Here is a 72,089-nt window from a genome sequence, read left to right as displayed (position 1 = left end):
GTATGCTCTCAATCACGACGACAAAAAAACTGATAATAGACGACAGCATAGCTCACACCAATGGATAAACAAGGTTAGAGATTCAGTCAGGAGACTGTAACCTCTCTCAATATCCACTCGATATTAGGAGGAATTAACATAATCACCCTATCACATACCAAACTAAAACAATAAATAATTTAAAAAAGCTTGAGACTTAAGACTTCTTTTTCAAAATCATTGAAAATCAACCTTAGAATCAATCAAACTAGAGCAATGCACAGTGAAATATATATCTACATTCATCACCCCAAAAATTCATCTTAAAACAAGAGAAATAGGGCCAGAAAGTAAGTAGTGTGCCGCGGCATGCACCACATGCACCACGGCATGTGGCATAGATCTACAGGCTTCCATGCTACGCCATGCGTCACAGCATGTGACACCATATGTCGTGGCGCACATGACAGAATTTTACTGTCATATGACAATTCACTAAAGCAAACTTCCGGCATGTGCTGTTTATTCATATGATGTCCAATTGGAGTAATTCAAGCATCCACATGCAGCTTATTTCATAAGCTAGCTAATGAGAGAAGTTTGGATGCTATCTAATGATCTAATCTAAATTTAGATACTCGATGTGCAAAAAGTCACTTTTCTTAAAAATTTCATGCATCAAGGTTTTCAAATCGCATACTTAATCTCATTAGGCTATTTTAGGCCTAAAATCAAGTCCAAAAAGACTAATCATACTTGATTGACTTGCAATCACAACATATATACACGTATATCAAAAGTTGGCCATTCCATCGCCCATTTACACAATAAAGGGTTGTTTTTCACAAACTTTCATATAACCATTCGCTTAGCCAAACATTTACACAATCACTGCAAAATCATCATATCAATCATACTCACATTTATATACATCTCCACATAACACAAACCTAACCCCAGTATGCTTTTCACTACAATTGGGTTAAGATTTACTAATTTGCCACAAATTCACTACATACATAATCACAACTAACTCTTAGTCCCTTTATCACATTTTTCACTACATTTAATGCACATTCACAACTATAAGACTAAGAATACATAACCACCACTTTTCACAACAAAATATATGCATATATATCCTACGGCAACTTAAATTATTTTATAAATGTATTAAAAAACAAATTCATTACACAAACTCTTGTTTTCCTCAGCAATAGCACTATGATGCTAGCCCAACATCTTTCATTTTTTCCAACTCACTACTTCATCATGTAAAAATATAACCAAGGGGTGAGATAATAATTTTAGTAATATAATAACTCACTACTACAAATTATCACGTATAATTGTAAATAAGTAAAGTGTAATTATAAGGAAACAGTCATATGAATATATACATATATACATATATATTTCTTTCACAAAATTGTTTTTCACATCAAATCACCACTAGCATGATTGTTTACTATCCAAACTTTCATATCATCTTGGCTAAAATCATAGGCTTTATTAGGCCAATTGTATATTGACCTGAGCACACTTTTAGTAATAGAATCGTCCGGCCAAAGGTGTTCTATCCCACCTACAGACTATGATTTTTCCCTTTCACACACAATGATCAGAACGTCATTACTCCAACATCGCATCGCATAGATGCTAAGGAGTGCAAATCTCCAATACCACACCCCATATGGGTATTAAGGAGTTAATTTCCAACACTGCACCTCACTAGGTATTAAGGAGATAAAATCCTCTAACACTGCACCCCGTCAGGTACTAAGGAGAATATCTACCGTATGGACTTTTCTCTATTTCTTTCCCTACGGGTGAACTCCCACACTCTATCATGGTCATACTCAATACAAACCACTTGTATTTATTTTTGCATATATATAAATATATGGTCATATATTTTCACAACTCATTAATCATTTTCATGTAACAACATTCATTTCACAAATGTGCACGGTTTAAAACAACTTCATGCAATATCAACAATACTCACAAACAATTATACTAGATAAGCAAATAGAATAAGTCATTTAGTTACCTCAACCCTTTTATCATAGGAAAGGGTTACGCGTGGATTTCTTATATGCTTAATGCTTCCCTACACACATCCTTTCTCAATCTAAATGCATAACACACCAATTTACACACAATTGATACTATTAGTCAATTAATCAAATTGACCAAAATTACTAATTACCACATTTAGCTATTTCCTTCCTTTCACTTGATCAATTTAGGCTCATCACCTCCCAATCACTCCTTTTTATTACTTCAACCAATCCCAATTTACTTCTTTCACAACGTCACTCTTATTTCCTCTTAGTTTAGGGCTAATATAAGCTTACAGCTTTAAGACTTTATCGTTTAACTCCAAACTAGTCACAAAACCTTAGTTTGATTCCCGAGGATCTTTACATTATAAAAGGGTAAGAAATAAACACCTTAAAATTCCTCGATTCAATTTCTTTATAACTTATTCTAAAAGAAATTAGTGTGGAATTGAAGTTAAGGGCAGTATGAAACTAATCCGGTAAGCTATCTGTTGGAAATGTCTCATAAAGCCTCAAATCTTCTTACCCTAGCAGAGCTTGCTCCTTCTCCCTTTGTATTCATGTTTCTCTTCCTTTTCTCTCTATTTTTCATGAGCTTACAACATCTTTATCAACTAATTTTTGTGCCATGCACTAAGGTGCAGGCAGCATTAGCCGCGGCGTGCAACATAGTGAGGAAAATCCTTGCCATAAATGCTACATTTTTTACTTTATTTACATGTTTGCCACTAAATCTTATATTACCATAGTTTTTGGACAAATTGTAGTGAAAAATGTGTAGTTAAAATTATATTTTGTACTATTGTGGATATATCGACATTTCATTAACACATGAATTTGAAGACACAGTAGAATGGCCAAAATGTATGACTATGGAGTGTACGTACATTATCTTATATGTCCCACTCAACTACCTTTATTTACTTCTCTGAGAAAAATGCCGATTGCATCAATAAAGAGCCATGGCCTTTGAATAAAGAAGACATTATTGGGATAACACTCTGGAGTAGCCAAATGATGAAGGTACTCTCAACAATCTTCCTGATGTGGTTCCTAGTTGTCCTCACAGATCTGAGCAAAGCAACTTTAGGGAAAGCCAACAACAGCTTCATCACTGCGTGCAGCAGCACAGCCAACTGCCTCATCGGCGAAGAGTTCGATGACCATGTCACCGAGTTGCCAATGAATCCCCATGTAGGCAGAATGCTTTACGATCTGAACAATTTTAAGATTAGAAATACAGCGAACTGTGGTCAGCCTGGTGTGAGTTGTCCTAAAAGTAAAAATGGCAAATATACAGACTACCTTCCCCTACCAAGTGGAGATTTTAGGAAGCAAAGATGCGGTGTTTAAACCCGACCAGGATTAGGTTGCTGATGAAGTACTTAGCTTTTAATTATGGTTTATTATTGATTTCAAGTTGTGTTTGTTTGTATGTTTTATTTCTTATATACATGGTTTCCTTGGATCTTCTTCATATTTATGTTGGTCTGTATCACTTAATTTGTTGATAATTGTAAGAGTAATTACGAATTCCAAGTGGAATAGAATGTAATAAGTTTCAGTCTCCCTAGATTTTCTTAGTTTGATTGTTCAGTTTCATCGTCACTTCTAACTTTTTGGGGATCTCTTTTCGTCTCACAAAATTTCTGTAATCCATGATCTCCTCTCTTTCCCCCTCCCTCTTGTTCATTTTTTATTCTTTTACCTAGAACCTGTGATTTGGTTGATGGTAGCTATTGATCTGAATATATTCATCTGGTTTTTAGTTTTCATGAATTCTCTCAATCTCTCTTCTATGAGTGCATTAATTAGTGTGGGTTTGCAATTTTTATTGATTGTATGATAAATTATGATCAAACTAAATTTGCTTTGACAGGTTAATTTCGTAACCAATATTATCATTCTCTCATTTCTGATTTTTTCTTTAATTTGTATAAAAAATTAATTAAGACAATTCATCTACATAGTACTACTTTTGTCTCAAATTATAGGACACTTTTAAAAGAGTTTCTCCATTCCAAAATATAAAATACTTTGGATAGATTAAGATTTTATTAAATGTATCAATTCTAATATTACTCTTTCTCTCTCTATAATTAATTTTTGCCATTTCTCTTTTCAATATATTAAATAATAGGTGTTGTTGAAAGTTTGTGTTTATGTTTTGAAAATATAAAGTTGTTAAGTTTATTTAATTATGTTTATTAAAATGTGAAATTTTATTTAAAAGTGTCTTATAATTTGAGATGAAGAAAGGAGTAGTAAATTTATGCAATTATGAGTGCTGGACAACAAATACCATCATGAAATTCTGCACATTGCGTCGTGGTACTTGATGCCTTGGCAACGGCGTATGGTATAATAGAAATAAGAAAAGTCCCTCCATGTTGCTTTGCCTATAATCCGCTGTGACGGATGTGCTAGTGAGGGTCATACTCTTTAACTCTCTGAATTTTTAATCATGCTTTCCGATCCCAAATGATTTCTCATATTCGGGATGCGCTTTTGCTATGATTTAAAGTTTGTTTAGTTTTTCTGGCCAAAGAAGGTTTGTTTAGTTTAAATTGAACTAGATTTGATTTATGTTTTGGGGATCCCAATCTTTATGACATTTTATTTCTATAATAAATTGTATACTTTAAATCTTTTTTACTATAGTTGTGTATTAAATTAATAGTTCAATCTTTTATATTATAGTGGGCTTTTATTAGCTAGTTCAATTTTTTCTACCACAATTAGGGCCTTTTATTGTATAGCAAAAATATATATACGTCAAATTTGTTTTGGATTTTAGTTAATTCTTTTTCTTTTATTGTAGTTGGCTTATTTTAAACTGGGGTTGACTCTTTTTTAATATGCTAACCTTCAATTGTGATTGCTTTTGGAGATATTTGAGGACAATCTTTATACTTTGTATGACCATGGTATTTTCTAATTAAAATTAAAGAACATTTTTGCCCCTCAATTATTTGTTTAAGAAAGTCTGGTATCTTAAACTTATATGTGATGCAATTTTTTCTTTTATTATTTATAAATGGTATACTATTAAAAAAGTTAACTTTAATCATTAATTGACCTAAAAAAATTTAAAAAAGATTTCAAAAATTATAAAAAATAGAATGATCCAGTTCCACTATACCAATCTACAATCAAGGAATTGGCTTATTCGAAAGCTTTTTAATTTTAACAGCAACTTACACTATTAAGTAGTTAATAATGTCTGGAACTCTGGATTACTATAGTGGTGTGTAAAGTTTAAACCGGAGAACAACACGCCAAGCAGCTTAAGGAACAGCTCCTGTGTTTTTGTTTTTTGTTTGTCTTTGATAAGTAGCGCCTGAGTTTTCTCCAAATAAAATATATTGTTATTTTATTGAAATATTGTACTCATTGGTTAGTAAAATTATTTATTAATTAAAAAAGAATGATAATATATTTTTATACGATATATATACACATCTTAATTGGTTTTTTATTAATTTAATTGTTCCGACTTAATTATTATGTAAAAATTCTTATATATTCTATATATTTTTTATATGTTAGATATATTGTGTCACTCTGTTTTTTCTTTTTAAATATTTACTGTATATAATTATGCATAATTATCATTCAATGATATTTTTACGTTGTAATTATTTTTAAAAATTAATTAAAATAAATATTTAAAAATGATTCTTTATACGCACGCATTAATTTAAAAAACAGAAAACAAATTCCCCATCCCCATCTAATCTAAAGGTTGTTTTGTTTTTGCATCTAATGTAAAGGATCATGCATTATAATGTCCCAATTTATAAGATACTTTTCAACAAAATAGGATATATCAATAAAGTTTATTAAATATACTTTACAACTTTATTTTTTCAAACAAAAATATAAACTTTCAAAAAATATCCTTCATTTTTTATACTCCATTAATTTGTAAAAGAACATTAAAGAGATTTGTTATCTAAAATATTCTCCAAATATTTTATCATTATTGTATATATCTCAGTCATTATTAGGAGATATTATTTGATATTATTATGTAATTATTAATCATTATTAGGTTGTCTTTTTCTTGATGTATATATTGTATCCTTCAACTCAATGATAGACAAGATATTTTCTCCATATTTCTCTTGCTCCTTTCATGGTATCAGAGCCATTTTTTTTTCCGCTCCTTCTTCCAGTACTGCATCTCCATCATCTGCTTGTTTCATCCTTGACACTGTCCTTGGCTATTTTTTTTTTATCTGCTCGTTTCATCTTTTTTGTCTTCTTCCTCACTGAATTTTTGGAACTTCTCTCTCTGATTAAGCCAATTTGTGTGGACTTTTTTATTTTGAGATTCTTACTTCACCGTGAAATTCTCGTTTAATCACCGTCTCCTCTTGGTCTTTCTTATTTATTTATTTTTTTTTTTACCCCTTATTCTTTAATGGAAAATTCTGAGATTGCTCAACCTATTTCTGTTTTATTGACTGGTCCTAACTATCGCTTATGGATGGAAAGTATGCATGGTTTTTTGAAAGGCAGGAAACTTTGGTGATATATTACTGGAGATGTCTCATTTCCTGTTCAATCCTCTTTTGAAGATGACCAAAAATTTACTCATCAGTTGGATGATTGGGATAGTAAAAATAATCAAATCATAACATGGTTTCGGAATACTTCTACCGCTAGTATTCATCAACAGTTCGGGCGCTTCGAAACTGCTAAGGAGGTATGGGATCATCTTGCTAGCCGGTATACCTCTTCTGATTTGTCCAATCAATACCAACTCAGAAGGACTTGGCTATTCTCAAAATGGAGAAAGGTCAACCGTTGCTTGAGTTTCTTTCTAAAATGGAGGCTATTTGGGACCAACTAGCCTATTTTGAGCCTACTTTTAAAAATGATGAGGATGCTAAAGTTTTCTTCAAGTGGCGAGATCAACTTCGTCTTATACAATTCTTGATGGCTCTTACTGATGATTTTGAGCCTGTTCGTGCCTCTCTGCTCCACCAAAGCCCACTACCGACTCTTGAGGATGCTCTTCCTCGTCTCCGTTCTGAGGAAACTCGTTTGGGTCTTCTCCAACGATCCCCTGACATGGCTTTTGCTGCTCCTGGAAGGAATTCTAAGCTTTGTCGTCGCTGCCCTCAATTTACTCACACTTTTGATCAGTGTCCATATATTGAATGCAGAACTTGCCAAAAGAAGGGACATATTGCTGCGAATTGTCCTTCTTTGACTTGTCGTTATTGTAAGAAGCCTGGGCATCTCATTGATCAATGCCCCACTCGACCTCCCAAACCTGATCAAGGGAGATCATTCAAGTCTGGTTTCTCATCATCCAAGCCTGCTCTATTAGTTACTGATGAGCCACCTATTTCTGCTGCTTCCACTTTGGGATCCTCTACTGTTGAACTTGAGTCTTTACTTTGCAAGCTTATCTCCAGCTCTTCTAGTCCACCTGCTGCCTTAGCCACACCTTCAGGTACACCTTCTTGGTATTTTGATTCTGCCTGTTGTAACCATATGACCAGTCAAAAACATTTTTTCTCCTCTATGTCACCTAATACTACTGCTCACCCTATATATACTGCTGATAACTCCTAAATGCCTGTTAGTCACATTGGTACTGTTTCCTTGCCCTCTCTGTCCATTCATGATACTTATTTGGTCCCTAACATTAGTTTTAATCTCCTATCTATCAGACAATTAGTTGATATGGGCTATGATGTTTTATTTAACAAACGTGGTTGTATTGTTTCTAATTCTCAGACAGGACAGGTTATCGGGACTGGGCATAAGGTTGGTCGAATGTTTGAGCTCAATTCTTTGCATCTTCCTGAAGTTACTCCTTCTAGATTATGTGCTCCCTCCACTTCTACTTCCTTTGAATTATGGCATCGTCGTCTGGCTCATCCGTCTTTAACTGCTTTGCGTCCTTTACTTTCTACTGGTCTTTTAGGACATGTTGATGTTGAGACTTTACATTGTATCTCTTGTCAAACTGCTAAACAGCCTGCTTTATCATTTAATAAAAATGACTCTATTGCTAATGAGTCTTTTGATTTAGTTCATTCTGATGTTTGGGGCCCAGCACCCACTCCCTCTATGGGAGGCTCACGATATTTTGTAATTTTTGTTGATGATTTCTCCCGTTATACTTGGATTTACATGATGAAAAGTTGATCTGAGTTGCCTGATATCTATATTAAATTTGCCACTATGGTTCGCACTCAATTCTCTAAAGTTATAAAAATTCTTCGCCGTGATAATGCCTTGGAATACCGTGATTCTAAATTGCTTAAATTTCTTGATGCTTAGGGTACAATCTCCCAATACTCATGTCCTTACACCTCTCAGTAAAATGGCCGAGCTGAACGAAAACACCGTCATATTCTTGACTCAGTTCGAGCCCTCCTCATTTCTTCTTCTTGCCCTGAACGCTACTGGGGGGAAGCCACTTTAACCGCTGTCTATTGCATAAATAGAGTTCCTACCCCAGTTCTTGGTAATATTTCTCCTTTCGAACGCCTTCATGGTATTCCTCTTGATTATAGTCTTTTGAAAGTGTTTGCTTGTGTCTGTTTTGTTCTCCTCCCTCCACATGAAACTACCAAATTGCAAGCCCGTGCCCGTGTTTGTTGTTTTCTTGGTTATGACCCTGAGCATAAGGGTTATCATTGCTAGGATCCTATATCTCTTTGCATTCGAATCTCTCGTCATGTTGTTTTTTGGGAACATATGATGTTTTCATCCTTAACTGATTTCTCCTCCGTTTCTCCTCCATCACCTTCTATTTTCACAGATCCTTCACTTGATCTTTTTCCAAGTGACTTTGATGCAGATTCCCCTGTAGAGCTCACTACCAATGCTACGCCTGCTCGTGATATGCCTACTGTCACACCTCAAGATGTTTCTACACAAGCCACGTCTCATGAGCCTGTATTGTCCGATAATACTCGGCCCCACCGTATAAGAAACCCGCCCTCTTACCTTAGTGATTACCATTGTTTTTCCACTGTTCTCCAGTTACAGGAACCCAAATCCTTTAAGGAAGCCTCTTGTGATCCCTTATGGTAGCAAGCTATGAATGAAGAATTGCAGGCTTTGGAGAAAATGCACACTTGGGATCTTGTTGATCTCCCTTCTGGTAAAACTCTTGTTGGTTGTCGATGGGTGTACAAAAACAAGACTCATTCTGATGGCTCTTTAAAGCAACGTAAGGCCTGCTTGGTGGCCCAAGGGTTTACACAGGAATATGGTGTTGATTATGAGGAGACTTTTGCACCTGTTGCACGCATGACTTCTGTTCGTAGTCTTCTCGCCATTGCTGCTGTTAAGCACTGGTCCCTTCATCAGATGGATGTTAAAAATGCTTTTTTAAATGGAGATCTAGAGGAAGAAGTGTATATGAAGCCTCCACTCGGGTATCAGCATCCGAAAGATAAGGTTTGTCGTCTTCGTCGAGCTTTATATGGGCTTAAGCAGGCTCCTCGTGCATGATTTGCTAAGTTTAGTAATACTATGAGTCAGCCAGGCTTCACTTGTAGTCCTCACGACTCAGCTCTTTTTGTTCGATCTACTGCTTGTGGTATTGTTTTGTTGTTGTTGTATGTTGATGACATGATTATCACAGGCAGTGATGATACAGGAGCCCACGAGCTCAAGATATACTTGGGGCAGCAATTTGAAATGAAGGATCTTGGTAACTTGAACTATTTTCTTGGACTTGAGGTCCATCATAGGAGAGATGGTATCTCTCTCTCTCAGGTCAAGTATGCTATTGATTTGATATCTCGAGCTCATCTTTCTGATGAGGAGGTTGAAAATACTCCTATTGAGCCAAACGTTCACTATACTTCCACTGATGGCACCTTGTTAGATAATCCCACCCGTTATCGCCAGTTAGTTGGGGGCCTCATCTATCTTACTGTGACCCGCCTGACATTGCTTATGCAGTCCATATTGTTAGCCAATTTATGTCAGAGCCTCAAACTACTCATTATGCAGTAGTTCTTCGGATCCTTCGGTACATCAGAGGCACCCTATATCATGGGCTTCACTTTTCTGCTAGCTCCTCTCTTACACTGCGAGCTTACTCGGACGCCGATTGGGGTGGTGATCGTGATGATCGACGATCTACGACTGGTTTCTGTATCTTCCTCGGCCATTCCCTCATCTCTTGGAGAAGTAAGAAGCAGACGTTAGCCTCCCGCTCTAGTGCTGAATCAGAATACCGTGCACTAGCAGACACAACCGCTGAAGTACTTTGGCTTCGTTGGTTACTTGACGAGCTAGGAGCATCTCAAAGCTCTTCCACAAACATCTATTGTGACAGTCAAGCTGCAATCAAGATTGCTCACAATGATGTCTTTCATGAACGAACCAAACATATTGAAATTGACTGCCACTTCACTCGGCAGCATGTTGTTAAGGGCACCATCCAACTTGTTCCAATTCAAACCAAGCATCAACCGGCAGACTTGTTTACAAAGTCTTTTAATCCAGGCCGCTTTCATTTTTTGGTAGACAAACTCAAGTTGCTCTCGGTCAAACCATCTTGAGTTTGAGGGGGGATGTTATCTAGAATATTCTCCAAATATTTTATCATTATTGTATATATCTCAGTCATTATTAGGAGATATTATTTGATATTATTATGTAATTATTAATCATTATTAGGTTGTCTTTTTCTTGATGTATATATTGTATCCTTCAACTCAATGATAGACAAGATATTTTCTCCATATTTCTCTTGCTCCTTTCAAGATTGAATATAATAAGAAAGATAATATTGAAAAAATATCATTAATAAAACTGTATTTTTATCAAAATATTTTATATTTTGAGATATTAAATTTTTTCAAAAGATATCATATAAATTGGGATGGATGTAGTTGGACAAAAATTTTCTTAAAGAAAAACTCTAATAGGCAAGCCCATTTACACATTCACTACTACAGAATATATCTTTAGAAGTGGGTATTTAGGAGCGCTTTTTTAAAAAGCGCTCTAAAATGTGAATGCAGAATTTACCGGAGCGCTTTTCTAAATAAGCGCTCCTGTATGTCAGGGCTTCTCAATAAGATAATGCTCCTAATTAATATAAATAAAATATTGTAAAAAATTTAAAAAGACCTTCGAGAGCGCTCGTAGCTTCTTCTGGAGCGCTCTTTGATGAGTGCTCCAGAAGAGCAGCTCTTCCGAAGTGCTCTTGGCCCAACGAGTTCTAGATCTGTCGCTGTATCAGTCTATCGTTTGTCGCTGTTTGCTGTTCTAGATTGTCGTCCGCCACTGTTCGTCGTTTGTTTCTGCATCTCGCCTTCTCTATTTCTGTGACGCGCCATCTATTTTTGTGCTGTGCCTTCTCTGTTTCTGCATCGCCGTCACTGCCATCTCCTGTGTCGCTGTTCTAGATCTACATCTCTGTTCCAGATCTGCGCCGTCGCTGTACACCGGAGGAAGCGACGCCATGAACTGTTGCTGCAGTGCATCGCTGCTCTATAGCGGAGGAAGCGACGTCGCAAAGACCTCCGCTGCTGCCGTGAAGACCATCGTTTTTCGCCGTGAAGACTACACTGTGAAGGTATTTTTTTAATAATTAATTTATAATGTAATATATTGATATATTTATATATATTTGAGAATAAATTTCATGTATATTTTTCTAATAACCAATATTATAGATAATATATGAATTGAAGTTATTTATATTAGAATTATGGAGTATTTGTAGTTGATAATTTAGATTAAAGTTGAGGAAACTACTTGAATATTTTTATTTTATTTATGAAATATTCTTTTAAGGGAGATTATTGTTATTAATTAAATTATAATTGATTGATAAAATTTAGATGCATTATGCTACTAAATTTTTATTTGGATGAATTGATTTTTTTAGTTTAAATGTATTGTGTTGTGAAATTTGATTGTTTGATCATTTGGGAAGTTCTTCTTTTAAGGAAGATGCTGTTGAATTTTTTTTTATAGCAATCTAAGTCTTTTGTTTGTTGAATTTTGATAATTATATTAGTGACATGGATCGTAAGTGGATGTTGGCTAATCGACTATCTAAAGAATATTGGGATGGTGTGGATGAATTCATTGAATTTGCATTTTGTCATGATCAAGACCCCCGTGGAGTCATATGTCCTTGTTTAAAATGTTGCTATGGAAAAAGAGTAAAGCCAATAGAATTGAAAGATCATTTAATATGTAATGGGATTGATCTAACTTATATTTATTGGACCATGCATTGGGAGACAAGGAATAATGCAAAATGATTGGAGGGATAGTGCGAGCTACTCAACATTTAATCATGATAGTGGGACATATGATATTGACCGTCTTGATGAAATGATTGATATGATTGAAGAGGATCTTAGGGACTGTCCTGAGATGTTTGAGAGGTTGAAGAGTGATGCTGATAAACCATTATACCCCGGTTGTAAAAAATTCACAAAACTATCAGTTATTTTGAAATTATACAACCTAAAAGCAGCGAATGGATGGAGGTGATAAGAGTTTCATGGATTTGCTTGAACTCTTATATAAGATGTTACCTAAGTACAACGAGTTTTTACCTAATACTTACGATGCTAAAAAAGTGCTCTGTTCTATTGGGATGAGCTATAAGAAGATACATGCATGTCCAAATGATTATGTGCTCTTTCAGAAAGAGTATTCAACCTTAGATAAGTGTCCAAAATATGATGCATCACGGTACAAGAGAAATGGATGCAGCCCAATGAAGGCATTGTGGTATTTTCCAATCATACCAAGATTTAGATGCCTATACAGCATTGCAGAAGATGCTAAACACTTAACATGGCATGCTGACGAGAGAATTAAGGATGGAAAGCTACGGCACCCTGCAGATTCTCCTCAATAGAAAAAGTTTGATCTTATGTACCCTAAGTTTGGGGTTGAAGATAGAAACTTACGCCTTGCACTAGCCACTGACAAAATGAACCCACATGGCATGCAAAGTAGTACTCATAGTACATGGCCGGTTATTTTGATGATCTACAACCTTGCTCCAGCATTGTGCATGAAGCGCAAATTTATGATGCTGTCATTATTAATTTCTGGGCCTCGACAACCAAGAAATGATATAGATGTGTATTTAGCTCCTTTAATTAAAGATCTGAAGATTTTATGGGAGACAGGTGTGGAAGTTTATGATGGGTATAGAGAAGAACATTTCATCCTGCGAGCAATGTTGTTTGGCACCATAAATGACTTTCCTACCTATAGCAATTTATTAGGATACAGTATCAAAGGACGAGATGCATGTCCAGTTTGTGAGGAGCACACTTATTCAGTGTAATTGGAACATTATAGGAAGAATGTCTTCATTAGTTATTGACGATTTTTGCCACAAACACATCATTACCGACGACTGAAGAAGGCCTTCAATGGCCACCCGGAGAAGAGTAGAGTTCCCATGCCATTAACTAGTGAGCAGCTCTTTCAAAAGGTCAAAGATTTAAATATTGAATTTGAAAAATCATTTGCAAGTAAGATTGTTAAGAATGGTTGGAAAAAGAAGTCTATATTCTTTGAGCTACCATACTGGAAGACCCTAGATGTTAGGCATTTCCTGGATGCAATGCACATCGAAAAGAACGTCTGCGACAGTCTTGTTGGCACGTTACTCCACATTTTAGGAAAGAGTAAAGACGATATTAATGCAAGGATGGAGTTAATTAGTATGGGGTTAAGAGAAGAGTTGGCACTAGAGAGGAAGGGAAAATGCACTTTTTTACCTTTAGCAACTCACACCTTGTCTAAAAAGGAAAAATTAGCTTTCTGTGAATTCTTGCATGAAGTTAAAGTGCCAGAAGGATATTCTTCAAATGTAAGTAGCCTTATATCCATAAAAGACCTCAAACTAGTAGGTCTCAAGACTCATGATTGTCATATCACTATGGAAAATTTGTTGCCAGTAGGTATATGATCCATTTTGCTAAAGAAGGTGTGAGCCATGATTACTAGATTTTGTTTCTTCTTTAAGGCAATTTGTAGCAAGGTGATTGACCCGAAAAAGTTGCCAAAGCTAGAACATGAAATAGCTAAGATTTTAAGCGAGCTTGAAATGTATTTTCTGCCTTCGTTCTTCGACATCATAGTTCATTTATCATTTCACTTAGTTAGAGAGATAAAGTTATGTGGCCCCTCTTATTTGAGATGGATGTACCCAGTAGAGCGTTACTTGAAAGTATTAAAAGGATATGTGAAAAATCGAAGACGGCCTGAGGGGTGTATTATTGAGAGGTACATCATGGAAGAAGCAGTTGAATTATGCACTGGATATCTCTTTAATGTGGATGTCATTAGGTTGCCAAAGTACACAAAGGACACCACAGGTGAACAGGGTAGAATCATTAGGAAGAAACTCATTAGCATAGACAAGACATAATGGAAGCAAGTTCACTTATATGTTTTACATAACACTGAGGAAGTTCAACCATATATCAACAAACACAAGGCAATAGTTAAGAGTCAGAATAAAGGTAAAAATGCAACTTGGCTAGCAACATATCACAACCGACATTTTATATATTGGTTTAGAGCTCGCATCTTTGAGGAGTCTAACCCATCAGAAAGGATGAGTTTTTTGGTTAGGGGTCCCAGATTTAAAGTATTTTCTTATACAGGTTATGTAATTAATGACTTTACATTTTATACGAAAAGTCAAGATGCTCGGAGCACTATGCAAAACAGTGGTGTAACGCTTATAACTCAATCAATGCATGTCTCTAATTTTAAAGACAAGAACCCAATCTATGCGATGATGTCATATTTTGGGATTATAGAGCACATTTGGGAATTGGATTATATCAAGTTTTGCGAACCTGTCTTTTGTTGCATGTGGGTTGACAATAAAAATGGCTTTCGAATTAATGAGTTAGGTTTTATTCAAGTAGATCTTAATAAGGTGGCTCATAAGGATAAACCATTCATTTTAGCATCACAAGCTCGACAAGTGTTTTATGTGTCAGATCCAGCGCATAAAAATTGGTCGATTTTTCTTTTAACAAATAAAATAGTAGGTAATGAAGAGGATGAAGATTTCAATGTTGAGGATGACCCTTTCATAGGAACATCACGAACATTTGATGTTTCAACTGGGGATAATGCCTTCTATATTAGAGAAGATCATGTGGAAGGGATTTGGATTGATAAAGGATATGTAGAACACACAAAAGAAAAAACAAAAAAAAAATTTAACACTTGTAAGTTCTTTATTTAAATTTCCTTTTAGTTGTTAAAAAGTTACTTTTAGTTATTAAAAATTTTCTTTTTGTTGCTAAAAATTTGCTTTCTTTTCTTTCAGGTATATGGCTACCCCACCTGAGAAGAGTGGTGATGCTCCACCCAAGAAGAAGCATTCAAGGAGATTAAACGGGGTAAAACTGTTATGAAAGTAGTGATACGGGCTCGAGTAGCCGGTCGTAAATTATCAATAAATTAGAATAATAGGGGCCAATTAGTTAAGTCTCCTCAGTTAGTCAGTTACATAGGGGTCTTAGCTCGTCATTATGTTCCCTGTTGCATTACAGACTGGAGAAAGAAAAATGACCCACAGCTTCAAGAAGCAAAAAATAATATATGGGAAGATCTGTGTATATCTTTTGACCTAGATGAGAGTCATAGGCATTACATCATGAGAAAAGCAGCATATGCTCATAGAAAGTTTTAAACTACTCTCACAACATATCATCTAAAAGATGCAAATGAAGAATTCAATCCTCATCCTCCTAAAATGTATACAGAGATCTAGCAAGAGCATTAGGATGAATTTATTAAAATGCGCCAGTAGCCTGAATTTCAACAGATCAACCAGGTCAATCACTCTAGAGCCGCAAGTACTCCTTTTCAATATAGAGCAGGAAGAAAGAGCTATCTAGATATTGAGCATGGTTTGGTAAGTTTCAATTAATATCGTCTGTTGATATTACTTATGTATATAAGGAAATGTTTTTTAATCATTCTAATATCTTCTTTAAATAAAGGGAAGAAGTTGAACCTAATGCTCCAATTTCTCAAGCTCTTGTTTGGAAGACTGCTTGAGAAGATAAAGAAGGCAAATTACCTGATGAACGCACTTGGAAAGTCTGGGAGGATTGCGTGAGTATTAATATTTTAATGTATTACCTTATTTACATTATTTACTTAATAATCAGTTTACAATTTGTTCAACAAGAAGCATTATCACAATCAATATCACAAGATGATGTGGGTGAACATGTGGATGTCCTTGGTAGAGCATTAGGAGCTCTAGAGGTCTCTGGTCGTATTAGAGGAGTTGGATTTCGCATTTCTCAAGGCACCTACTTTGGACGTCGGTCCAAAATTTTTACTGAAGATGATTTTAATGCAAGGATGGCAAAAATGAAGGCGAGAATGGAAAAAAATTTCAAGCTCAAATGGAAAAGAGATTTGAGCAAATGATTGGAGTTGTAAATGTGCCACAAGGTAGCCCCAGTGATAAAGATAGTTGCTCATTCCATACTAAAGAAGACTTTCCTAAGTTTATAATTTTTCTTTATATTATTTTCTCTTTATTCACAAATTATGTTTCACATTTTTTTAAAATATTAATTTTTAATTTTTAGGGCGAGTCTCAATATCAATTATGGTTAGAATCACCACATTGTCATGTTGTGGCACTCAGATCTGTGTATAATGACAATAGTGTTACTATACACTCCAGACCGTTGCCTGCTGATTACTTAAAGGTGACTATAACTATTCCAATAGAAAATGATGCTGAGTTGCCAGTGCAAATAGAAATGAGGATATATTCACGATTTTTGATACCGTTGGAACTTATATGGCTTGGCCTACAAAGCTCATTAAGTTACAGGTATAATAATTGATGGTTTTTTAAAATCATTCATGTTTTCTTACGACCTTATCAATTCATTTTACATCTTGTAGTCCTCAAAATCTAAAGAAGTTGTAAAAAAGCCAATCAAAGTGAAAGAAAAGCCGTCGAAAGGATCTACCCTTGTGACTAAGGCAGGGAAGACCAGCACAGAATCTACTAAGTTGAAATATCCTCATCAAAGTTGACTTGAAGTGATTATGCGAACAACATTTAAAAGTAAGATCCGTGAAGTAGAATTTGAAAAAGAGATTTATGGTGAAATGATTAGCGAAAAATTAGCAGCTAAAAATATTAACGAGATTCTAACTAAGGATTGGCTGCAAACCACACAAATTAGTTTATACATCAGTTACTTTCTCAATTTTATTGTTTATTGTGGTATTTATTTAATTTTAATTGTGAATGATTCTATTTGTTTTCATTTTAGGTACTTATATCATACTTTTGTGGTGCCGGGCTCATTGATAACAAAATTTTCATTTATTAGCCCTCACAACACTAGTACCTACAGTGTTGAGTATCATTCTCAAAAGATTACTGATGTATTCAAAGACAAAGGCAAAAGAAACATGTTATTTTTAGCTCCTAACAATCCAGGGTAAATTGTTATTATTGTTTATTTTTAACTTTAGTTGATATTTTAGTTAATGAAATATTTTCTTTTTTCAGGCAACATTGGGTGCTTGTTTGTATCAATCCATTCGTCCCTATGATTTATTATCTTGATTCATTAAGAGATAGTGACTTTAAGAATTACAAATCTATGAGGATATCATTTAATCAGTAAGTTTTTAGTTCTATATTCTTTATATATATTTATTATAACAATTATTTTTTACTTGGTATGCTTAATCATTATATAATAGGGCTGTAGCACGTTATCGAGGTAGTGAAGGTCTCCCTCCAAACACCAAAAAACCTGATCCTGTTGAGTTTTATTCATGGAAAAAAATAAAGGTTTGTATTATTTTCTTAATAAAACAAGTTGGTACGTATCTAAATGATTATTTGATTGATATTTTATGTTTGTTATTCTGAATATGTTGTTCTAGATTGATGTAGAATTTTTTGAAAAATTCTAGAACTTTCAAGTTATAGGGGAGACTCTGCCGAATTTTTAACAGTAAATACTTGTATCATATATATAACATCATTGCTGAAGTATTTTAAATTATGTTAGAATTTTTTTCTACCATATTTTGATAATGACATCTTTTATTGTTTTATAGGTACCTACACAATTACAAGGTTGGGAGTGTGGATACTATGTTATAAAGTTTATGAGAGAAGTAATCACACAACAAGAGTTGATCATTCCTGAAAATGTAAGTTAAAAGCTTGAAATTAAGTTAATATAATGTTAATTACTTATATATTGCTTTCATATCTTGTGTAGTATTTTATTGGAGCAAGATATTCACATTTTACTATGGAGCAAATAGAAGATTTAGTTGAAGAGTAGTCAAAATATATTATTGACTGTTTGTGATAGAAAGTTAGATTTCAATGTTAGAAAAATAACAATAGTTTCATTTGTTAGGTTTGTTAGAAATTAAACTGGGTTAGTTAGGAAATTGAAATTGTTGTATTAGTTTCAAATTCTTTTCTTGTATATAAATGTTTATGTTGATATTATTTTTAAATTAGTTTTTGATATTATAATTTGTCATTGTTAAAGAGACGTAAAAGGAGAAATTTCAAAAAATCTAATTTTAAAAAAATAAAAGTAATATACATAAAGTAACACACGGGAGCGCTCTAATTAAGAGTGCTATGATATGGTGGCATATAGGAGCACTCTGTAGAAGTCATATACAGGAGCGCTTCTTCTAGAGAGGGCTTCGATATGGTGTATACAAGAGTGCTCTTATAAAGAACGCTCCGATATGGTGTCATACGGGAGCGCTCTTGTAGAGAGCAGTCCCATGTGTGATGTGTGCCCTTATATATGGGAGCTCCCTCACAGGAGCGCTTTTCTAAAAGCGCTCCTGTATAGCATACATACAGGAGCGTTTTTTTTAAATGCTTTTGTACATTTCGGAGCTCTCGATACGGGATCGCTTTTGAAGCGCTCCTTAAGATAAAAAAAACGTTCCTATACATTTATTTTGTAGCAGTAATTGCTTTCACTATTGACTATATGTATGACAGTCCTTATTAAGGTGCTTCTTCGATTGCTTGTATATGCCATTACGTTCTTGTCATTCTCATTAATTACATTCATAATTACTTTTACAAGCATAGATATAGCTGTCTGTATGTCCTTATCAGACCATAACAAGATGATACTATGTTTGACTCTTAGTTAATGCATTCCATCGTGACTGGCAGGGCCAAAAGATACCAATGCCACGGCTATATTTCCTCCTATTCAAAATACAAGTAATTTTTAAAAAAAATTTGCACATCAATAAAGTTTTCATTCTCATAAAAATATGTTCTATTTTTCTTTTTTACATTCCTAGTTTAATTTATCAAAACATTTCATGATGAGTGAGAGATATATTTATATAAATATTTAAATAAAATGATGAAAAGTTTTTTTACATATATTATATTGTTTATATTTTAAATGAAAATTAATTAAAAAATATTTATATTTTAAATCAGAGAGAGTACCTATCTCGCAACATACACTTTTGGAAATACAGCTGCGTCTTCACACCGAGCAGTCAAATGCTGAAGTGATCAAAATCCTCTTCTCTAGTTATAAATGTTTCTGGTGGTATTAATTGTGGCTCCTCCGGCAATGAATGCTGACATCTACCCAAAACTATTATTATTATTTTCTTTTGGTAGGATCTACCTGAAATAATTATTAATTAGCACTGTTGTCAAACTTTTATTTTGTCTGAGTTTATTATTTTTATATTTTAAATTTAAAAAATTGAGTCAATTTGTTTGTAAACACAAGTTGGATGTAAATTCAGTTAAACTCACAAGTTAATAAATTTAGAATAGATGCAAACTTAATTAAAATTACTAAACTTGTCAATTTTTTATTGAGTCGAGTGAGTCAAGATATACTATATAGAGCTCTGTTCATAAAAATGGTAAGACCTAGTTTAAAAGAAAATAAAACTCAAAAAGCAAAAATAAAAAATTACTATTAATAAAAAAGAAAACAAGAAATATAAAAAATTAGTTGTCCTATTTTAAAATTCCTATGTTAAGTGTTATAACCTATCAATGTAAATGGATTCAAGTTTAATAATTTATATTTGAAATATATGTTAATCAAATTATGATCATATTTTATATTTTAATTATTTAATTATATATTTTTAATGGTTATTTATTAATAGAGGTAAATTCTTATAAGATTATGATTCAAATTTACATTCCCATCAATTTGACAACAGTGTAACTAATTTTAGCTATATCATGAAAGGTATTATAGAAAGGCATATTAAAACCCCTAGCTGAAAATTTTACTATCCATGCTATATTATCCCATTGCGTTTCTGGTTGGGAAAGTTGCTTCAGAGTTCCTTTGTTCGGTGCCCGTGAGCTTCAAGAAATTCTTCATTTGACAAAGTGCATTTTTAATTAATGGAACAGTTCTCCGTATACAAGGATTTCGTGTTGATCATCATTCAAGTAAAATTTTCTTTTAGAGCGTGCAGGAAAATGAAGAAAAAGGCAAAAATGTTGGTAAACAAAATTATAAGAAACCAAAAACACAATATTTTCAGAAATTTATTAACTAAAATAATAAAAAGATAATTTTAACATAAAAGACGTTTTTTTCATCAGATTTTTTTTTCAGGTAAAAACAAAAATAGGTGCATTAATCATAACTAAGTTCACAAACTGTGGACGTTTAAAAATATAACCGACTGATTAATAATTGACCAAAGAAAAAAGAGAAAAATATTAATGTTCCATATATAGAACTGATAATAGTGGGGGTTGAAGCTAGTTACTCACATGATGAACCAAAATTTAAATTTTCATTAAAAGAGATATTCACATTTTGCATTTTGTTTGGTCTTGGTGCTCATTAAATGACAAGCATTTCGACCATCCAAAGTTTAAAATATTTTTATATTTATATTTTGTATTTATTATAAAAAATTATAAAATTTTAATAAATCTATTTTGTTATCAATTTAGGTAATATAGATTTAATTTAAATTTTATAAAAAAATTCAAATTGTATTCTGGACAATATGTATTTAATAATAATTTTCTTAAAATTTTTATAAATTTTTATTATAGTAAATATAATATTAAAAAATAAAAATGAAGATAATATTCAAACTGGCACTTTAAAAAAAATAAGAAAAAGTTACAATTTAAGAATTTTAAATTTAGACTATTTAGAATATATTTGAATAGTCAATTTACGAAAAAATAAAAATATTAAATATTAAATTTGATCATTCATATTAAATCTATATGGTCTAGATTAATGGTAGAAATATATTTAAAATCTGTAAACCTGGATTGTTCAAATTGATCATTATGTGATTAGTACCAATGCAATGACTTAAAAAAATTTAAATTAAACAATTATTATTATAATATATATATATATATATAACGTATATGTAAGGTAATTGGATCTTTTATTATACTAAATATAAAATATAAATTTTTATACTAATGGTGCAACGAAGGGCATTTGATAGCAAGTGGAATGTATTTAGGCTATTATTTTAATGTTTGGATCAAGATAAAGGAAAACGGAATTTTTAATATTCTGTAATAATTATTAATTTACCAAAACACCACTCTTCCGTATCTTTGAGCATGGTTTTTGGTCATTTAAATTCTCATTGGATATTTTCATCATGACCGAGGAAGGAAAGGAGGAAATGCTCTGTAATATTCTGCAATTCTTTGTGCCAGAAAGTGTGTGAGCATTGGAATTTTTTAGCCGTCACTCTCCCTTCTCATTATCAGTTTGGGTGCTTGCTGGTTTGCCTTGGCTCATCTTCAAGTGTTTGCTGTTCTAAATCATCAAATCATCCATCATCTTCCTCCTCTGTTCAGCGCTGCTGTGGGTTCTCTTCTTCATCATCCTCTGCTCCACATCGCTGAAGTTTATTCTTCATTATCCGTTCATGTAGCTGTGCGTGCATCGCGATTTTTTTCCCTCTTCCCTTGTTTTTCACCGTGAACTTCTTCTCTCCTCCTCTGTTCGAGCTACTGTGGCTTAGAGTATTAGGTTTTTCCTCTTCTCCTTTCGGTTCTGATGTGTCATATCTCTTCTCTGTTTGCATTCTAGCATGTAATTCTGACATTCCTCTACTTTTGCTTCTCTGTCGCGTTGTTTCTGTTGAGATGAGGAACCATGATTTCTTCCTTTCCTTGAAAAATGTGTGTGTGTGACTGTAAGATGTGATACGGTTGAAGTTGCAATTCTTCTCTTGAACTTCCGCTGTTGTTCGGGACTTTTGAGGGAGGAAAACCAAAAAAAAAATGAAAAAAAAGGAAGAATTTAAGTTGAAATTTTATGTTCTGAAAGCATAATTATGATAAGTATGGGTTAGAATTTTTGTTTGAATTGGTTGATATTGAAGAATTGATTAGGATGAGATTTGGATAGAAGAAATTGGATATGAAACTTGTAGATTGGTGCCTATAAAATGTTTAATAAAATGCTTGTTAGGGGGAGTTGCTTGATTGTGAATCTCCTAAAAATTTCATTAAATTTCTTGTAAGACATAAATGGGTTGGATGCTATTATCTTGTAAATTGAGTTTGATATTATCTAGAAATTTAATTATAAATATAATATAGTTAGTTAAATTCTTTGAAGTTATGCCATTGTTAAGAAATTGTTAGACAAGATATTTGAATGCTAAAAAGCTTTATGGAGGGATTTGGAATCACTGTACATTTGGTGTTTCAATAAAAAGTTTGTGTTAGGTAATTTATGGACATGGAAGACACTTATTTTTTACAACGAAAGAGTTGGAATTAGAGATTTTTTTTAGAAAGGTATTTTGTTGGTGAATCAAAGGCCAAATTATTGTTTATATATATATATATATATATATATATGTATTCATCTTTGGAATATTTGTGGAGTGTTTGAGAAAGTTTGAAGTTAAGATTTTTATCTTTTATTTAAATTTTTTTTACTAAAGATTTTGAATGATAAAGCATATGAGAGAAAATGACAATGATATTAATTGAATATTAAGAACTCAAAGATCAAGCATTCACACAAGAATGCCAATTAGGAGTAAATTTTATGTTTAAGAATATGTCGAGTAAGTAGATAACGTCCCAATCAATTTACATATTTGTCAAATTTTCTTTTATCAAATATTATTTTCAACAATTTACAATTATTAATTTATGTTTCTCTAGTACTGATTATTGTTGTTGATAAAATTTCTTTGCTCTTGAAGTTGTCATAATATGTACTTATAAGATTGATGAAACTACTTTTATAAATCCTAGTACTCTTTTATTCAATAAAGACAATCATGTAAATTGGTGAAGAAGTTTGTAAAACATCAGTTGTGAATTTTCATGTTTAAAAAAATTGATGTTTTAAACAGTTTATGTGAGTTTGATATTCAGAAGAAAAAATTTATTTCTTTAGTGATGATTTTCTTGCATATTTGGAAATAAATTTAAACGAGACTTTATACAGAATAATGGTTGCTAACGGAAGTTCCATTAACCCTTGGCGTGTCATAGTCAATGACTAGCTAGTTTGATGTTCGTAAGCTTTGTTCTAACGTTTATTATTTGTGGGTCTCGTACTCGCGTTTCTTTTCGTGGCTTCAAAACGTGTTTGGTTAGCATTACCCTTGTGGACTGTGTATCCATGTTTGTTTCGTAGCTTTGGCTGTGTTTGATTACTTACCCTCGTGGACTGTGTCTATGATTGTCTTCATGGCATAAGTCGCGTTTGGTTATTTACCCTCATAGATTGTGTGTCCACGTTTGTTAATTGTTCTGATAAGTTCCTATAATGATAAATTAGATTATTGGGTGATTTTACATCTCATCGTTTTTTATTTAGTAATTTATTTATAAATATTTATTTTGTTTATTTTCTTTCTTGAAATCATGTGACAATAATATTTGATCTAATAATTTAATGGTTCAAATTTTTATTTAAAGTTATATCACTACTACAAAAAAGGGAATAAATGATGGTTATTTTAGTCCATAAATGACGGTTAATACATGTCATTTATTCGGCTGACATTTAAAGTCTACCAATAAATGACGGTTATAAAACTGTCATTTAAAATAAAATTTTTACAAAAGGGCAAGCGAAATGATAATATAAATAATGGGTAAATAAGTTACCCGTCATTTAAAGTAAGTATAAATGACGGGTAAAATACTTACCTGTCATTTAAATTGAACTTTAAATGATGTGTAAGTAATTTACCCGTCATTTATACTGACTTTAAATGACGAGTATCTTATTTACCCATCATTTAAAGTATGGTAACAATTCGCATCATACTTTAAATGACAGGTAAATAAGATACCTGTCATTTAAAGTTAGTATAAATGACGGTTATTTATATAATCGTCATTTATTATATGATTTTTTTTATATGTGAGCTGTTTTTATACTAGCCTCCCTGCAAAAAGAAATCAAAATAGCAGCAGCCAATCATTCTAGATTTAAATATCAACGAAATTTATTGTATTCAATTTCAAAATTAATCAATAAACAAATGTAATTACATTAAGTGAACTATTTTCAAAAATAAACTACCTATTAAAAAAAACTTCCTAGCTACTTTTTTAAGGTAGTTCTATTGATCTTCTTTGTATGATGTCCACATTTGAAAAATATATTGACACCATTCTTCAATTACCTCATTTATTTCTAAATCCCCAAATTCTTCAACATAAGAATCATCATAGTACTGCAATATATAAATGATCCACCATATATTAATATAATTTTAATACATTAAATATTTTTGTAATTTAAAAGTCAATATTATTGACATACCACTCGGGAATTATGCTCTCGTTATGGATAATGATATCTTTCATGAACCTCATGATGCAATAGCTACAATTCAAGCTATTTTTTTTTGTCTTAGACACTAAAAATTAAAGAATCGATGAATATGTATTAATGCATTAAATTTCAATTTAATAAATAATTCCAATTACCTTAATTATATTTCAAGTGTAGGCTGCATCAAAATTTATAAAGGGCCTTGGAATTGATTGTTTTGTGTTAGTGCGGTATAACATAATCGCCCTAATGAAACAGTAAAAAATATGTGAGTATGAAATTTAAATAATTAAATAAATATGTGAAATATGTTATGCACTTACGTATTAATCAACTTTAATAAAATTTGTCTCCTCCCTGGTTCCCCTATAAGAGAATTGAGATCATATATCTTTGGAGTGTTGCCGAATGGTTCGGCGGCGATCAACATCCAATTGTCCCTAATAGTATTAACAAGTGTTGCAAAATTATAATTAATCCATTAAATTAAAAATAAAAAAATTATTAACATAAGTGAGAATTTTATTACCTTTGACAGTATAGTATTATGAATAATGTTCCCTTTCGAGCCATTGCTTTGAAATTTTTGCTTAATGCCTTTGCTTGTTCTAAAATTTTGTTGCTTTTAATTAAGGCATGTGCACCCACTTCATGAGAACTAATGAAGATGAACTTCGTTTGTAGATCGAAAGGGACAACAAATTTATCATACAAGCACCTATTATAAATACAAGAAATGAATTAGTTTATATTTAAAATATTAACTATTCATATATGCAAAAAAAAAACTACCGTATGTAGAAGCTGAGAACAGTGAGATTGGTCATATCATGTTGAAGCACTTCATCAACAACATCAAGCAAAAGCATATCATATCGGTCTTCACCATATATACCAGCCTCGAATGGGATTTGCAGGACCGGAGGATTAGACCTATGAACTGTTGCATATGCCTGGAGAAAATTTCTGTATTGGCTTGACAATTGAGGCTCTTGTTCAGGCATAGCTTTATGAGAGACTTTCTTTTTAGAAGAGAGCCTAGATTGGGGTATCATCTTTTTTTTTTACCGTGCATCGTTGCTAGTTTTTTTTGGACTTGGCATCCTGACTTGACTAGCTTGCCATCCAACAAAACTACCCATCGCCTCTCCAACAATCCCTGCGTCCTTGGTGGGAATAGGTAGCGGATAGTTCAAATCCTTCGGCACATCAATAGCAACACGTATATAGGACGCAGGGAGTGGCATATTATGTAATATGTCTCCCGGCAAATTAAACACCCGACCGATAGCAACAACATAACGATTCGGGCTATTTGCCAATAACTCACATAGGTCCTCACTCTATATTAATAAGTAATATACTATATTAAAGTTATGGGAAATAGAAATAGTGAAACATAAGTGAAATAAATTAATAATGTTTTACCTCAGGGAGATTTTTAAAAGGCTGCATGATACTGTAACTACCTTTCCCGCTAGGACTAATATGAAACTCTGCCTCTCGCCTCTCCTTATCCTTTAGCAAAGCTTCAATTATGTCCCGTTGCCTAGATATCTCCTCTTTCAGGGTGGCAATCTCAGCCCTTACACCCACATCCTCTGTTGACCTTGCTTTCTTCTATGACTTGAATATTTGTTTTTTCAAAACTCCAAAGCCATATCCCCTAACTTGACCAGGGTATTCAGGATTACCTAATGCCTTGCCACTTTTCTCAATCTTGACCTGTGCAATATATAGTAAGAAAGTTAAATTAGTTGATTGAGTATAAAAAAAGTATTAAATTAAGTTAATGTACTTACACACTTGTCAGCAAGCTCCTGAACACGTTCATCAATAATGTTTCCTTCTTTATTGGTTCGACCTTCTATGAAGAGTCTGTGACGTGAAACTGAGCTTGCCCCTGAACCCTCTTGCTTGATCTATGAATTTAAGTAAATTTGAATGTGAGTATAGTACATATATCCATAAAATAAGCTAAAATTATATAGTATAAATATTAACTTACCATTTGTTGCTCAATTCCTGCATATCCTATGCGCCCCTTCTTGTAAGGGTATAGATCTTTCTCATGCAACTCTTTCTTTTTGTGGCTCAACTCCTGTGCAAAACACATAGAATCATATCAATAAAATTAAATATATCAATAATAATAAAAAATTAATTCATCTCATTATTCTTACTTGAAATTGTCCCTCGAGACGTTGAGCAACAAATTTATCCCACTGTTCTTGTGAAACTAATGGCCTTATTAAGTTAGGGACCTCAGCACTAATGTTTCCTCCTGATTTTTTAATGTATTTCACTCCCACGAAATATCAAAATGTCTGCATTGCCTTTCCATCTTGTTGGATGATAAATTTCATCCAACTAGCATCAATTACAAACGCTGACTATAAACAAAGACAATTAATTAGATTTTCGGTCAAGTAATTTCAATTAACTACAACGATGTGAGTAAAGTATTTTACCTTTACTTGCTCCCAAATATAATTTTTCATAGCTGGACTAACATCGTTCCAGTACTTAATTGTAATTGGCACATTTGCTTTTGCCACAACCCTTATTTAGCTGATGAATTTATTTCTGTTGGTCTTGATAGGTTGACATTTGAAATTCCATTTAACTTCATATTTCTGTCCAGCAGCTCTTCTTCTATTCACCTCAGTCATCAATGTCAATCCTCTTATTATTTGATTTGCTTCTTGCTGAATTTGTTGGTCATTCATCTCAACGCTAGGATCAGCACTACTAGGTTCACTAAGACTAGCATTCCTTTGAGAAGCCATTTACTTACAAAAGTAGAAAAATAAAATAAATAATAAATAACAATATAAAAAAATAAAGCAGATAATAAGTAATTTACAGGTTTAATGTAAATCTCAAATTACAAAACAAATATAGCACATAATAAATAACAATAAATTTTTAAATCACACAAAACAAGTAACCTACAGGTTTAAATTGTTCCTTTTCTTTTTCTTGTACATTCCTTATCTTTGCTCTCCTTCTTTGCTCAAATGCTTCTATCTCTTTTCTTTGTAATCCAAATACCTTCATTATGATCATTTCTCATATAAAAGGCTTCATCTTCAACGAAGTAATTTTCAAATGATATCCCCATAAAGGGATCATCTTCAACTGTAGAATCATTTATATCTTTGTTTATTTTACTGCTCAATAAAACGATAGACCAATTTACTTTAGCCGGATCAGGAACAAAGAACACTTGGTGAGCTTATAAAGCTAAAATAAAAGGCTCATCTTTATAACCTTCTCTATTAAGATCCACTATTAAGAACCCTAAGTTATCAACTTTAAGATCATTTTTTCAATCAACCCACTTACAACTAAAAATTGAAACTTGAAATTTGATGTAATCTAACTCCTAAATGTGCTCAATTACCCCAAAGTATGACATTTTTGCGTACAAGGGATTTTTATCTTTAGTACTAGATATATACATTGCTTGGGCTATAAGAGTTGCACCACCATTTTACATTGTGCTCTGATCATCTTGCTCTTTGGTATCAAATGTGTACCCATTAATGAGATAGCCAGTGAAGAAAAGAACTTATTTATCTGGACCTCTTGCCAACTGTGAACACCGTATTTTATCCGGGCATTTTTTTTAATAATAAATAATCAAAAAATATAAAAAATACAAAAATAAAATTTAATCCTTTTTTAAGATTATATTTTCAAAAAAATATATTGCTTAAATTTTTTAAAAAAATCTCTCTCAAATTATCCCAACCATTCAAAGATATTGGGAATCAATTTTTTGAGACTCAACTATTTTTAAATTTCTCTCCTTAAATCTTTTGTTTTTCATTTAAAAATATGTGCTTTAAAATTAAACTTTTCTTTCTCTCCCTCAATCTAATTAATAAAAAAGACATTAAAGAATGACCAAAAAAAGAAGCAAAGCCTAGATGCAGACCAGAAAGAAAACAAAAACAGAAGAAGCAGAGGCGTGCGCTGAAAAAAACTGAAACACGAACACGAAAACACTTTGAGCCAGACGCATGCATGCACAGCAAAAAAGAGCAGAAGGAGTAGCAAGCAACCAACATACGTACACACTTTCGGCTAGCAGAAAAAAGGAAACAGAACCAGAAATGCAGCATGCAGAGTAGACGAAATAGCAGAGAAAGAAGATGGAACAGCACAGAAAAATAAGAAGAAATAGAGACAGAAATGTAGAAAAATAGAGATGGAACAGCATAGAAAAATAGAGCAAAGAGATTTCGACGCACACAGAAAATGCAGCAGAAAAGAAGAAGCGGAGCAAGAGAGCAATGATTTACCTCTTCCATCCCCTATATAAGACCAAACGTGAAACAGAGAGGGAGGACGGCTTTTTTCTAAAAAAAGAGTGAAAATAGAGAGGAGCTACTAGGAGAGAAACCGAGAGGACAAGGGAAAGAGTTGTTCTGCTAGGGGGATCCGAAAGACTGAGAAAAAAACAAAATAAAGAGAGACAGAGGCACGAGAGTTTTCTGAAAAAAAGACTGAGAAACACAAAAAAAACAGATGTCGAGAAAAGAGAAACCGAGAAGGAGAAAAAGGAATGCGAAAACGGAGCAGAAAACTAGAGCAAGAGACCGAGGAGAAGAGCACGAGGAACAGTGACTGAGAAAGAGAAACAAACAGAGCAAAAGAGATCTGGAAAGGGAGAAGCAAAAACTGAGAGCGTGACAATTTAGGAGACAATGGTGTGGATATGATGAGCATAGTCAACCCTCAGACTCATAGCAAAGAACGTTGATTCTTACCCGGATCTTCGAAGGTTATGGTCTGAATTAACGGTAAGATTTCTATCTTAGATCTTTAGTTATAAAACTTGTTAGTTGTTAATTTACTCCGCAAACTTTTGAGTATATGTTGCTTCAAATATCAGCAATCAGTATGAGTTAGTTCTTCTAAATGCCAAAGCTACTTGTTATTTTTATCTTCTTATTTATTTGCATGCTCATTATGTCACTTTTGGAAAGCAGTTCCAATTTTTTTTGGATGAATTTTGCATTTTGTAATTGAGATCCAATAAAAATAAGAGAGTATATACTTGTTTGTTACTTATTTGTCGTGTGAAATTTTAAGAATTTCCGCAGACATTTAAAATGATCTCATACTGTGTAAATCAATAAGATTTCACAGGTATGAAGATCCGACTTGTATACTAAAGATGGGTTATAATGGCTCACCATTAAAATTAAGTCTCTTTATACTAAATATTTAAGTCTCATGTGAGATTTCAAGAATCTTCGTAGAGACTTAAATTAATCACATTATCATGTAGGATAATAAATCCTCGCAGATATCGTGGTTCACAATTTATATGGTAAATAAATAAATGAATTTTGTAAATAAAATAAATTTTTTTATAATTTAAATTAATTAAATTAATGAATTTAAATTATAATTATATTTACCCATTATATCTTTTAGTCATGTGAGATTTTTGAAACTCCGTAGACCTTTAAGATAATCATACTACCACGTGAGTCAATAAGGCTTCGCAGGTATAACAATTAAGATTTCTATATTAAAAAATATGTGTTATATAATTACACATTAAAATATATTCAAAGTGAATATTATTTAACTCTTTTATCCTGTGAGACTTTGAATCTCTGCAGATATTCAGGATAATCTCGTGTTGTGTAAATCAATAAGATTTCGCAGATATGAGAGCAAAACTTATATATTAAAATTAACTCTCCTTTTATAATCTAAATTAATAATTTATTTAAGTTTCATGTGAGATTTCAAGAATCTTTATAGAAACTTAAATTAATCACATTATCGTGGGAATAATAAGTCCTCACAGATGTAGTGATTCTCAATCTCTATAGTAAATAAATAATTTTTTGCAAATAATCATATAACACAATTTAGAAAATTAATTAATTAAATTAATGTATTTATATTGTAATCATATTCACCGATTATATCTTTTAGTCATGTGAGATTTTTGAATCTCCGTAGACTTCTAAGATAATCGTATTATCGTATGAGTCAATAAGACTCTGCAGATATAACGATTAAGTTTTTAAAATATATATAAATTATATATTAACTTAATTAAACTAAAAGATGTATTTAAATAAATTTAATTCCTTTATCGTGTGAGATTTTGGAATCTCCGCAGATATTTAGGATAATCATATTACTGTATCAGCTAATAAGGCTTTGCAGGTATGATGATTAAGAACCTTTAAAACATGTATATACATACTTAAAATATATTTTTAACACTTAAAATATACATAAATAAATAAATAAATTAAATTGTCAAATTCTTTTATCGTGTGAGATTTCAGAATCTCCGCAGATATTTAGAACAACTACATTACCGTATGAACCAATAAGGCTCTGCAGGTACTGCAATTAAATTCTCAATCACAAAATATAAAAAAATAATTTTAAACCATTTTCTTTTCTTTAACTCAAAATTCAAAAATTGAGAAAATAATTAAAATTAAATTACTTTTTGCAATTTAAAACACACATCAAAATTTCAGAAGTTGTTTTATTTGCAAAATGATGAATTATTTCTAATTAATTTCTCTTCAAAAAATATTTTCACTAACAACTTTCAAGCCCGAACTACATGGACTTTGATCCCCATCACAGGGTACGTAGGCCTCAGGGTCGGATTCTGAGTCAAGTTTGTCCTCCCTCGTAAATAAATAAACATTTCTCACTTAATTCTTATCATTTTTTTAAACGCATGAATATAAAAGGGATAATTAAAATAATTATAAAACCATATTAATAGAGCACAACAAACTTCAGGTAACCGTTCTCACAAACGGGTGTTGTGGGGTGCCTAACACCTTCCCCATACTCAACCGGCTCCCGAACCTATTGTCTGATTTCACAGACCACCCTTATCCTCCATTAATCAGTTTCCCGAGATTTCCCTCAAAATCTTGGTGGTGACTCCTTGTTCGATTCGGTTCCCACCGCGAAGACTGGGACCTCCGCTCGCGCGCCGTCCGTGTTGCATTTTTCCAAGTGCGACACCAACCATTTTAATTTTTCAAAAACTGAATCAGGATCGGCAGTCAACTTCCCAAGAATGTGCTGTTTCAACCAAACTGTAAAACTCTTAATATGCTTGTTTGCATACCAAATATCCAATCTATTAGGGTTATCCTGCTTAAGCTCGGCCATGTGTATCTCTACATACTCCTCAACCTCTACAAAGTTGTGTAGTACTTATAAATGTGCTTGTTCCCATTGTAAGTTGGAGATTGTAACTACTTTATTGCCCATAATTCCTTCTCCATCAGTTCTACTATCATGCCGAGAAGTCGGAAGACTAATATGGTTGACATTTGATAAGTACTCAGTACAAAATTCAACTGTCTCCTCACAAATGTATCGTTCAACTATACTATTAGTTATGTCTTGACCCTCTGCTGGAGTATTTACCTCAATTTGATTCCTTTATTTTATAAGAAATTTTTAGGGGAAACCAATTGATCTCTCATACTTCAAGATAGATTCATTTTCATTTATTCTAATTGGATAACTTTTAGTTGGAGCATGGAATTTTGTAATTTTCATTTAAGTCAGTGATTGTATCTGGCATATTCTTTTTGAAATATTTTATGAATGCTATATTTGATGAACATTTGATTCATATTACTATATTCAAGGATCTAAATAATATAGCTATAATCACTACAAAAAAATTGACTTTTAATGACAAAAGTTGCAGCTGAAAATTTTCAGTGGCATCAAAAAGTTGTCACAATGTCGCCGCAAGAGCTCTTGTTGTTGATTCTATTTGCGGGAACAATAAAAGTCGCCATTAAAAGCTGAGATTAAGTGGCGACAATTGTTGCTGCAAAAAAGAAAATTTGTCGCCGTAGAAAGGTAGTTGCCGTTGAAAGATGAAAATTGATGGTGACAAATGTTGCCACAAAAACTACACATCAGTGGCGACTATTTGGTTGTCACTGTGTCACTGCAGAAACTACCAATCAATGGCAACTTTTTTGTTGCCATTGAAAAGTAATGTTGGTTTTACCTACCCACGTGGTGCCACATCACCTCATGCCATGTGGCGCCATATCACCCTCCACGTGTTGCCCTCACTTCATGCCACATGTCACCATATCACCAATTTATATTTTTACTTTACAAGTCGCCTTCTCTAATGTTTGAACCCATGACCTCCTTCTTTTGTGTCCTAACATTTTGCCACTGAGTTGGAATAAACCAGCGGTCTATTATTGCATAATTATATATATATATATATATTATTAAACTATACAAACACACATATATCTTAAAACATTAAATATTATAAAATATCATTACTATCATTAAATACTTCAATTTAATTCTTTTAATTTATTAAAATTGTAAATTATATTATTTATTTTGTCTAAAGTAAACTACAAATATAGTTGATACAATATCATTTGTATTATTTATTTTAATTTTTTAAACTTCTTGAGGTTATTATATTATTTATTTTAATATTCATATTTATAATTATAATATAAAAAATATCTAAGAATAAATAGTAAAAATATAGATGATTATACATTAGTTCATAATTATTTATTTTTCTAGCTATTTTTATTTAAAATTTTATTTTTACTTTTAATTAACAATAACTCTTATAAGTAATGTAATTGGCTCATTTTTACATTACATTTTACTTTTTTAATTAGTTTCCATTTTAAAATTATAATTTTCATAAGAAAATTATATACTATATTATCTAATTTTTTTATATTTATGTCGCAAGATAGTATCAAACAAAAAAGATCATATAGCATCACATACATAGATATATTTCATATATTGTAAAAGTTAAAAGTATAATTTTAGAATATTTTATTTTTCTTCTTTTCATCTTTCTTTTTCATATCATTGGCCATCAAATTGGGAATATTTAAAACGACATCAAGCTTTAAAGTTGCTAGTATTAAATATAGAATTTGAATTGAAAAATTAAATATAGATGAAATATCATTCTATGAATGAATAAATTTAACTATTACATGTCTAATTATTATAAACTAGTAGTGTTATTGTTTAAAATATCAATTTAATCATAAAACATTTAAACATAGAGACTCATTACCACACTATATGGATTCCAAATTAAAATATCAAACACTAGATTTTTAAATGAATTTATCACTTCACATAGGGTATGCATTAGTCAATTCAATTAGATTTAATGTTAATTGACCAAAACCAATTAATTAAACTGGCCTAAATAGTTGGACTGAATCAAACCAAACATTACTTGATAACAAAAATTGATATAAAATAATATGGTTTGGCTTAATTTTTTACTTTGGCTCATTAGCATTAAATAATACCTTAACCTTATTTTAAAATAATGAAATTATTTTAAAGTTACAATTTAACCATAAAATATATTAAATGAAAACTCATTATGTTATTTTATATATTCATTATAAAATTACAATAATACAAAAAAATTAATGTCTTAAAAATTTAAATATTAGATTAAACAAAAAAATAAAAAATTATAATGATAATATAAAATCAAACTTTCAACGGCGACTCTAAAAAGTCGCTGAATCACCGCTAATTGTCAACTTTCAGTGGCCACATATATGACGTCACTCAAACTTATAACATATTTATTATAACATAAGTTTTTAAGAAATTATAACATATTTTAAAATATGTTCACAATCAGCGACGACTTTCCTCTAAAGAGTTGCCGCTAATTGTTAACTTTCAGCGGTGACTTATATATCGCCACTGAAACTTAGACTTTCGGCAATGACATGCACTTGTTACTACTAAAAGTCTGACAATCAACGGTGACTATATACTGTCGCCGCAAAAAAATAAACTTTTAGTGGCGACTTTTATTGTCATTGCAGATTGTTCATTTTCAGCAGCAACTTTTTATAGTAGCCGCTAAAAGTCCTTTTTTTTGTAGTGAATGCTTAATATGTATTTTTTTTTAGATACTCATTTTCTCCACTTATGTTGGAAAAACTTTATTATAATGATAATTGACTAATCATGTATAAGTCTTTTAAATCCATTTTCCCCTTTCTTTGTTGTCCGAAACGTCACATGTATTTTCATTGTGTGACTTTACATGTGAGATCACTCTCTGAGATCCCCTCCCCATCCCTAGTCCCTTTCTCACAGGCTTGAATTTCTTGCCCACAAGGACTCCTTATCATACTAGGATTTCTACTTCATTTAACTTAAGTCCGTTATTAAAGTTAAATAACAATTAAATTTGAAAATTGTTTTATTAATATAAAATATCTCAAGTAAAATTATATACAGACTCTTGACACACATTAATTTCATCCACTAAATGCGGAAGAGGAGCCTAGAGATTTGACATCCTCTTTTGTTTTGATTGGCATGTGACTCTGATCAAATTGAGGTTCAATTAATTTTTCGGACTGTTTGGAATTATTGAAGATATTTTCCTAATAACTACGTACTTTTTTATTTTTTTCTTTTTTTGCTAGAAGCTTCTATAAGTATACTAAATTGAATATGTATTGCGCCGAATGGGAAGTAATGCGTAACAACTACCAAAATAAATAAATAACATTAAAAGATAATACTTGGGGAATGTCAGGGAAATACCAAGATTATTAAACAAAATAAAAAGTGGACAAATGCATTTATGCAATCAGCAATATGGATTAGTTGTAAATTTCAGAAGCTTAATTGTAAATCTCATTATAAGATTAGTGCACTACTCTGATCCTATTTATAAGTCACTTTCAACATGTTTCACCAACATTAAGTAAAACCTTAAAACTCATTAACTCTGTCTTAAAATTGAATAAGTTTTCAACTTTGCCCCTATTAAATATACACACTTCAATAACATATTTTATCTCTCCAACAATTCAATGGAGTGTACAAAAGAAAATTTATGATAAAAATTTAATGACGTAACTTATAAATATGACTAAAAAATTCTTTTCTGTCTATCCTATAAATAGGACTAGAAGGAGTATGTTATGATACGTTTGTAAGTTTTGTATGCGATAACAAGTTCTGTTGCAAATTTTAGAAGTTTAGATAGCTTGGTAGTTTAAATGCAAATCCTAAAAGCTAATTAGTTGTAAAACCTTCATATTCATTTTACAACTTTTACTCCCTCCAGTCCCTATTACAAGATGCCTTCTAGCTAGAAATATTATTTGATTCTTAATATAAAACACTAAATGTGATATTAATTGCTTTTTTCTAATATTATCTTTTTTTAAAATTCATTAATCATGAAAGAGGATGTGATATAAAATTGAATTTTTTTTATTTAGAGAGGGATAAAATTAAAAGTTTATTATATTTTCATATAATGTTAATGAATTAACCACCTTTCCTTAATTCCAGTGAGATAGTTTGAAGTGCTTTAATTTATTATAAGAAATATATAACTAATCGTTTAACTTTATAAAATTGAATTTGTGTAATTCATAAAGCTTCTGCAATTTGCAACCTATTCCTATATAATCTTTTGATATTTATTACTATTGATCAATTTTAGGAGAAATACTTAGATAGATCAGGTGTACCATGTTAGTTGTGATCTGTCCAATTAAAATGCTTCAAGTAATCTAAATAAAATATTGTATGATATTTTTCAAATTGATTTTTTTAATAACAGAATACATATTCGATTTCTTGAATTTTTTCTCTCTACTATCATTAATATCAGAATTAATTTATATTTAATGTCACTTTTTTTTTTGAAATAGATTACAAATGACTTGGTGCACCGGTCTATCTAAATATTTCTCTCAATTTGAGTGATTGGTAACTTAACTTTTTAGATATGTAATTATAGCTGTGTTGCCAACTACATAAGAGTATTGTTTTTCTATTTACTTTTATTATCGAACCTTCGTCCTTCTCTAATATTTCAAAAAGTTATGGTCTTCCAATATCATATTTATTTATTTTATCGGTCCTTCTTTGTCATTCTCCCCATGTCGAGGTACTTTTGGTACAGTGTGAAAAAAATAATTTTATAAACAAAAATGCATTATATTTTATTTGAAAATAATAAAATTTTCATACTTTAGGCCATGCATAAAAAATAGTATAACTTGTTAAAAAAATATTTCTCCAACTTTTGTCAATCTTTTCCTCCATATATCAATGTATAATATATTATTACAACTTATGTTGATGTATAAATCTTCTCTTGCACTTAACTACTCATGGCCAACATCATATTACATATTTACATTGTTCTATTGTGATAATTTCACCATTATAATGAACAATACTTATTGTAATACATAAACAAAACCTCAACCGGACTATTTATATATATATATAAAAAAAAAAATCTAACCCCTTCTCCTCATTAACTCTTAATCAATATGCAGGACAAGAAAAATATTATTTGACTAAATGTAAGACTAGAAGAATACGCATGTTGCAGCACCGTCATAAATAATCATCAGTTCATCACAACGAGCTAGATAACTATTCAACATATACATGTACGAATTAACATATTGCACATGAAATTGAAATCAAATTTGCATATAGCTGCGCTTGACATCAAATTATTCTTAGAAGATGAAGAGGGAGGAAATATAAAGCATTTTTGATTCTTGAACAAAAACGGAATTAAAAGAAGCAGTTTCTAACAACGAAACGAAAAACCTTAGACATGATCAAACGGTGGTTACGGGGCATTCTCTGTTTGTTGGGCCAGGCACACTAGTACAAAATAGGAATTTTAAACCTCATATCTACACCGATTATGGCGCCAATGGTGTAGAAATTAAAAGCGGTGGCATTTTCATAAATAAATTTTTTTTTAGACAATATCTACACTGGTTGTAGTCCTAACCATTTGCTGGCAAGGCAAGAAGTGCAAGGTGAACCTGGACAGTTCGGGACGAGCGGTCTGTACTGATAGGCGTACTTTGCATTGACAGTCTTCAGAAAGCATTCGGGCAAAGCGAGGATCCATGAACTCAGCCATATCATGATCATAGTGGTGAGCCCATAATCCACTACTGATCTTGAGATTGATGTTGCTCTCAGCTGTTGTGTTGTTCACCCATGAATCTGCAAATAGGATCACCGTCGTAATTGTGAGGATCACAATAATGCTTTTCTTCATTATCCTCCTGATCAGCTCCTTCACACGTATGAGTATCTCTATCCTTTGATTTCTCTTCTCTCTACTCACCTGCTCATAAGGTAACAAGGCGTGCACTGGCTCTCTTTATAAAACGTTGGCCACTTGCACCACTCTCTCTCTCTCCCAATAATGGGGCACCGTCTTATGTTGAAAGGGAGGGGAGGGGTGAATTTAAATTTTTAATGAGTTCAATTTAAAAAAAATTGGAGAAGGGGGGTTAAGAGGATTTTAATTAATTTTCCTTACTCTTCGCTAAAATTTTAGGGTTAAAAGCTATTGTTTTCTGTAAACTTTTTTTTAGAAGCACTAAACATCTTTCATTGAAGAGTGAGGTAGTATACTCCTTGAACAATTTTTTCAAGAACAAAATCATCCTTTCATTAGAGGCCCGCTATCTTCTCCTTTATTTGCTGAAGTGGAATAATTGTGAAGCCCACACATGGTAATAACAAGGCATTCTGATGACACATTTTGATCATCAAACATGGGCCAAAGGAACTAAAAGTGGCAATAAAAATGGTAAGAATAGGGCCTAATTTTAGTCATGAAACAACAGCAAAATGTATCTAAATGCCTTGTTAATATGCATGAGTCCCATAACTATTTAATATCAGTAGATAACAAAAAAGATGACAGGTTTCTGATAAAAAGGTAATTTTGTTGTTGAAAAAATTGTTTAAAGGGGATATTACCCCATCTTGCAGCACCAAATGTTCAGCACTCCTAAAAAAGTTTAGAGGGAAAAATTGGCTTTAACCCAAAATTTTATAACCCCAGTTATCTATTTATTAAAATAATGGAAGCATATATTTTCAATCTTTTAATTTTATATTCTAATTTTCAATTTGGACATCTCATTTTATTAAATTTAATTTCTTTCCTATGAGTTCAACTTTAAAATATTGTAATTTTTTAACACCATTAATTTACTGAAGTATTATTATCTAAAATTAAACTTATTTATTTATGATAGGTTTAATAACTTTTGCGTGCCTACAAAATAAAACAACAACAACAACAACAACAACAACATTTTTTCTTTCTTTCTTCTAACTCTCGAATATTTCAGTTGAAACGTGTTCCCAGCTCATCATGGCGATGAGTACAGTAGCGCGAGGTCTAGACCATCCATGATGGTCCAGATTTTAATTTTTTTCTCATTTTTATTTATATTTTTATATCATATTTATTAAAATAAAAATTTATAAATCTATATCTATATATAGCAAAACTATTTTTGTTCCCATGTGGTGTTTTTAGGATGCTATGTTCATGGTGATAAATTATATTGTACATATAAAATTAGTTAGATTCAGTGATTTGGTTATATTTATATATAAGTATTTTACATGTTATGTTCTTTCATACTATATTAATTGTGCAGTATCAATGTAAAAAATGAGATATATCAATTTATTTCACACAGAACTAATGTTTTTTATCTTACTAATTAAGCTAACTTCAAATTTGTTTTTTCTGATGATTTAATATTGGTAACTCATTCCAATTTTATTTTGCCAAAGGCATTCCAAATTTGTTGCACATAAAACTCTCTTGCTTTTGTTACCTACTCCCTTTGTTATTTCTCTTCTTTTCTTAGACGATTGTGTTTATTTTTTTGGTCCCTTGGTTCTGTATTCACACACACATTTGCACTTTATGGTTATGATGAAGTTCAAGTTTATATATTATAAATTTTAAATTATTTTTGTCAAGTTCACTATGCTAGATTGGATTTTCTAATTCATGGAGCTAAATTTTCTTATGTTTTGGATTAGATAGAATGAAGAATTATGCAAAATGATATTACCAAGGATTTGAAGCATTTCATGTTATATATAGCATCATTCTAAAAGATAATGAAGGAAACTGTTTATAGATTAATATAGATCAGATGAAAAACGCCTCATGTTAGGTTTATTAATTTAATTAATTTTATATATAAGTAGTTTGCATGTACCTAAATAATATGTTAATTGTGTGGTATTAATGTCAAATATGAGTTATATCATTTTGTTGCACATAGAACTAGTGTTTCTTTTTTTTTTTTTTAAGCTCACATCAAATTTTTTTCTTGACTGTTTAAATATTTTTTATTTAAATGATGATTTAAATATCTATTATTTAAAGTAATTTCTGGGTAACTCATTTCAAATTTTAAATTTGTAGAGTTGAATTTTTATAATATGTGAAAATTAAATTTATAATTTTATTATAAATTCTTTAATTATATTTTTATTACATGTTTGACATTTATAATGAAAAAGTAGATAAATTAAAACATAATTTTAAAACTACGATTGACTATTGCTATTTGCCGCATTCAATGCTAGCAACTTCAATATTTTAAAATATAATTTTATTTTTTTAAAAAAAAATAGTTGGATCACCGCAGAACAATTGTGATTTATTTCAAATTTTAAATTGTTAGATGACCTAAATCTACTCACTCAATGAGTATATCTATAGAACCAATATTTCTTTTTTTAATAAAAAAAACACACATCAAATGTTTTTCTTAACGGTTTAAATATTTTTATATTTAAATGGTAATTTAAATCTCTATTATTTAAAGTAATTGTTGGGTAACTCATTTCAAATTTCAAATTTGTAGATTTGAATTTTCATAATTTGTGAAAATTAATTTTATAATTTTATTATAAATTCTCTGTTTATATTTTTATTACAGTTTGACATTTATAATAAAAAAGTAGATAGATTAAAACATAATTTTAAAAATATGATTAATTATAGTTGTTTGCAGCATTTAATACTAGAAATTTCAATCTTTTAAAATAAAATTTTAATTTTTTTTAAAAATAGTTGGATCATCATAGAACTATTGTGATTTATCTCAAATTTAAATTTGCTAAATGACTTAAATCTACTCATTCAATGAATATATCTATAGAAACAGTATTTCTTTCTCTAAGCTCACATCAAATATTTTTCTTAATAGTTTAAATATTTTTTATTTAAATGGTGATTTATATATATATTATTTAAAGTAATTGTGGGATAACCCATTTCAAATTTCAAATTTATAGAGTTGAATTTTTATAATTTGTAAAAATTAATTTTATAATTTTATTATAAATTTTCCATTTATATTTTTATTGCACATCTGACATTTATAATAAAAAAAATAGATAGATTAAACCATAATTTTAAAACTATGATTGATTATAGTTGTTTGCAACAGTCAATACTAACAACTTCATTATTTTAAAATAAAATTTTAATTTTTTTTAAAAAAATAGTTAGATCATTATAGAACTATTGTAATTTATCTCGAATTTGAATTCACTAAATGATTTAAATCTACTTATTCAATAAGTATATCAATTATATGATTGAATAATATTAATATTTGAAAATTATCAAGATGTATTTCCTTATAAAATTTTAAAATAACTCTCATGATGGAAAAACTCCTTATATTCATTGTCCCCTTTAAAAATTTAAGATTTGGTAGTTTTCTTAATACTTTATGACAAAATATCTTATAACAATCCAATTAAATAGAATAATTGTTATTATGTCATGTGTGGCACACATTAAGTGATAATATTTGTTCTAGTCATTAAATCCAATCTGATGTATCTCATAAAATTACTATAGTTTTATCATAATCTATTGACAAATTTTACTATAGAGATCCTCCATTTTTTAATATAAGCAAGCAAGCAAGCAAAACAATGATTTTCAAAAAGTATTTATAACATCTTTTCTTAATTACTCTTCATTAAATTATAGTATTGTTAAATTAGAGAAAAATAAAATGTTAATCACAAGTATATCTTAATTCAAAATTTTCGATTTCAAACATAATTATTAGGATAAACTAATTTTTTAAAACTATATGCATTGATTAAAATTTTCTCATATATTATATTTATTAAAATAAAAGTTTATAAATATATATCTATATATAGCAAAACTATATCACAGAATCAGTACCATGATTTTTTAATTTTTTTGGTAAATCTTTTTTTATTTAATCTTTATATATTAAGAGTTCATATGGGACCCATAACAAAAATTAAAAAATAGGTGTGGGATCCATAATAAGAAAATACTTGTAGATATGAAACTCATAATAAAATTGAAATATATGAGATTTAATTTCTTTCCATAAATATAAGAAATTTATTATTTGTTGCTTGTATTTTGTATATGTTCATCTACAGTTGGATGAACAATACCATAATTTTTTTCTTTGGGTTAAAGGTCAAATTTGTCTCTCAACTATATGCAAAAGATTACCAGAAACTCTAAACTTAATTATGAGTTAATTTTATCCCTAAACCTTTAAAATCCAAAGCTTCATTACCCTGACATTAACTTGTCATCTATCACCGTTAGTGGGTGCCGCATTTTGCTAAGGTGCATCACTCACTCTCTCTCCAGAGGCTTCACATTTGAATTTTAGTTGGATATAATTGATTATGAAAATAATTGATTAATATGATTGATTTTAATTATAATTGATTATGTTACTTCATTAACATCATCCTCGTAAATATTTTTAGATAATAACTTTTTTAATCTCTTCTTTTCAAGCTAAAACTAAGAACAAACGCAAAAAGATTGGAGAGATTGACATATTGTGGGTTTCATAAGTCTTCTCCCTCCATCCCAAATTATAATACACTTTTAGACAAGATCACATATAACAATAAAGTCCATTAAATACATTTTTTAAGGAAAAAATATAAACTTTTGAAAATGCTCATCATTTAACACTCCATTGATGAAAAAATATTGAAAAGAGAATATATAGGAAGGGTAACCTTATTTTTATCAAAGTGTCTTATATTTTGGGTATCGAATTTTATTTAAAAGTGTCTTATAATATGGGACGAAGAAAATATCAACTTTTTCCTTAATTACCTTTATGTAGTAGAGTTTTTAACTTGAAAATAAATATAAAGTGATTTATTTGTTAATGATGTTGAAAAAAACATATTAATTAGGAAAAATGACAATAAAATTCCTTTAGATTATGTAGATAACATTTTGATCCATTGAAATGCTATATCTGTTGAAGTCCCTAAGGGCTTTTTTGTCATTAGAAAATTAGTATAAACGACTAAATTTCCCTTACTTCAAATATTAATTGCCATTCATAAATTTTGTTTTAAGATTTATAACTTTTCTTTTTAAAATCGCAAAAATTCAAAATAGCAATTCACAAGTTCGCATTTGAAATCCTGATATTTCTCAAGTGTTGCAAATATCAATAACCATTCACAACTTTTTTTTCTAATATTTACAACTTTTCTATTTAAAATCGCAAGAATGCAATAGCAATTCACAAGTTTGCATTTGAAATCTTAAACTAAGAGAAATTTAATAATTTATATTAATTCTTTAATAACAAAAAAGTCCATAAAGACTTTAGAAAAATTTTAGTATTTTGAAGGATTAAAATGTCATTTATATAATTTAAAGAGATTTTATTATCATTTTTCCTATTAATTATACCTTAAAATATTATAAATTAATGCTTTATATTTTTGAACATTCACCCATCAAAACATATGTCTTGCATTTTTTTTTAAACAAAGGAAATACCATGTTAAATATACGTATTTTTCCTGCTTTGTGCATAGTGTATGTGTGTGTATTCCTTGACGATGCATGTGCATACGGATATTGCTACTCCGACTTAAAAAAATACGAATATTGCTCAATTAATTGTCGAAGTTAATATGTGGCAGTGAGAAAAACAATACTCCCTCCATTTTAAATTATAAGATACTTTTAAAAGAGTTTTTCTATCCCAAAATATAAAGACATTTTAAGTAGATTAATGTTTCATTAAATACAGCAATTTCAATATTACCCTTTCTTTCTCTATAGTTAATTTTCGTCCCTTTTTTTCAATATATTAAATTATAAATATTTTTAAAAATTTATATTTTTATTTTAAAAAGATAAAGTTATTAAATGTATTTAATTAAATTTTTTAATATATAAAATTTTATTTAAAAATATTTTATAATTTAAAACGTAGAGAGTACTCTGAATTCTATGGAAGCACAAGGCTCATTGCTTCAGCGGAGTAGTAAAGAGCAACAGTAAAGTGAGCTGGACAAGTGAATGAAGAGAAAAGTTTTTCCCAAAACAAAAGAATAAAGAAAAAAGTTGTTTTTATATTACTTGTATCTTTTTTTAAAAAATCACTCCAAATTTTTTTGTAAAGATTTTAATTATTAAAATTTTTTATAAAATGTATAAAATATTTTCAAATCTTTAGATACTGTATAATTACAACTTGATAAAAAATGATAACTTGAATATGAATTTAATATCAAGTTATCATTTTATTTTGTCAAATTATTATTATTTTTAGTAAGTTATAATTACACGTAATTTAAAACTTGACAGTAATTTAGGGGCTTTAGCAAATTTATCCAACATTATATAGTTAAATAAAACTAATAACCCACCTTTTCTTAAATTAAGATAATGGCCGTTTTTTAATTTACCTTTGATACAAAAGACAAAACTATACTTTAACACCACAATGTCCTGATTAACCATTTTTACATTGGTTTCACTTTCATCCACCCAAAGATGTGAAGACGACACTACACTCTCAATCACAACGATGAAGAAATTGACATTAGACAACAAAATAGCTCACACTGATGGATAAACGAAGTTCGAGATTCAGCAAGGAGACTATAAGAACGCAAGGCAAGGAAGACTGAAAGCTACAATTCAGGTTGAAAAATCATGAATGCAAGGTGAGGAAGTCTGAAACTGCAGCTTTTACACAAAAGCCACACTAAAGCTGTAGATCCAGGGTGAGAAAGTTCGGTTAAACTCTGTTACAAAAGTTAGAGTTCAAGTGAGGGTTTCCTGAGATTTTGTTTGATCTATTTTGAGAAAATGATTATGTGTTTTTCATGTTACTGATCTGCGATACTACATCATTAATATACGACTGCATATCAATTATAAATAAGTTTATGTCTGATTGTCTGATTATGTTGATCTACGATAGTATATCAGTGATATAAAATTATATATCACTAATATATAAGCCATATCAGTGATTTTAACTCACCAATTTGTTTATCATTGATATACAACAGTATATCAATAATATAGTATCACAGATCAGTAATGAAGTTTCCTTTTTAATGTCTAATATCCTCTTTGTAATATCTGGGAAAAATAAAGAGAGAAAAAGAGAAAAAGCTCTGTGATAAAGATGGTGATCCAGAAAAATTAAATAAAAAAATTTGATGAAAAAAAGCACTGTATAAGAGATGAATATGATGATCAAGAAAAATCAGATCCAAAAATATGATGAAGAAAATATTCAGAGATGATAAATCAGAGAGGGAGCACGCATAATATGATTTTTGATGATAAAAATGACAAATCCAATCAGCTAAAAATTAATTAAATCAAATATATTTTGTTTTAATAATAAATTTATTCTGAGGATAAAAACAGAAAACACATCTAATTAATTTTATGAATGGGCCATATTCTAAAATATTTAAAAATTTTATCTATAATTTATGGAAGTTGTATTTTTTAAAGCTATTGAGCTAATTTTCTCAAGTAATTTATACATATCATGAAATTGTTGGGGGGGAAAAAATGATCCTTGCTTGACTTCTCAATAATTTTCCTTATCGTTTTTGGCCAGTTCTCTGACATTGTTTGGTGGAACGAAGTGACGAGGCAAGTGAGTATGGTGGAGAGAGAGTGACGTAAGATGGTTGGAAAAGTCAAGGTGGTGTAAATTGTCACTTGAGCTTGTGTAATGAAGCTCTCTTTCCTGGAAACCTCATCTATTTCATCAAGTTTGTTCAAAGCGTTTCTTTGTACAAAAAGAAACGGAAATCAGATCTGTTTCTTCGAGCTTTATTTAACTTCTTAAATATATCCCGTCAGGACGAAAAGAAGAGAGACAGAGTGGAGGGGAGGTCACAATTATGAGGGAGACACAGACCTTCCTCTTATTCTTCTTCTTCCAACTCCTTTTCACCGTCCCGGTCACTTCATACAATCCTGTTGAGCATTTCTCAGTCAACTGTGGTAGTTCCGTCGACGTTCTTGATAAAGATAAGCGGAATTGGACCGCAGATATTGTCTCCACTCAATTCTCTCTCATAGATCCCAACAAAGCCACCCAGCCCGTCAAAGCCGCCGAGGCACAAGTCATCCCAACAATCCCCTACGGCACTGCACGCCTCTCTCGCTCCGAATTCTCCTACTCGTTTACGGTGACAGACGGCCAAAAGTATATTCGCCTCTACTTTTACCCATCTTCCTACGACCCCCACTTCCTTCGCTTCGATGCAATCTTCTCCGTCAAAGCAGGACCCCATACCCTTCTTAAGGACTTCAATGCTTCAGCCAACGCCGATGCTAGAGCTTCACTTCACGTTGCTGCTCCAGAAGGAGCCATCGTACGAGAATACGGCGTCAACGTTGACCCAGGTCAGATGCTCATTATAACCTTCACACCAAGCCAATCTAACCCAAACGCCTATGCTTTTGTCAATGGGATCGAGGTCGTCTCTATGCCCACCTTCCTTTATTACACCAAACCTGACGACCTAGAGGCTATGAGGCTAGATGGAAGAAACACCCAGTTTCCGGTCTTAAACAGCAGTGCTTTTGAGACTGTGTATAGAATCAACGTCGGCGGGAGTCAGATCGCTTCCATCGATGACACTGGCATGTTTAGATATTGGGACATGGATAACAACTATGTGGAGAAGGAGCGCCCACATAGTGTATCAGCAGATTTTGGTTTAAAGCCAGACTATAAAGGTTATCCAAATTATACCGCACCAGATGCAGTATACATGACTGCTCGAAACTATGGGATGAACCAGACGTCCAAATTTAACGTGACTTGGGAGTATGAAGTGGATTACAATTTTACTTATATGGTGAGATTGCATTTTTGTGAGTTTGACTAACATATTCAAAATGTTGCAGAGAGAGTTTTTCAGATCTTCATAGCTGATATTTTGGTGGAACCTGCCGCCGATGTGATGATATGGAGTAACAGGCAGCTTCGGGTTCCTGTCCATAGGGATTACGCCATATCGATGAGCGGGCAAGGAAGCTTGAAGAAGCAGAACCTTTCAATCAAGTTGCAACCAAACCCGACTGCAAGCAGTGCTTACAGAGATGTCTTATTGAACGGTATTGAAATTCTGAAAATAAGTGACCCGGCCAGTGGCAATCTTGGAGGTCCCAATCCGGATCTGCGTCCTTCTCCCTTAATACCAAACTTGCCGTCACCCAAGTCCTCCAATAAAACAAGGGTAATTTCCATTTTTGTTGGGGTAGCCTTGGGCTTAGTCGTGCTATCCGTTGTTGTTATGTTTATCATTCGGCAACGAACAACATCTTCAGCCAACGAAAGAAGTTCTTGGTGGGGAAAGAAATCAGTAGACTCATCAAAAAAGAACAAATCTCATGGTTCATCATTGCCGTCCGTTTTGTGTCGTCGCTTTTCAATAGATAAGATAAAAGCAGCCACAAGTAATTTTGATGATATTTTCATTGTAGGCGTTGGAGGGTTTGGTAATGTCTATAAAGGCTACATTGATGACGGTACGGTCCCTGTTGCAATCAAACGGCTCAAGAAAGGTTCCCAACAAGGGCTCCATGAGTTTCAAACGGAGATTGAAATGCTCTCTCAACTACGTCACAATCATTTAGTGTCTCTCATCGGTTACTGCAATGACGGTAACGAGATGATCCTAGTCTACGAGTTCATGGCTCATGGGACCCTCCGCGATCATCTTTACGGTTCTGACAACCCTCCACTTTCCTGGAAGCAAAGGTTGGGGATGTGCCTTAATGCCGCGCATGGCCTCCATTATCTTCATACTGGTGCAAACCGCAATATCATCCACCGAGATGTGAAATCCACGAATATCTTAATAGATGAGAAATGGGTGGCTAAGGTTTCAGATTTTGGATTATCCAAGATAGGACCCACGGGGATGTCCAAGTCTCACATAAGCACAGTGGTCAAAGGAAGTGTTGGTTACTTGGATCCAGAATACTATAAGCGTCAAAGGTTGACTGAGAAGTCTGACGTTTACTCTTTTGGAGTTGTATTGCTGGAAGTATTATGTGGGAGGCCTCCTTTGGTACGTAACGTGGAGAAGCAAAAATCAAGTTTAGTGGAGTGGGTCCGAAAATGCCATCGCGAGGGTGTGATTCATCAAACTGTTGACCCTTTCCTGATAGAAAGTATCACACCAGAGTGCTTAAAAGCATTCAGCGACATGGCACTCCAATGTTTAGTGGAAGATGGGAACGAACAGCCTTCGATGAACGACGTTGTGTGGGGCCTAGAGTTTGCGCTGCAGCTTCAAGAAGGGACAGAGGAATTTGTGGGGCTTGATGTGGCCGTGATTGAAGGAAAGAGCGAGGAAAGAGCTCTGCTGAGAAAAGCGACAAATGTGGAAGAAAGTAAAGTAGGGTTCACGAGCAGTGATGAATCAAAAAGCAGCAAGTTGACTACTTCAAGCAGTGAAGGTCGGTCTTTAGTTTCTGGGTCGATCCGAACTGGGTCATCCACAGTTCGATGAAGTCTACTGATATAGGTCATTGCTATGTGATGAATTTTATTTTCGTTCTTTTCCTTGTCATAACGGCGTCGTCCGTTCTATGCTTGCATTGTTGTTTGACCCTCGAACTTTTCTTTTCTATCCATATGAGCGGATATATCCTAGAGAAAAAAACAAACTATACAAGATTTGCGATTTATTTTTTAGGAACGAACAATTTGAGATTATGCGTCAATGCTAAATACTCTATGCAAATTGGAAATTAAAATAATTAATTAATTTTTTGTAATAAATGGAATATAATTTACGAATAATAACACATGTCTTGAAAGTATAAATTTATAGCTCCAATTCAATAATTTAATTATGACTGGAAATGAAGCGTTCAATTATGAAATCTTTCTAGAGCACTCCCTCCCGTTTAAAATATAGGGACTTTTCAAATATAGTTAATTTAATAGAATCAAATAAAAATAATAGCCTAGCATTTTAAATATTTTGCAATATGGCTGAATTAATATTTAAGTTAAATTGAAATGAGAAAAATCTCCTACTCCTCAAATCTAAAATCTTATTCTCATTCTCAAATTTAAAATATATTATGCCCACTAAGTTGGTAGTGAAGTATTTAAAAATGTTTAAATATTGAAAGATATATGGTTGTAAATGGGACATAATTATAATCATTTAATTACAAAAATTTTATTACTATGTTACACAAGTTTTTTTATTTGTTTTCGGGATGAAAAGGGAAAATCACACTTTAATTGATTATAAATGGGCCACATTCCAGAATTTTTAAAATTTTCTTTCATAATTTTTTATTAATATATTTTTTACAACCGTTGGACCAATTTACTCTAAAATATAAGTAGCTTTGGAAAAAAATACATATCAATAAAACCCTCATTTCCTTAAAAATATGTTTTTTTTAACTCCTAATTTCAATTACTAATGTATTATATGATGAATGAAAGATATATTTATACAAATATCTAGGTTAATAAATATAAAGGATAAAATGGAGAATTTTTTTACATGTATTAAATTACTTATATTTTAAACAAGGATTAATTTGAGGGAAATGCTTAGTTTTTAAACCTAAAGGAGTATTTACAACCCCAGTTTTGAACTCCAATTGGGGAAATAAAATCGCAAACTTGGTATAAATTCTTAGACACATAGCGGCATCTCGTCTTGTGCATTGCTCCACCAGAGCATGACATCTCAAAACATTTTACCCGGTGTTGACATTTACTTGACATCTATATTTCTCTTATTTAAATTATTTTAATCATTTTTCATCATCTCTTTTTCATACTCTTCCTGATTTATAGCCTCGATAGCCTCCATCGATCAGCATTCCTTCTTCATTCCCAATCATCTTCGTCAGTTTCTGCAATTTTTGCCAATTTCACACACAATAATGCAACTTCGTGGTCTTTCAAGGATCTACTTGGAATCAATCATGCAAAAATAAATCCAATCAGAGATTCCCATGAATCACAACGGCAATGATGATGTACAGCATGGGAATCAATCATACAATACTCCCTCCACCTCAAATTATAAGATAATTTGGGATAAAATTTCGTTTATCAATAAAACTCAATAATGATATTTTATAAATTTATTTTTAATTTTTAAAACAAAACTATAAACTTTTAAAAATAAAATACCATATTTTAATTCTCTTTCCACTTAAAAGATAATATTAAAAAAGTGTAATTAATGAAATCTTAATTTTCTGAAATTATCTTATATTATGGAACAACAAAATATTTTTAAAGTTATCTTTTAATTTGGGATGGAAGAAATAAAATTGAAGCAGACCCAATACCTTCCCCTCCAAGGATGTCCTGCGACACCACCATGGGAATCACGTTGCTCCTAATGGTTATGTGCTTCGTTTTTACTCGGTTGACCCTCGCCTTCTTCATCTTCTGGCTCTCCACGATCAACCTCATGGAGTTCAGAGGAGATGATTTGTAAGAAAGAGGATGAAAAGAGGAATAAAATAATTTAAACAGTATAAATTAAATAAGAGAAATATAAATATCAAGTAACTGTCAGCTCATATTATATTAAAATATTCCGAAATATCATGTTCCAGTTGGTCAGTGGGTATACGAGGTGGCATTGAGTTTAACTAATATACTTATTTATAATCAGTGCTGACAATGAAGACAGCTTCGATGGATCATCAATTCTCACATGTCTAAGATAATAGGATCCCACCATGACCAAGAAAAAGAATAAAAAGAAAAAAGAAAAGTATAATTATTAGTTCATATAATTTTTATTGTATTATGTTTTTTATCCTTATATTTTTTTTTCCATGTTTCAAATTTCTCTAATTTTTCCTTATACAACGTTTTACATTTAACTATTCTTAGAAAGATGATGATGTGACACTTACTGTATTAAATTATTTAATGTGTAACTAATAGGGTCAATAGAGATGATGTCATGTTTAAATTAGAATGAGTCGATGATTACTTTATGATAAAGACTATTCTTACAATGGTGCTAGTATGACTACAAAATACATGTTTCATAACACGTCTTTGAGAGCGTTTAATCAAAAAAGCACTCTCAAAAGGTGAGGCGGAATATATTAAAATACTTTCTTAAAAAAACGTTCCTGTATGTCAAGCCTTTCGGAGTGCTCATTATAAGAGTGCTCTGAAATAGTAAAATAAAAAAATAAAAAAAATATTTAATTCTTTAAGAGCACTATTCCAAAGAGCACTTCTAAAGAGCTAGCTCTTTTGGAGCGCTCTTTTAAAAAGCACTCCGAAAGAATAAAATAAAAAATTTTAAAAAAATATTTAAATATTTTAGGAGCGCGGCTAACCCTTCCAAAGCACTCTTTTAAAGAGTGCTTCGAAAGAGTAAAATAAAAAATAAAAAAATATTTAAATTTTTTAGGAGCGCTCGACTAACCCTTCTGGAGCACTCTTTTAAAGAGTGTTTTGAAAGAGTAAAATAAAAAAATAAAAAAATATTTAAATTCTTAAAAGGCTAATCCTTCTATAGTGCTCTTTTAAAGAGTGCTCTGAAAGCGTAAAATAAAAAAATAAATAAATAATGTTTAAATCTTTTAGGAGCACTTTTTCAAAGAGTGCTCCTGAAGGGCTAACCCTTCCAAAGCGCTTTTAAAGAGCGCTCCTAAAGAGTAAAATAAAAAATTTTTAAAATAATATTTAAATTTTTTAGGAGCACTCTTCTCCTTCTGAAGTGCACCGATAGGCCAGTTATTATTTTTATAAATTTCAAGAGTCCCCCTAAATCCACGTATCAAATTTTAGTTCTCTATTAATAATCTCTCTTCCTCTCTTTGTAATTCTCCCCTATATCCTCATAATATAGGAGAAGACTACTAAATCACCACATTACAAATACCATACAATAATCAAATATTTTATTTGAAAAGCTTGGGTCTAAGACTTATTTTGCAAAATCATCAAACTCATATTACAGCAGAATAATGCACGATGGGAATAACCCATATGTATCCACATCAAACATTGCATGCATCTTAAACAAAGAAAAGATGTTAGATTAAGGGCCATGTGCAGTAACAGACAACATATGTGCTACGGCATGTGGCACAAAACCACATGTCCTGATCTCCTCTGTGTCATGCACCGCAGTGCACATGTTCGATTTTGCTACTGTTAATAAATGACGAACTTTCGACGTACGCCATTTTCACATACGACGTTCGATTGGAGTGATTCAAGTGCCCACATGTAGCTTATCTCATAAGCTACCTAATGAGATAGATTTGAATATGATATAATGGTCCGATCAAAATTTAAATATCTAGGTGTAAAAAGTCACTTTTTATAAAAATTTCACGCACCCAAGCATTCAAATCGATCCATTTGTCTTATTAGACAATTTCAAGTATTGAACCAAGTCTAAAAAGACTTATTACACCTTATTAACCACAATATCTCTCATATATACGCACATATCAAAATTTGGCCATTCAATGGCCCATTTTTACTTTTCACAACATTACACCAAATACACCAATTTGGTCATTTTCACCACATTTTCACTACCAATCTCCACTTTACACACATAACATATTCACAACTCAATCGTAGCCCCAATTACTCATTTCACTACATATTCACACATATGGTCTAGGATTTACACAAAATTCACAATATTCAAGACTTTAAGCATTCAAAACATGTATGAAACCTTATGACAACTTATTTACACAATATTCACAAGATTTAGGTTCATTACACAAACGCTATAATCACATAGCTTTAACAACTCTAAGCTGATCTTGACTCTTTTCCCTTTCCTGATCACTGCTCTATCCTATAAAAATGTAACCACGGGGTAAGATAAAAATATCAGTAACAGAATAACTCACTTCTAACAACTATCACATGCAACTATATGAAAGTATAGCATATTATACTAGTAAACATAGTATGTATCACATGTTTCACATCAAAACACATAAACATAACATTTTTCCACTTTTAAACTGTATTCACCATTTTTCACTACTTTAATCACCACTTTTCCACATATAGCATGATCGCTATTGACTAAACCTCCAAATTACCCCGATTCAAAACCATAGGCTCACCTTAGACCAATATATACTCTCATTGGTCTTGAGCTCACCTTTAGTAATAGAATCACCCAGCTAAAGGTGTTTTATCTCGCTTTCGGACTATGGTTTCCCCCAATACATATAATGGGGTGTCGTTGACTCCAACACTGTATCACATCAATACTAAGGAGTCCAAATCTCCAATACCACACCTCGATAGGTACTAAGAAGATAATCTCCAATACTGCACCTCAAAAGGCACTAAGGAGATACAATTTTCCAACATCGCACCTCATCGAACACTAAGGAAAATATGTCATATGATCTTATCACCACACTCCACACGGGTGAACTCCCACCCCTATGATCATGCTTTCTAAACCAATCATAGGTTCTCAATCACCACTTTTCTCACATATACCCATATAAACATTTCTGTATCAAATTACACAATTTCATTTCTTATTTAACCAAAATCCCTTGTCATGCAATAAACACACCATGCTACAAAACATGCTTGATTTGAAACGATTTCATGCATTGCATGACATACTCATACACAATTACAATAAATAGTTAAACAAAGGAAGTTATTCGGTTACCTCAACCCTTTTGTCACTAGAAAGATTACCTGTGGATTTCAATTACCACTACAACTCTTCACAAGCTTCCTTTCTCAACTCACACACGTGATATGCCAATTTACACACAATTTACACAATTTAGTCAATTGGTCTATTTTGACCAAAAGCATATAATTACTAACTATGGCTATAACTAACCATTCATTCGTTTCCACTTATCCATTTATATTCTCTATCACTCAATTACCACTTAACATCACCTCATATAATCCCACTTTAGCTAAACAAGATTTCTACCCTAATTTTCATTGAAATTAGGGCCAAATTGAGCCTACGAGTTTAACACTCTATCGTTCAACTTTAAACCAGTCACAAAACTCTAATTTAACTCTCAAGAACTTTTTTATTACCATTGGGTAAGAATCAAACCCCTTAAATTTTTTTGATTCAATTTTTCTATAACTCACATTTAAAGAAATTTGGGTAGAATGGAAGATAAAGATTATACGTAGCTTTTTTGATAAGTTACTGATCAAAAGTGCCTTCCAATGCTTTGAAGCTTCTTGCCTTATCACACCTCATCTCTTTCTCTTCTCCCTTTCATGTGTTTCTCATTTCTCTCTCTAAAATTCACCTCAATTTCACGACTTAAGGGGTCATTTTCTAGTCCATGTGTCATAGCTCATGTAGCATGTGCCGCGGCTCATGGCACAGTGAGGAGAATCCTCACCACACACACTTGCTTTAACCCAAAACGTGATCCTTTCACCCCTATATATTTGTTCAACATCCAAAGGATACAAATCAACAACTAATCATCCAAATCTCTAATCTTTTACTAATTACCAACTTACCCTTAATTAACAATTAATCACAAGATTAGAAATGTCACACCCCAAAAATAGAGGGTGACCGGCATAGGTATGAACCGTATCACACATCCCTTGAACCTCAAATTGAGAATTTTTTTTGTAAAAATTTCGACAAAACCTCCCCTATAGGTATGATCTCTCAAAATCTCTACAACAGAAAATATTATCATATGCATTCAACAGTCTAGAACTATTTTCCCCAGCAGTAGACAGTTAACAAAAAAAATAAAATCAGAATCTTGTCTATAGTTAACGTGGAGCACCTGAAACATGAGCTCAAAATAAAACACACCTTAATTTTTACATCAAAAGAAAAGGTGTTCCCAATGATAAATATTTACCAAGTATAGTTGTAAGACCCTTAACGATCGGCAGGAGGTCCAGCATCAGCTAGTGAGTCTAAGACCAAAATATTTTCCAGTGAATAGCATCTCCAAAAATATAATTTAAAAACATAAAATAATAAACTCAAATAATTATGTAAAATAATTGAAAAGATGATAATTCAATATAATAAATTGAATAAATTTGTAAATTTTAGTCATAACCATAAAATGTAGGAAACTGAAATTGCTTTATTTTATCACCCTTGAAGAAAACAAATTATCCATATGTAAATCAAAGTAGTAAATTTACTAATTGAAACCCATTGAAATTTCAAATGCACAAATAAAAAAAATTTAAAATTTTGAAGAATTTAACAGAATAGGTAACAAATGTGGACACACAGTCCACAAGGGTAAAATAACCAAATGTGGCTTATGCCAACAAATGTGGACACACAGTCCCACAAGGGTAATTAACCAGATGCAATTGAAGCCACGAAACAGACGCAAGTGCAAGACCCATGAATAACAGACGTGCAAACATAGCTAACAAAAATTAAACTAGCTAGTCATTAACCATAGTGCTACAGGCTAATAGAACTGCCATTAGTAACAGTATTTTGCTTATAATCCTCTTAAAATCATGTCTCAAACATGAGAGAAAAACAATCATTACTGAAATAAAATTTTCACTTTCAACACCAAACTCGCATGGATTATTGTAAGTATCAATTTAATACTTGTCAAAATAAAATCCCGTAAATAACGCTCATTATTATATTTATTAAACAATCAAAATTTTCCAAAGCTAATCAAAATAATTTCATAAATTTTTGAAAATAAGAATCTAAACAAACAAATTTTACATGTACCTGCCACATCACATTTATTTCGTTGCAATAATCTTATATTTCACATGATAAAATAATTTAATCAATAATATAATCAAATTGTCATAATAATTAAAAATGACCTTCATAAAGACAAAGATGAATTCTTTCAGTAAAAACTATTATTAGTAAAATAATTGGGATGTCATTCACTTACCTGTAGAGTCTCCAAATGTATAACTTACTTTTAACTAGTCTTCTAATGATGATATTTGGCCTTTAAATTCCTATTACCCAAGTAACACTATTGTTATACATTTATAAACTTTATTATTCAAGACTTCAATCCAAAATTCCAAAGAGATATCACAAATAAACCTCAAACTCTTTTATCAAACATTGTATCAACATTTTGCAAGCACGAATTACTTAACTAATAAGCCTAGGTTCTTTTATCCAAATCTTATCCCAATCATTTTGCATAAATATTTTTTTTCAACATACATTTAAATTAATCAGACTTCTTCTTCAACATAAATGAACTTTAATACTAAATGAAAATTATCTCCCAACTTCACATTACTCACATTAGATAAAAGGGAGAGAGAAAAAAAAATATCCATAATCTTAACCAACAATTTCTCAACAACCACATATCTCCAAAGAATATTTTCATAGTCAAATTCCTTTGCCACCTTCAACTTAAACTCAGCTGAATAGCATTTAAATCAATCATTCTTCTCACCATAATTAATAAAATTTCAACAAGAAATGTATAATCAAACAAAGCTCTTCTAATGGGCATTTTGTCAAACACCTTGTATACATGAATTTTCAAGTTTTTATACTCAATTCTTCTCTTCAAATTTCTTCCAACAATTCTACAACACCAATATTCCAATAAATCCAGCTCATCCACACGGTCACATAGCCATAGAAATAGAGAAAAGTGATCAATCAATTTATATACATACATACATATATATATATATATATAACAAGTTGTTCTCATCCACGCACATACATTCAGCAAAGAGAGACACACTTGGCAAATTCAATCATTCATTCAAACATTCACGCACAGAATCATCAAGAAGGATAGCTCAAGGCTTCTCACCTTAATCCTCAATATTCACAGAAACAGGGAAAGAGATCCAAGACCTACAGCAGAACAGGTAAGAAATCTTGGCATGATACACGAAGCAAAAAGAAGAGAAAAGCCAACAGAACCAGATCAAGAAGCAAAGGACTCACGAGTAGCACCCCAATGCTAGGATTCAGCTTTCACACCCACCCACGGCATGAACACGAACGGCGAGTGTCGAAGACAGACGAAAGTGAGAAGAACAGCAAAGGACCTGTGACCTGATATAAGGGATCTCAATATATCTCCCACTAGACCAACACTCTCTGTTGATATATTTGTTCCAAGAATAATAAAATACAATCAAATTAGCTAAGCATAAATTTTATTTGATTGAAATTTCTGGATTATGACATGAAAATTAGGATGTCACACTCTCTCACTATTGTGCCATCCATTCGCCCAAAAGAAGCCATCATTCCATCTCCATTCATTTTCTGTGCACCCTTCACCACGGTTCTCTATCAATACACCATTTGAAGCTCCATCATTGCCATTTAACTGCATTTAAAATCACAAATCTACACTTCAAAATCGTAGATTTGCATTTTTAAATAGCAGATCTGCTTCTCAAAATAGCATATCTGCATTGCAGCTTCATTGATGCTATAGTTGCGTCAGAGTCGCTTGTCAACCTGAAGAACCTGTCGCCATTGCCTCTACTTTGAAAAGTTCGTCTGCCATTCATCCACCCGAAAAAGGCTACTAAAGGTATTTTTTTATAATTAATATTATAATAAATCATTATATAAATTTTGAAATAATTTATATATAAATATACATAAATATGCTGGGATTGAAATTATTTATATTGAAATTATGCAGAATTTGAGGTTGATAATTTCATGATTTGGTTGTCACTGTAGATAATCCGAGAATTGATAAAAAAGACAAAAAAATAAATTGTAGATCAAAAAGTGACGGCCATTATTTGGTGCTTTGTGGTTGACTCCGACCAAAAAAATGGTAGGAATATAATATAAGGAAAAAACTTTTTTGACCGACAGTATAATAAAAAGCTTAAAACACAAAAATTACTCGTATTTCACTTGAACATGACAGCCATTACCTTCCATTTTTGTCAAAATCAATGGTACAATTTTAAATTTAAATCATAAAAATCACACTTAATAAAATATATTTTTGTTTTCAGTTTATAAATTTCAATAACTTATACTCATATTCACATTACTATAGATTCTATCCTAGCTCTAAATCGTTCAAACTTTGTTAGTTTAATTTAAATCACAAAATTACTTCATGTGATGATCCAATGAGCTAGAGAACATGATTTTTGAAGGTAAAATTTAATCATAGGGCGAAAAATATTAAATTTTGAAAAATATAAAATACTGAAACTTATACACTAAAGTTTATAATTTTCTCTAAAGTGAGGAGATGTAGTTGCTTGCTCACCTGTATGAAAGGAATTCTAAAATCTCACTATAAGTCCAAGATATTCAATTGAAATTAAATTTTGTGATGTAATTATTAAAAGACCCCTGTTCATTAGAAAAAACCACCACCATGTATATGCTATTTTGGATTAATGTAGAATTTTTAAAATTTTTTGAAACATTCATGTTATAAAGAAAATTCTGCTAGATTTTTGCCCACAAACCTGTAATGACCTAAAAATTTAAATAAAATAATTATCTTAATAATATGAAAATATAAGATAAGAGTGTAATAATTAAATTCCTTATCATGCTAAATATTTAGTTTATTTTTTTTCACAAAAAGAGAACATGAGGACTAATGAAATTTATTTTGGTTATTAACTTTTAAGTCTAGTGCCATTGTAATTTCTATCACAGTAAAAGGACATTATATATGCACGTGTGTTTCTTTTCTTTCCTTTTGCAATAATTAATATATTACCAAAACACCCCTCTTCTTTCATTTGTTTAAACGTGATATTTGGTTTAGTCTATTTCCCATTAGACTTTTCTCCTTCTGGCCAATGGATATAGCGTGAGAAGAGAGAAGAAATTTCCAGAGAGCTCTGTAATTATCTGAAGGTGTTCTTCCTTTGTATGGACCCCAATTAAAGCTTTTCATTCCTCTCTTCACCACTGATCGATGCTTGAGCTCTAACCAGCACCACTGAATGCATCTTCCTTCTTTCCTTTCTCCTCCTTCGTTCAATCAGCCATGAGTGTGCGCCAGAACCTCCGCTTCCCCTGCGTTGTGTTGCTGTCGTTCACTGTTGTAGGTGTTGAACACACAGCTCCATCATTTGCTGCTTCACATCACCACTATCTTCTTCCCTTACATTGATGTTGTCGATCTGATTTAAGAGAGTTTCAAATCTTCTTCTTTCTTCTGACATCGCTGATGCGAGGTGAGGATTTTCGTGTTCTCCTTCTTGCCATCTCTGCAAGTGTGTTTTTGGGTAGCCATGGCTGTGATTTTTTTTTCTTTTTTTTCTTTCCTTGCTCTGTTGCTGTTTGTGATTTTGTATATAGGAGAATTTGAGCAAACTGAAATTTAAGGTTTAAGAAAACATTTTCATAAAGTAACTTCAATAGAGTTGTCTTGGGTCAATGGAGATGAATAAGGATTTTTTCCCCCTCCCTTTGAAGTTAAAACTAATTTTTATTTGCTAGAGGGTAGACTTTGAAAAGCTTGATTAGTTTAAATATTGATTTTGAAAAAAATTTTGGAAAGGGAATTGTGGAGGAAGAACCTCGGTATTTGTTTGAAGTTTGATGCCTACATGTTTGATAAAATGTTTGACTGGAATAATTTTAGTATATGGTAGGAAATAAATGTGATAATTAAATTATTATGGAAGGTAATTATTCTTTATAAGGAAAGTTGAAAAATGGAAATAGAGATTTTTGGAAAGGATATTTTCATTGGTAGTTTAAGTACCAAATTGCTATTCATGTAAATGTTTGATGCAATGTTTGGGTAGGGCTTGAAGTTAAAATTTGTACTATTTCTATGAGTTATTTCATTTTGAAGATCTCGGATAGTGAAAATCTATCAAAGAAAATAATAAATGGTGTTACTTGGTGATTAGGATTTAGTGACCAAGTATTGTGGCAAGAGGACCAGTTGGGAATAAGTTGTTTATTTAGAAATCTATTAGGTAAGTGAATAGCATCCCAATTAACCAACTAATAAAATCTCTTTTATTAAAATATTACATTTTATGTAGATAATTTTTAATTATTATTATTATTATTATTATTAATTATGTTAAGTATTGGGCATTTGTTAATTAAATTATTTTATCTTGTGAAAATATATATATATATATATATAGTTTTGGCAAGGACTAATTAAAATATGATATGTACATGTATTTTCCTTTATATTTTTAGACTGATGAATTATGTTGACTAACTTTGAAAATTTTGGTTACCAAATAAATGCAAGAATAGACGTTATTTATGAAATTTTATTTTGATGAGTTTTAAATTGAAGTTTGAAATGATTCATGTAAATTTGATATTGAAAATGCAAATTATTTTTCAAAATGACTATTCTCCTCGCATGTTTGAAAAGTGATTTTAGAGGACTTTCAGCATAACACTACTGCTAATGACAGTTCTGTTAGCCCTTGACATGCCATGGTTATACTAACTAGTTCAACTTTCGTGAGCATTGCACTCACATTTGTTATGTGGGTTTGTTCTTGCGTTTGCTTTCGCAACTTCGACTGCATTTGGTTAGTATTATTTTCTTGGACTGTGTGTCTACATTTATTTCGTGGCTTCAATTGCGTTCGGTTACTTACCCTCATGGACTGTGTGTCCACATTTGTTTTCATGGCATAAGCCGCATTTGGTTATTTCATTCTCGTGGATTGTATGTCCACGTTTGTTATTTGTTTTGTTAAGTCCTCAAAATTCTAAAGTTTTAATTAATTAGTGTATTTGAAATTTCAATGATTTCAGTTAGCAAGTATATTAATTTGATTTACCTGCGAATAATTTGGTTCTTCAAGCATGATAGAATAAAGCAATTCCAGTTCACCCTGATTTTATAGTTGTGGTTAAGACTTACAGGTTTATTAAGTTTATTATATTGAATTATCATCTTTTCAATTATTTTACATAATTATTTGAGTTTATTATTTTTACTCTTTTAAATTCTATTTTTGGGGATGCTATTCATTGAAAAATGTTTTGATCTCAGATTCATTAACTAACGTTGAACCTCCTAGCGATCATTGAAAGGGTTGCCACTGAGCTAGGTGGATATTTATTTTGAGAACGCCTTTTCTTTTGCTGTATATATTCAATTATGTGCTTCATTTTGAGATTGACATAGGTACTTCACATTAACTATAGATGTGATTCTGATTTGTAAATTTATATTGGCTATCCGTTGTCAAGGAGAAAAGCTCTGTATTATTAATTCATCTATAAATGGTTGTTGTAGAGATTCAGGTGGTCCTATTTATAGAGGAAGTTTTGCCGAAATCTCTACAAAAAGTTAGGAATCTTTTATTTGTATGGAAAATGTTATTATGATTTTTAATCCTATTTCAAATGAATTAAGATATTAAATTAGAATTTTCTTGATTGAGACTTAAAGGATGTGTGTTTATGCATATATCCCGTGCTGGTCATGCTTAATTTTTTTGGGGCATGACAAAATCAAAATTATATATATATATATATATATAAAATTTCTTCCCTAAAGTTTTAGTAATTAAGTTAAAATTTGTTTATATTATATTTAGATAATGACAACATCTTTTATTGTTTTATAGGTACCAAGATAGATATAAGGTTTAGGAGTGTGGATACTATGTGATGAAGTTTATGAGAAAAGTAATCACACAACAAGAGTTAATTATTCTTGAGAATGTAAGCCAAGTGTTTTAAAATTAAATTAATATAATGTTAATTACTTATATGTTGCTTTCATTTTCATATTTTAGTATTTTGCGGGAGCAAGATCCTTGCATTTTAACATGGAACAAATAGAAAATGTAATTGAGAAGTGAGCAAAATATATAATTGGTTGTTTGTAATAGGTAGCTAGCTTTTAATGTTAAAAAATACTAATAATTTTATTTGTTAGACTAGTTAGAGATTAGGTTAGTTAGGAAATTAAGGTAGTTATTTTATTTTCAAGTTCTTTTATTGTATATACAATGTTTTATATTTAATAATATTTTTTTTGGATTTTTTTTGATATTGGAATAAGTTATTTGTAAAGATACTGGAGAAAGTTTTAAAAAATTTAAATAATAAAAAAATAAAAACAACATATAGGAGCACTTAAAAATAGAGCACTTTTGTAAACTGCTATGCAAGAGTGCTTTTTGTTTGAGGGCTCCCATATGTCTAGGAGCCCTCAAATAAAAAGCCCTCTCGTATGCCCATAGGTTTGTATATATGGGAGTGCTTTTATAAAAAGCACTCTTGTAGGTTGATCCATTGGGGAGTGCTTTTATAAAAAGTGCTCCTATTGGCCACCCTTACAGGAGTGCTTTATAAAGCGCTCTCGTATATACGGCAGAGCTAGTTATGGGAGCGCCCATAGCCCAAAAATAAGCGCTCTTGTAGGATTATTTTGTAAAAGTATAGTGTTAAAAAGTGGTTTCTATTCACCATTGGTCAAGTGTTTTACCTTTATACCAGATGTTGTAACATCATGAATTTCAATCCACGAAAATTAGTTGTTAATTAAGGGTAAATTAGTAATTAGTGGATTGATTATGATTTTGGATAATGGATTAATATTTTGTGTTATATGGTTGGTGTGTTAATAGGATTGAACGGTTGAATGGAAAGCTAGAGTAAAACGTGTGAGCAGCAATAAGAATTATTTTAGTGTGACATGTGTTGCATGCACCACGGTGCATGGCATAGATTTTGCTTAAAGCTAACATGCTTAGCCAGTGATTTTTGGATTGAAAGAAGGTTTCTCTGCTAGGGCTTCAATTTTCTAAGGTTTGGAAGTTTGCTTCAACTAATGACTTGTCGAGTAAGTTTTGTATAGCTTGTGCTACATTTCTACTCTAATTTCTTTAAATTTAATTGGTAGAAATTGAATCAAGAAGTTTTAAGGAGTTAAAATCTAAGGAAAAGGGTTAAAAAGGGGTTTCAGGAGCAAAACTAAGGTTTTGCAACTAGTTTAGAGTTTAACGGTTGAACCTTAAGGATATGAGCTTAAAGTCACCTAAGTTATTAGGTTGAAAGTGGGGGAAATTTGATAAACAAATGAGAAAGAAGAATGTCTTGGGTCATTTGAGTGGCCTAAGGGCAAATGACTATATGGAAGATGGATTATATGAACTCAAAAGGCCTAAGTTGAATTATTTTATGTGTTGAGGAATTTGGCTCAAAATGTCTTAAGTCATTTGGTGCCTGTGTTGAGTGTTGAAAATTGAGCAAGGAGTGTTCATTATGTAGATTGAGCATTTGAGGATTGCTCATAGGAGTTGAACTGACTTAAGAAGTTCAATGTAAATGGTAACCCTTGGTAATAAGGATAAAATATAACTAGAGTAACCTTTTTATCTATTGGTTTGTGAAATTATTTACAAGCATTTTATATAATCATATGCATTTTGTTTTATGAACTGATAAAGTAGTAATATTGTAAAAGAATTGTGTATGTGGGTATAGGTGAGTGATGCCTGCTATGTATGCAAGGGACCATGAGCATTTGCATCGGCAAGTATACCCTAGACTAGGGTAGGGGGTCGTGGCCCTACTCTGTGTAAGGTTAGGAAGTCCTGAAAGTCTTGAGTGTAGAGCTTGCTTTGCCTGGAAGGACCTAGGAGAATATCTACAAATGTACTCTAGACTACAATAGAGGTTATGGCCCTATTCTATGTAAGGTTAAGAAGTCCTTATAGTCCAAGCATTGAGTATGCTCCATTAGTGGGGACTCAAGAGACCACCTATACTTATGATACTTGGTCTGAGATAGAGGTTTGGTTGGCCCTGTTTCATGTAAGGCTGGAAGTTTCGGTTTGAGCGTTGAGCTTGCTCTATTAGGGGGAACCAAGAGTACATGAGTATAGTAGATGAATGAGCAAGTCATTGTGTATATATCTATGTATACTGCTCTTTATTGAAATTCATGCTACTTTATCTCTTGTTTATGATTTTATTTACTAATCGATATTTAGAATTTATCCAAGCTACTGGGACATATGTCTCACTTTATTACCTTTGTATACAGTTGAAAGAGAGCACAAGAAGGTTGGGAAAGGAAGCAAAAAAGGATTAGCTTCTTTTCGGTAGTGGTATGACTACCCAAGTGTAATGAATGTATAATAGTGTTGATAAATGATTGAGTTGCCAACTAGGATGTATAAGCATATGTGAATATGAATATGTGATTATGTTATTGAGAACTTGCTTGTATATTTGGTAACGCATCTTGCTAAGTGTATCACAGTAGTGAATATGTGGATAAGTCTAGATAATATTCAAGCAAGCTTATATTATGTTGTATAGCTTGTTCCATTGAAATGTATGTGAATTGTGATATGAAAATGTATATATATATATATATATATATGAGTAACTTGACTAAATGGCGAGGTTTAGCCTCATTTGTGTGTAAAGCAAGTGAATTATAACTCCTGACTATATGGTAAGGTTTAGCCCTATACATGTAAGTCGGATGGTTGAAAGTGAAACAAGTGTATGTGGTTATATGTTTGTGCTTCATATAAGTCCACAAGTGTATAATGTGGCATTGAGAGGTCAAATTGTAACCATTATGTGTTCTATGTGATATGACGTGTCAATTAAGTGTATATAGTTCTTTTAGACTTGTTCAAAGCTTAAAGTGGTTTAATGGGATAAAGGATCAGAATTGAACACTTAAGCCCAAAATCGGGATCCTGCATTTTAAAAACAAATTAAGGACTATATCTTTGATATTATATTTTAATGTGTGTATGGATTGGTAAAGTTCAGGCTAATAGGGGACTTTATAGATACCCTAATCAATTTTTTTTTTTTAACTAGGTTAACTCTTATAAGTTCTACACATGGTGCTTCTGTCATCTTAGCCTCCGCTCTTCCTCTTCTTCTTTTTTTTTTTAATTTTCTCATTAACATATTAATCCTTGACTTTGTACAAGAAGTCAGTTCTTTGGAAAGAGTGTCCCTCAATAGGAAAAACGACAAATTTAAATTTGTCAATGAGTTCGTTGAGAAATGCAATAACATTTCTTCATCTATCATGATAACTTATTCATGACATATATTCAACATGGTACTTGCAAGGAAAAAATCCTTGCCGAGATTCTCGCAATGGGTGTGGAAATAAGTGTACAAACTATAAATAAAATGTATGTATGTTGCATATTTGAAGATGACGGTGATCAAACCTTGACAAAGATCAAGTGTTCATGTCTAATTATGATTAGCCTGTTTCCCAAATCTAACTCAAGTTTCAAAATCAAATGAAGTGCAAAGCTTAAAAGCTTTAGACAAACTAGATGTTTCGGCAGCACAATAACACTCTAGAATCAATTGCAAGCTGGCCAAAATGGTTGTTCTGTTAAGTGGTATAGGTGAAATGCTACATAGCTACTAGGAGTTACACTTGAACATTGTTATGTTTCGGTGTACTGTTAAGCTTTGGGTTGGCTAGAAATTCAGTTATTCAGCACCCGTAATCATCTCAACATATTTCCTTTCCCATATCATCTTGAAGCGAGTGACATAAAAATAAACTGAATAAAAACAATTTAATCTGTAATAAAAAAAAATTCGTTCAGCATAAACTATTGGATTAATATCCGCCCTTGATTGGGATCCGAATACTATAATAAATTAATATATCTAATTAAATTATTTTTAATCAAATCAAGAATTGAATAAATACTTAATCTTGATTGAATCTAATATATCTTACTAATTAAGATATTATGTTTAATGAGATTTATCTTCGGGAAAAGGACAATAAAATCCTCCCGAATTATCTAAATAATAATCCGGAAATGCCATAATTTCACTTAAATCCTTAAAGACTTCAATATCAATAAATTTTAAAGGGAAATGACTACTTTATCTTTATTGAAAATAACAAACCCCAATTATAATCTTTAGTTAAGGAATAACAACTTTTGGTCTATGAATCACAATAGTTGAATAAAAAATCATAACTTATCAAATGTAATTTTTATTATTGAAAAACAAGCTCCAATCATAACTTTTGCTTAAAAAATAATAACTTTTATTTTGTAAATCATCAAAGTTGAATAAAAAATTACAACTTATCAAGTGTATTTTTTGTTATTGAAAAATAAGTTCTCAAAATAACAAGTCCTAATTACAAATTTTGTTTAAAGAATAACAACTTTCATTTAAAAAATCACAAGAATTGAACAATAAATTACAATTTGTTAACAAGAATAAAATAGTCTTTTCAATTTAAAATTTATTGACATAGAGATCTCTAGAGATTTTAGTGAAATTATGGCATTTTAAAAAACTAGATTATTATTTATATAATTTAGAGAGATTTTATTGTTATTTTTCCTTTATCTTATCATATTCAATCTCTTATATTTAATGAATTTGATTTACTGTGATATAGTTTCTTAGTTTAACTTAGTTACTCACATGCACTATATATATAGGGCTTGCTGTGTGAAGGGAAAGAAACACACTCGAGTTTTTTTTTTTTTTTTGTCCACACACACAAGAGTTGATGTGAAGATTTAAATTTTAAATAAAAAAAAATCCCAATTGATATTTTATTTTTAGCAAGTGGAAAGTAATAATTTAAGTAAAACTTATATTAATAAATTTTTTAAAAGTTTAAAGTTTGAATTCTATTAAGTAAAATTTTAATTTAATTTTATTTTAAATTATAAAAAAAAATTGTATCCTTTCTTATAGTTTTTCTTTTCTCTAGATTTTTATCTCTCTTGTGCGCAGAAACAGAGCATTCGGCTATCCCATTTTTGCCTTTTTCTCTTCACTTTTCCGTCAAGTTTCGTCAGGTCCTCACCGTCAGCTACTCCTCTTGTTCTTTTCATTGATTTCCTCTCTTCCCCTTCGATTTCTTCTCTTTGTTGTCACTATTTTGTAGCTGAAGTGTTGGGTTGTTGTATTTTCTCTCTCGTGTTCGCTGTTCTTTGCCTCTTCTCTGTTTTGTGGCCGAAGGTGGAGGTGCGTGTGTGCTTTCAGCTTTCATCTTTCCTTCAGCTGCTAGAAGTGCGTGTGTATATATGTAAGTTTTGTTCCTTTTCCTTTCGCTGGCCAAAGTTCTCTGTTCCTCTCATGCCTGTTCTGTCGTGATTTTTGGGAGAAAAACGTTGAATTGGGTGGCTGTGTAATTGATGCTATATATAATTGATGGATGCCAAGATAAAATTTGATTGTAAAATTTTATGTTTGAGATGTTTGGAGGCTAGTTCATTGTTGGGTTAATGGTCAATGCTCTTTACATGTTTGTAAAAATGCTTGAACGAAAGATTCAGTGAAGGAATGTTGTTAAATTTTCATTTTGTATATCTTAGAGGTATATGTGTAAATATTAGCTTGAGCTATCAATTGAAATCTTAAGCTACCAACATAGGAGAAATGATTAAATAGAATTATTATGATAGTACTTTATTAAGTTTAAAGAAAGGATAAAAAGAATTATTGTGGCCTATCATGGTTAATGATTGAGGATGGGTTATAAGTTGTATAAGGATGGATTGAAATTTGTCAAATAATATAATGGACTCAAGAGTACTTGCAATATAATTGATTATAATATTATCTTTAATATTGTTAGGAAAATTAAATTGTTATCTTCTTGAAAAATATGTAGCTACTTATAATTTATTTAGTATCGTGTTTTTAAGGTATTTGAACATTAAATTTGGTGAAAGTAAAACTATTTAATTTTCATATCAGGACTTAAAGGAATTGTAAATATTACTTAAAGAAGTATATGTCTTTACTTATATGAGTCGTAAGGTTGAACTACTTATTAGAGTCATGTATCACCTAAAGAGAAATTATAATGACATAAGGATTGTGGATTTATGATCTAGATTATCTGGGCATTGGAGTATAAGTGGGAACTTGAGAGAATCGAGTTATAAAAAAAAATTGAGAACTCTCAAGTGAGTGGGTGGTATCTCAAATAATTTCTTGCAAAATGTTTATAAAAAATTTTTATTTAAATTTTTATATTATTCCTTCATAAGTTGTATAAATATTCTTGTTAATTTTATTTTTATGATTTATACAATTATTACAGAATCTGTTTTATTTTCATTAAGAATTATGCTATTGTTAAGGAATATTTAGATCCAGTACATTATTAATCTATTATTTATTCTAAGCATTTATGTTGTTTAAATTTTATAATTTATATGAGAGTGGTTAACACGGTGATTCATGGAAAAGAATTTTAGAAAGAAAATTTGATAGTTGAATATTATATTTTGAAAACATGGTTTTAAATGAATGTTTCAACTCTATGCATGCTTGATTTAATTAGGGTGACTAATTTTAGAACGTTGGATGCTAACAACAATTTTGTTAGCCCTTGGCGCATTATGGTACACTTAGCTAGTAGGGTGCTTGTAGGAGGAGCTAACCCCATGCGCAGGTTAACGCACGTCAAACAAAGGGTTGGATATTCGTGAGCATCGTACTTACGCTTGTTTCATGGGCTTAGCACCTACACTTGTTTCGTGGCTTCTGGTCGTGATTGATTGTTTCAAGTCTTTAAGCCATGCTTGTCGGTGACTTACCCTCTTGAATTGTGTATCCATATTTATTAATTATTTTGATTAAGTCCCGCAAAAGAAGGAATTTCAAAACTATTTTTTTAAAATTTGATTGCAGAAAGAAAACTATTATTTTTACTATATATGGATTTTATATTAAGTGATATATATATCCCAAGATATTTAAGTATGTGTAAAAAAAGGAAATTTGAGATTTTAATAATTTTTATTCATATTTGTGTATTCATGGTTTATATTATTTTTAATTAATTATTTAGTAAATTCATAATTGTCTCATTGATTTGCTTTCCATTATTTCCTTCAACTGTAAATTGGGACACTACTCAGTCTCAAATATTAAAATTAACCCTACACTCCATGCTGATTATTGAGGGACACCATTGATTTTTTTTGAAAACATGGAAGCATGCGTTAGTTATTTTTTATGTAAGTGTATTTTGTATTATGAAATATTAATTTAGCGCTTCACGTATACCATAGTTAGGTCCTAGTCTTATTATTATTGTGAAATCTGCTAGTGCAGAGCTAAGCTCCTTTCTGGTTTGGCTAATGGGACTTTTTAATATTTATTTGTGATGTTATTTGGCTTTTATGCTTCTGCTACTTTATTTAATTGATTTTAAACTATAATTTGAGCTTAAACATCTTTTCAAAAAAGGTGTTCTTGGGATCCCATTATTTAAACTAATTTTTTAAACCTTTGTGTTGTGATAACCTTATAGAAAGAATTTACTTATCTTGGTTGTCATGACAATGTTGTGGTGTGGTATTTTGGTAATGTCAAGGTAGACATTACAGCGAAAAAGAGAAAATAAATGATATTATTGATTACCTAGCCCAGCATGCGACCAGGGAGAATCAAATTTTTTTGGCACCATTTTGTAATGAGTGAATTATTTTTAGTATTAATCATATTTAAATTTTTTTATTAAGTGTTTTTAATACGTACTAATATATGTGTGTATGTTTTTGTGTGCACACGCTCATTGTGACAAGGTTTATTGGATGCTACTCATGCTCAATCCATATAGAGGCATGATGTGGTATCTTAATCCTATTGGAAGCCATCTAGACAACCAAAAACATATCATGTTAATGTTCAATAATTGAGTTAAATATTTTTTTGCATATGTGTAAATTATTATTTTCATGTGATTTTTATATAAAGTTTCATATTGTCATGTGTGTAGAGCTGTCCACTTGTTCAGAAGCCATAAAGAGCTGCTTTTAATTGGAAACTCTAATACATATGAAGTCACATTTGATTGAAGGATAATTAAGGTATATATTTACCCTCAATATTTATTTCATCAAATTAATTTTATTATATTATAACTTTTTTTTTTTGGTTTGATGATGAAAAGTGTTGAAGGTAATGTGACAAGGTTGTTGATTGCATTTATAGCATCATGAGGTACATGAAAGACATTATTGACCATGTGCCAATTAATGAAAATTTGCCTAACCAAGTATGTCTTCTATCTGTACTTTCTTAACTTTAATTAATTAATAATTTATGTTATATTATACATATCACTTAATTTATTTAAATTTGATTTTTGTTATGTTAGCAGGACTTTCAAGATTTATATGTAGAGGAATATAGTTCAACTCAAATTGATAAAATCTTTGAAGAATTTGCCAAGAGTTTACTCAAGCAATGGGTGCAAAATATATGATCACAACAATACATTTTACTATATCCTCATCAATTTTGTTTTAGTGTATAGGTTCTTTACAGTTTTTCAAAATAAGCATTCTTTGGCCAAAATTAAGTTTTTCATAACTTTAGCCTTTTAAAGTTGCAATAGGTTACACTTGTGGAAAAATTTTCCTTGTAATTGCTTTAGTGTTTAGGCATTTTTTAAAAAGTTTGAAGTACTTTTAAATAGATTGTAAAAGTTATAGCTAGGCTTAAATAATGGATTCAATTACATTTGAATTTTTGTTGAAACTGGATAATTATGTTGCTAGTATGTTTCTGGATGTCTATGTATGTTGTTTTGCAGGGGGCTACTCAAACTGCAAGCCCTCCATTGAAAAAAAAAAACAGAGAACTATGTAGTGGTTATGTATAAATAACAACTAGATAACACCTAAATATATGCTATTATTTAGCGATTATTTATAAATAATCATTAAATAGTTTTTGACAAATCCTCTAGCTTTTTCACCAAAATAAAGGAAAACTATTTAACATTTTTCCTGAAATAACTGCTGAATATGGAAAATTATTTAGCGCTAAATAGTGTGCAAACACATTTGTTATACTTAATTCTTGTAAAAAGTATTTAATGGTTTTCTAAAAATAACCACTATATAGATCTAAATTATATAGCGTTGAAAATTGCTATATAATTGACCTAACCGCTATATATAGGCTATTTTTTAATAGTGATGGTGGCTTTCTAGGATTTAGATTAATTTTTTTTTATGATGGTTATCTTTTAAAGATATATTTGAGAATTGGTTTTAAATGTTTATATCATGGTAATTATTTTCATTGATTTAAGTCTTTTTATTAACATGGTATTTGGTTTATTTTTTTTGTTAGAAAAGTTATGGTATTACAAGATTGAGCCACAAATAATCATGAAAATAGAAAAACTCAACAAGTTATACATCAAAATGAAGAGAAATGAAAGAAAAAAGCTTAGTCGGAGTGATTTATGTCACAAAGTACAACACTCAAGTGTTTCCTAAGCTTCTCCAAATATTTCTCCACCTTTGGGTGCTCCTTGGACGTGCTGTAGAAGAAGAAATGCAAACTCAATCAAAAAATCTCCCCAAAAACTCTTAAAACTTGATTTTAAATAAAGTTGTGCGTTTTGATAGAAGTTGGTCTATTGTCACAACATCCTACCCAATGCTACAACTTTGTTCAAAATTTAATTTGTTGTGGGCTTTGAATCTTTAAGCTTTGGGCTCATAAATTAAGCCTTCTTATATGAATAAAACACAAACTTAGTGCGAGATTGGTTCAATAACTTTTAATCACATTTCCATATCCATTCACACACAAAATTATTCACTTAGTCATATTTTTGTTAATAATTTCAACTATATCACTTCCAATTGCATTAAAAACTCCAATAACTTCAATAAAATATTAGAAGTTATCAAAAAACTACAAGGACGTGAGGATTAACTTTTCCTAAAAAATTGACAGAGTTAAAGAATAAAATTGAAATTAATTAATTTATAATTAGATGATTAATTAATTGAGGCTAGCTATTTGGTTGGGCGAAATGAGTGTAACAGAGGGGAAAATTGGAGACTCATTGGATAAAACTGTGAGCCTAAAGGATGTCTCACTCAGAAAGGAGGGAGGTTTTCGCTAGTGTAACTGGAGGGAAGAATAAATTGATAAATTTACTCCATTTGCTACTAGAAAATATAATACATATAACACCTTCTATACCACAGCCATTTCAAAAACTATTATGTAA

General features: G+C 31.2%; 2 long non-coding RNA genes and 1 pseudogene across 5 annotated transcripts; 2 read left to right on the top strand and 1 right to left on the bottom strand.

The window, feature by feature from the left end:
* The first annotated feature begins 45,835 nt into the window (after nt 1-45,835).
* On the top strand, nt 45,836-48,839 carry LOC129318858 (receptor-like protein kinase FERONIA; annotated as a pseudogene).
* Nucleotides 48,840-49,730: 891 nt separating this feature from the next.
* On the bottom strand, nt 49,731-57,454 carry LOC129304176 (uncharacterized). Of its 4 annotated transcripts, XR_008591625.1 has the most exons (7): nt 57,332-57,454; nt 57,059-57,214; nt 56,922-56,965; nt 56,022-56,091; nt 54,990-55,047; nt 50,445-50,566; nt 49,731-50,000 (listed from the first exon to the last, which is right to left on the bottom strand). It is a non-coding gene; the product is annotated as an uncharacterized LOC129304176 (long non-coding RNA). The 4 variants fall into 4 exon arrangements; XR_008591618.1 differs by having other exon boundaries at nt 57,059-57,444; XR_008591623.1 differs by having other exon boundaries at nt 56,050-56,091; nt 57,059-57,444.
* Nucleotides 57,455-66,829: 9,375 nt separating this feature from the next.
* LOC129304943 (uncharacterized) lies at nt 66,830-70,546 on the top strand. Its single transcript, XR_008591814.1, has 4 exons — nt 66,830-67,121; nt 69,831-69,921; nt 70,005-70,109; nt 70,215-70,546. It is a non-coding gene; the product is annotated as an uncharacterized LOC129304943 (long non-coding RNA).
* The last annotated feature ends 1,543 nt before the right edge of the window (nt 70,547-72,089 follow it).

Source organism: Prosopis cineraria, unplaced genomic scaffold, assembly GCF_029017545.1.
Source record: "Prosopis cineraria cultivar Desert tree isolate PC_DT_omini unplaced genomic scaffold, ASM2901754v1 PC1, whole genome shotgun sequence".
Classification (NCBI taxonomy): domain Eukaryota; kingdom Viridiplantae; phylum Streptophyta; class Magnoliopsida; order Fabales; family Fabaceae; genus Prosopis; species Prosopis cineraria.
This window is presented reverse-complemented; position numbering and strand designations above follow the sequence as displayed.